This window comes from Mesoplodon mirus, assembly GCF_964341445.2.
Source record: "Mesoplodon mirus genome assembly, chromosome: 6".
In the NCBI taxonomy this organism is placed as follows: Eukaryota; Metazoa; Chordata; class Mammalia; order Artiodactyla; family Ziphiidae; genus Mesoplodon; species Mesoplodon mirus.
Window position 1 is genome coordinate 15,949,528 of NC_138982.1, and position 72,089 is coordinate 16,021,616.

Below are 72,089 nucleotides of genomic sequence, written 5' to 3' on the forward strand. Positions count from 1 at the left end.
TAGTAATAAGTCCAGTACTACTTGTTCAGACAACTGATATTTATTTCCAGCAAACGCTTTTTGGAACCTGAAAACTAGTCCTCCACTTTGTATTTTTCTAACAATTTAGTGATAAAAATATAGAAAATAAACATGTTATTTCTAAATCCCAGAAAAATTTGTTGGCTGGGATACAAGCTGTCCAATTCCTAATGCACACAAGGGAACGCTCAATAAATGTCACCGTCTGACGGACAGTACTAATTCTAAAGGTTACTTCTCTTAACCTAGACAGTTGCTTCATTTCTACTGAAAATATGATTTTCTTTACTCTATCCCAGAGTGTTTGGATTAATGTACCATTACTAATTTAAATATGATACGCATTCATTGAAAAAAAAAAGTCAGGTTTTCTTGAGTATTTCTGTAGTTTACATTCCAGGATCTTGTGACTATGAAACAGTTTTCCATCTGGTAACTGATATGGTTAGATGATAACCTAGCAGAATTTGGGGATAGGATGCTCTCAAAATGATGAAAAGATCTTGCTGCCATAGTTGTTTCTTGCTTTGTTTTGTTTTGTCTTTTTCCAATCAGTGGAAATAGTCCTTAGTTTCTAAGTCATTTTTCCCCCTGCATTGTTCTTCCTAAATATGCTTCCCATACATTACTAAATTAAATCTTTTTTTGGTACGCGGGCCTTTCACTGTTGTGGCCTCTCCCGTTGCGGAGCACCGGACGCGCAGGCTCAGCGGCCATGGCCCACGGGCCCAGCCGCTGCGCGGCATGTGGGATCTTCCCGGACCGGGGCATGAACTCGTGTCCCCTGCATCGGCAGGTGGACTCTCAACCACTGCGCCACCAGGGAAGCCCCAAATTAAATCTTTGAGGGAAGAACAAAGTGTAAAACAGTCAAGGTGGAGGTCCTTGAGCAGTAACCAAGGATTCCCACATTTTCCACCTAAAGTTTCTGGGTGCAGGCAGGAAGCCAAGATAGTTGCAGTAAGACCCCTAGTCTTGAGGTATGGAACTCCAGGTATTTCCCCAGTTCCAGTGTGTTAGACTACCGAGTTACTTATTATGAACTCTCCACACACACACATACTTGCATGTACATCCTGCTTTCTATCATTTTAATTAGTTACGTGACAGCTTTTAATTTTTTGTGGACCATCCAGAAATTACATAGCTTTTTGTAGTTATATGATTTTTTGCTCTCTATAAAATGATTTCAAACTTATTTGCAACAACCAGAATTCTTATCATTTCTTAATAGAAGTTTTATGCAATAAGTTCCTTACGTTTTTAAAGAGCAAATGTATAAAAGAAGCTAGGACCTTTAAAGCTTTTGGAAAACTTACTTTCAAGAGAACTATTTTATTAGTTTAAACACACACAAATCCTTAAACAGATAAATAAAACATTTTAACTTTATAAATCTTACCTTTTTTGCTAGATGTCTTTTAACATCTTTAACCCCATCCTTACCAGAAATATAGCCCATTACTGATGTCTTCTAAATTATCTTTGTCATCATTTTCATTTTATAATAAATTCTTTACATGTTCTTTAAGGAGAAACGGTCTTACAGATTACTTTAAGATGATTCCTTTAAATGTGTGATTTAAGAGTATCATAACAAGTAATCAAGAAGTTGATGTTATAAAATAATGTAATGGGACAAGCAGGCATGTAATACTTATTTTTCCAAAAGCCGCACAGTCAACATCACCCAATGGTCACCACTTTTAACAATCTGGGAAATTAATCCAAAATGAAATTAAGTTTTTATAAATTCATATTGGATGTAACCAGTTGATCTAACTTACTGATGGAATACTGTTTCTAACAATTACTGAAATTACAGATTTAGAACTGAAACATTCCATTAGCTATCTCTGCCACAATAGCAGCATAATGTTACACTTTATTACTTTACTCTCTCCCACTCCCTTAAGAAACAGGGATGTTATTATGTGGTCTTATTTCACATCCTGACCTCAGTCACTTGGGTATGGAGGACATGGGTTCTACTAAAGTTAAACGACAAATCTCTGTATATTATTTACAACTAAGGACCTAAAAAATTCTCTGTAAATTTTAATTACCAAAACATCCTTTGGGATAAAAAGTATTTCTATTCTTCAAAGATTAGAGAACTGAGTACAGTGATTAACTGATTTATGTCACTCATCACGGTATGACTGCTAAAGCTGTAATAGATATGAAATTTTGAATTCCATCAAGACATTTTAGATTTTACCTAAATGATGTATTAGTATGTCAAAGTTCAAGAGCCGCCTTCCTCTTTTTTTTTAAACTGTTTAAAAGAATGGCCTTACCATTTTCTTTCACCAGAAGGCAACTAAATGATAAACTCTCCAGTACTTTCATAGCTGCTTTCTGGACAGGAAAGGGTGCTTTCTAACTTGTTCTTATTGTTCATGGCCCAATCCAAAACATCTAACACTCTGGCTCCAACTAGGAGTTTTAGAATAAACAAAAGAAAGAGCTACAACTATTTAACGCAGTAGGTTCTACATTTACGGAGCCCATAAGCTGATTTCATGCTGAAAGTAAAAACAATCTCAAGATGTTTAAATGAACTCTTCGATGCTGGAATCACAACAAACTCAGGAAAATTAGGAATATGTTGGTAACCTCCAATCTTTTTTTAAACTGACCTCACCCTGGGCAAGAAACCATCTCCTGATGCCATTGTTGGAGACAGAATTTCTGGCTATAAAATCCTTTTCCTGACTCAATCTGGCTTGCTATTCTTGGTTAATCATCCCCATTTCTCTCAACGTTTCACTCCTCTGACTATAGTGGATAACATTTATTATCAGGAAAGACTTTTTTAAGTGATTCGGTTCCTCCAGCCGTCTCCCTCCTTATCCTAGCTAACCCCCCCCAACCCCCATTCCTATCGCCTTGTTTCACTAAGATTTTGCTAAACATTAGACACAGCAAGCACATGACCTCCAGTCTTCCAGTGTCTCGGAATAAACCGATATAAAAACATTCGATTGGCGCGGCTGTAAGTTTTTCTAGGCTTGGAATTTAAGAGTCTTTCGTTCTTCAACTCTTAAAGACCTAGAGCGCAAATTTTAAATTTAAAAAAATTTTAAATTAAAAAAAAACCGCTCCCCTTTTTTAACCTTTAGTCCCGCCCATCGCCCCCCCAGCCTCCACGCGAAACTCTGCAGGAAACCGGAGGGGGCGGGGCGGTGACGTCACGACGCCCGTGCGTCACGGAACGGCGGCGGCTGCGGCGCTGGCGACGGCTGCGGCAGCGGCGGCATTTTAGTCGGCAGCGGCGGCGGTAGCCGGGCTGCTGCTCCTCCCAGCATCCCTGGCGCGGCCATTTCAGCCCCATCTTGGCTGAGGGGAGGGAGCTGCAGCCGTCGCTTCAGCAGTTTGAATTTCAGTTTCTCCAGAGCCTGCGAACCGGTCGCACCGAGGAGGAGCCGAAGAAGCTACCGCTGCTCCCTCACACAGCCAGAGCGCCGCCGCTTGCCGGCCCGCCGGCCGCCGCCCCTTATTCTCTCAAGAGCCGCGAGGGGAGGCCGAGACCGCCGCCGCCGCCCGCCCGCGGGGGTGGCTCCCCCTGTAAGGGGAGGACCGAACCGGCTTTCCCCTCCCCCGGAGCGGGTTTCCGCCAGAGACAGCCGACATGTCCCTTGGGCTGAGCTCCGGCTAGAGCCGGGGAGGGAGGGCCGCTCGGCCGCACCGAAGCTCCGCCGCCCGCCCGCGGCTCCTGGCTGAATCAGGAATCCCCGGCTCCGGACTCGCCACTCCTCCTCCTTCCCTCTCGGCGTCCGAGAGCCCGGAGCTGACGCCGGCACTGGCTCGAGGAGCGGGACAGCACCGCCCCTCACGCCGCCGCCGCCTCCTCCCCTTCGCCCTCCCACTCCCACCCCCAGCCTAGGCCTGCTGACCGCGCGGAGCGCCGAGCTGGACTGACCACGGCGGCCCGGAGACGCGAGGAGGAAACAGCCGGCCCGCCCCTGGGGTCGCGCTTTCGCCGCCACTGGGGGTATTGAATTGAGGCGCCGCGACTGCGGGTGGCGAGAAGGAAGGAGGAGCCGCCGCGCGAGTGAGACGGGGGCAGAGCTGAAGAGACCGACACGGAGAAGGAAGCGGGAGGAGGATGTCTCGCGGAGCGGCCGACGCACGGATCAACCCGTGACTCTTACAGCGGCGGGCCTCAGACCCCAGCGCGGACGCGGACTTTGTCTTTGGGGGCCCTGCTCTGCCCTTCCTGGTTTCCGGCAAGATCGCAGAGGAGCCGGCGTGCCTCTCTGCCCTCCAGCCTTCCTCACCATGTCCAAGATGCCGGCCAAGAAGAAGAGCTGCTTCCAGATCACCAGTGTCACCACGGCCCAGGTGGCCACTAGCATCACCGAGGACACCGAGAGCCTGGACGATCCGGACGAGTCACGCACAGAGGACGTCTCCTCCGAGATATTCGACGTTTCTCGGGCCACGGATTACGGCCCCGAGGAGGTCTGCGAGCGCAGCTCCTCCGAAGAGACGCTCAACAATGTTGGGGATGCGGAGACTCCCGGTACCGTCTCCCCCAACCTCGTCCTGGACGGGCAGCTGGCGGCCGCGGCGGCCACTCCCGCCAACGGAGGAGGAGCCGCTTCGGCCCGCAGCGTGGCTGGGGCGCTGGCCAGTACCCTAGCGGCGGCCGCCACCTCGGCCCCCTCCTCGGGGGCCCCCGGGGCCCCCCCGGTCGCGGGCCCCTCCGCCGGGCCAGGGACTGCCACCCCCTCGCAGCCCCCCACCACTTGTAGTTCCCGTTTCCGCGTGATCAAGCTGGACCACGGCAGCGGGGAGCCGTATCGACGCGGCCGATGGACGTGCATGGAATACTATGAGCGGGATTCCGACAGCAGCGTGCTGACCCGGTCCGGGGATTGCATTAGGCACAGCAATACTTTTGATCAGACTGCGGATCGGGACAGCGGCCTGGGCGCCACCGGAGGGTCCGTGGTGGTGGTGGTGGCCTCCATGCCGGGGGCGCACGGGCCCGACTCGGGAACTGACAGTTCCTTGACTGCTGTGTCACAGCTACCCCCGTCGGAGAAAATGAGCCAGCCCGCCCCGGCCCCGCCGCAGAGTTTTGGCGTTGGGCAGCCGCAGCCGCAGCCTCCGCCCGTAGGTGGGGCTGTGGCTCCGAGCTCGGCTCCGCTGCCGCCGTTCCCGGGAGCCGCGGCCGGGCCGCCGCAGATGATGGCAGCCCCGCCGCCCAGCCAGCCCCCGGGCCCCAACGGACAGGGGCTGCCGCTGACGAATGTAACCCTGGCGCAGCCCGGCCTGGCCCTGCCTCCGCAGCCCGGCCCGGCCGTGGGCGCTTCTGCCGCGCCGCCGCCCCAGCAGTTCGCGTATCCCCAGGCTCAGATTCCGCCGGGCCATCTGCTGCCCGTCCAGCCCGCCGGCCAGAGTGAGTACCTGCAGCCGCCCAGCCCGGCGCAGCCCTCGTCCGCGGGCGCCGGAGCGGGCCCCGCCGCGGCGGCCGGCCTCCCCGGGGGCCCCGGCCAGAACGCCGCCTCCACGGGCGCGCAGATGATGGGCGCGGCCCCCCTGCCTGGCGAAGCCGGGGCCCCGGGGCCGGGCCCCGCGCAGGGCGGACCGGCCGCGCCCGGTCAGCCGGCCGGAGTGCCCCCGGCTGCCGTGGGAGGCGCGGCGCCGTCGGGCCTGGTTCCCGCCGGGGCCGGGCAGCCGCAGATGGGTGGCAGCGGCGCGCCATCGGCAGTGCCCGGCGGCCCTCACGCCGTGGCGCCCGGAGTTCCGAACGTGCCTGCAGCCGCGCCCGCTCCCAGCGTGCCTACCACTTCTGTTACTATGCCAAATGTACCCGCGCCCTTGGCCCAGGCGCAGCAGCTGAGCAGCCATCCTCCGGTCAGTAGGAGCGGCAGCAGCATCCAGCACGCGGGGCTGCCCTTAGCGCCGGGCACGGCCGGTGCACCGACGAGGCTACCGCAGTCTGACCTAAGCCAGTTTCAGACTCAGACCCAGCCTTTAGTCGGGCAAGTTGACGATACTAGAAGAAAATCCGAACCCCTACCTCAACCACCACTTTCTCTCATTGCTGAAACGAAGCCTGTTGTGAAGCCGCCTGTTGCAGATGCGCTGGCAAACCCCCTTCAGTTAACACCTATGAACAGTCTCTCCACCTCTGTATTCAGCATAGCTATTCCTGTTGATGGTGATGAAGACAGGTATGGAAATCTTATTTGAAATATTTGATGGGAATGCTTGACCGGACATTGTAGCTTAGGGTGCAACTGTGGGAGGTTCTTTTCTCAATCTGAGGCCCTTAATATTTCTAAATACAAAAGTTAGTTTGTGTTTAGTAAAATTGATTCATCGGTTCTTGCAAAGACATTAATTTTAGATTACTGATGTTAAAAAAGACGTGTAGAGAGAGAATTGGTGTCACAGTTGTTTAGAAGCACTAAATTGGATAGGAATGCAAAATTGTTGACTCAGAAGGGCGGATTTTAGTTTAATCCTCTCAATTTAGAAGTGGTGGCTAGTAGGTTATGCCGTGTAGGATTGTCCCTTTATTAGATATCAATCACACTTGAACACTTAATGGCAGAGTGTCTTGTCAGTGTGAGTTTTGAGACTGAGAGATAAAATTAGTTAAACATTTCCCATTCTGGAAAACCAGAAAGCCCTCTAGTAGAGAAAGAACCACGTTAGGTATCTCCTCCAGTGTATCTGGAAAGGCTGGAGAGAGAATGGTGAAATGTCAAATCCGGCTTTGAAGATCCTATCTTCTTCAGCCCTTTAATAAAAGAGTATAGAAGGTCAGGAGGCTTCCCAGTGACTTCTTTAAGATGCTTTTTTTTTTTTTTTAAAGCAAAAAGTGTATTGGAAAGATGTTGTTATCTTCCATCAATCTTTTTACTACAAGCAAGGGAGGTAGGAGACTTGACAGTAGTGAAAGCTGTAGTTCTTTAAATTAGAGTAATTTTATAGTAAAATTATAAACGTTAACAATTGGCTCCCTGTATTTAGGGGGGATGCTTTTAAATAGTTTAAGGGAAAATTGGTGTATTACTATACCAATTCTACTACAATTGATGTTCGGTTATGGTTTAGTGAGGATTTTAAGTGGTTTTGAGGAAATGTCACATGAAAATTTGATGTAGTGTGTATAATGCAAATGTTTAAAAACTGACTTATTACCAGATATTACATTTTAAAATTACAGAGAAAGTTTCAGGTACTTTACAGTTGGAAATTTATTTTCTGAGGTTTTTGTTTTGAGAGAGGTTAATTTTAGATGTGTTGAAAGAGCAGAACTGTTTTTACAGATTCCTTGAATAATTGGTATGTAGATTACAATGAGAGCTGTTAAAGCTTTTTCTTCCTATTCTGAGTTCCTTCACATTCCTTTCTTTTTCATTTCGAATTAGCTTTGTATTTTTGTTATACACTTCTTTTGGTTTGAAAAATGCTCACTGAAATTCATCTTCTTTGCCTTTTGTAATTAAAAGTTCATCTTTTTTTTGTAGGTGACTTGCTTGTGGGGAGTCTTTCTTCCATTTGAGAACTCTTAGAGAGTACCACGTGTCAGCTCAGCTAGCTAGTCATGGAGAAATTTTATATGGATGGGACTACCAAGTAAAGACACTGATTCCACAAGCCACTCAAAAATCCCTCTTTACATTTTCTGCCATATTTCACTTTTCACATGTAGGGGCACACCTGAAATGCCACTTGAGTTTATTTGTTCACTTTTGGTAATAGTCAACAGGCATCTTCCCTTTTCTAGCTGCCAGAAGCCAGTTTTTTTGTGATGGGTTGATAAATAACCATTTGCTTACTACCTCTCTGTTCCTGTTGTACACTGTATCTCTTCAAGAAATGATGACTGGTTTTCTCAACCCCTCGCTACCCTAAAAACACATGCACACCTATGAATGAAGAATGTGTTTTCTCTCCTCTTCACACCTCTCAGTTTACAGCATTTGTAATTACTTTCCCCAGAACTTTTTGGTGACGATATGGTATGAAGCAGAGAGATCTGTTGATAAATGGAAACTCTGGGATGTATTCTTTAGGGTATGACCTCAAAGATACATTCATTTCTTCTCTTACTTTATTAAAAGAGTTGAATTTCAAGAATCTCATTTCCAAACTTGTGACTATTTGAACTACAGATACGACTGTATCAATGTTCTTATCAATTGTAGCAGTTAATCCAGTGCAGGGGTTTTCATTTGTGTATAGTCCTATTTTAAATGTGGCGCTTCCCTCCCCCACCCAGTCTTTTAAAATCTTCATTACTTATCAAATGTGCATTTCTAATTTTTGTTATAGCCTCTTCATGGGTTTCTAACTTAACATGCCAGTTTCCAAGATGTAATCTTACACATTTGACTGTTTTTGTCACTGGACCAACACACCTGGTGAAGGAATAAATCCATTAAGTAGAAATAGTTTGGGGGTCTTTTTAAATTTGTTTTTTAATGGAAAGCCTTTGTAAAAGAGAGGGCATTTTTAAAGTTGTATTCTTGAAATTAAGTAACAGTTTTTCCAGGCGTATGTTTAAATTACTGAGATGACTACTTTTGAGGAGATAGTACTAACAAAATCGTGATTTTAATGTGATTTTAGGTTACCTTCTTAAATTAAAATCTTCGTACAACTTTATTTGCAGTCATTCAGATGTAAAGTAAAACATATTGGAGTGAGAGGTCTTGAGTAATTATTAATAGGTTGACAAATTTCAGATCCTTAGAAAATATTTGTAAAAAAAGATGTTTGCCTTTTAAAAAACCATTAAGACATTAGTAAACACAGTCTGTTTTGTTGAGAAAAGGAAGGAAAATGGAAGATTAACAAAAAGATCAGGTGGTTTAAGTTGATATATTAAGCACTCTGTCTTGTGATTTTGTTTGCATTACTTAATACAAGGATCTGTATTGGCTCATTCTGAGACCATTTATTTTAAAGAATCAGAACTTATATACTATCATACCTTTAAATGGGCTGATAGTTGTATATACAAAATAAGAAAAGTGTTAAATTTGTGAGTTAACATTGCCGATTGACCATATGGTATTAATTAGCGTGAAGTTTATATATCATTCTAGTTTATGGTCAGTTGTTGAGATTCTTCAAATTGATTTTGTGTAAACTGGAGGATATAATAATGGTTGAAAATATAGTTCATAAAAAAATGCATAGACACTTTTACAGTGAACATTACAAAATTTGTTTAAACTACCTACACGCTTAACAGACTCCTATTTGGTAAATAGGAGGAGGTGCAAAATATTACTGGCCCTTTTGGAAAAGGAACACGGTACAGATCATTTTCCATAGATAGCTGACCAATGTGAACCCTGTAGGCCACATGCCAGGAGCTCTTATGAATGGCTGCAATTGTGAACTGTCAACTGCAACCAAAAGACTGTTGAAAACCTGATTGTAAGGATCCTCTAGTGGCAAATATCTTTATATCTTGTTAATAGTTTTATTTGTGTAGTTTGCTAATGACTGCTGATAAAATATTATAAATTGTGAGTGTTAAATGGTGTGTCCTGGTATGTGCTATAAATATAGATTTTGTTTGTATACTTCATATATATCTATATAGATGTATGTATGAAATATACATATATACACACTTCTTTTAATGGAGTTTTTTTTTAACGTGACGTTTAAGAGAGGATTATGTAAATGTATATCAGGAGGCAGAACTGTCACTCTTACTTTGTTTCAAAAATCTATAGGGAACTTCTTAGAACTCTGAAAAAGTCTTACTGCATTTAGTCTTTAAAAATGAAAGCTCCTTAACTTGAATCTGTATTTCTTTGTGAGCTTATGGTTCTTTATCAGTACTGAAGTGTGGAGGTAATTTTGTCTTGCAGCTTTACAGTTGATGTTTAAATCACACGCCAGGTACCATCTTAGGCCTATCTAAGTAAGTAAGGATTTTGTAATCAAAGTGTAGTATCTCCTGTGTATGAGTGACATCATTATTTAGTATAAAAATGATACTGATGCATTCATCTGAGTGTCATGTTGATATGCTTTAGTCATAAACGTGGCTCTAAGTTAAGGAAATTATCATAGGTTTCCAGAAAGGCCGATGATCCAAAAGTGCCTGAAATTCCTAAAACCAAGAGTCGTATAAGTGGCAGCATGGCCTTTTTTATTCACAGTGATAACACCATTGTTTAAAATTTTGTGTGAACTAAATTGTATAGGCTGAACATTGGTTAACTTTTTAGAAAATATAAGGGTTTTTATGTGTGTGGATGAGACACAGTCCAAGTAACTAATTTATTAACACTGTCTTTTTCTTGTAAGGGATGGAGGGTATCTTGAACTAAATTGCCTTTATGAGAAGTCATTTTTGTTTTTTCACAGTACTGGTAGTGGGATATATGCTTTCTCCTTTATGAGAATAAATGTAATACCAATCTATTTGTTCTTTGAGAATTCTGATAGCACTGATTTGGAAATGATAAAACATGATACTGGATTTATGGATCTGGTACTTGGTAATTTAGAATAGAGTTTAGTCTTTCTCAGCACCAAAAGAGGTTGGAAGCAGTCATGCTCTATAGAGTCCTCTAGTAACAAAGAGCAGCCCCACCAATCAGATGGTAAGGAAACCAGTGAATCTCTTCCCTGAGGAATGGTTGATAGGGGAGTATAAAAGGATCTTGACTTTTCTCTCCCGAAATGGTAGAAGCTGGGGCGTTGTGGGAGTAGGAAGTAATGGCAGGTAACCAACACAGAAGTAAAGGTAGTGAAATGACATGAAATATGGTCTCAGAAGGAATAGGAACACGTGTTAATAGTGAGGAATAGTGGTCTAATTCCTCCTTTTAATAATTGTTTTAGACCAATATGTATTTCCTCTTCCAGATACCGTTTATTTCTTAATTGCATTACTCTCGAAATACGAGAGGCTTTACAAAAACAGGTGTGTCTGGTTAAATGTAGCCTGAACCATGATGTTTCTAAGTAATTTTTTATTAATGGGAAGAGCAGATTTTTAATAAGAAATCTTAATTGAAGACAGTATTTAAGGGGTCTGTGTAGCGAATTTCCTGAATTGGAATAAATCCTTTAAGTTTGTTTTTTCTTTACACTAAAGCAGTAGACTTGTGATTTGAAGCTGTTCTTTTAAATGGTGTAATACGAATTACCACATCGCAAAGAATACGCATGCCTGAATCATTGGTATAACTTAGGCCTTTCCCACAGCAATTCTGTTGTTGTTGTTGCTTTTTTTTTTTTTGGCTGCATTGGGTCTTCGTTGCTGCGCTGGGGCCCTCTCCAGCTGCTTCGAGCAGAGGCCACTCCTTACCACGGTGCGCCGCTGCGGCCTCTCCTGTCACGGAGCACGAGCTCCAGGTGCGCGGGCCTCAGCACTTGCGACACACCGACTCAGTAGCTGTGGCCTGAGGGCTTCATAGTGCAGGCTCAGCAGCTGTGGCGCACGGGCCCAGCTGCTCCGCGGCATGTGCAATCCTCCCAGACCAGGGCTCGAACCCGCGTCCCCTGCATTGGCAGGCGGACTCCCAACCACTGCACCACCAGGGAAGCCCTCCCACAGCAATTCTTGAACATACCAGATTGAGATTACTCTATTTGTTATATTCTTAATCTGGCATTGCTTAGGGTAAATTTAATTAGGTAGGGTAAGTTTAATTATGTACTATAGCATATCATATGAGTAACCATTATAGACAGTGGAGTCACGCATGCCTGGGCTGAAATTCAACTGTACCGCATACTTGAGACATTTGACCTTGAGCTAGTTATTTAGCCCTCTAAGTCTTGTTTTCCCATATGAAAAATGGGGATAATACCTACCTTGGAGAGTTTGAGAGGATTAAATGAGGTATGCAAGTGATTTGTGAACAATCATGCATAACCTAAAACAGTATGTATGGCAAACATACATCACAGAAACATCAGTGTTTCAGTGTCTACACTGTTTTTCCAGGTCAACTCTTGATATGCTACAAACCATACCAAGAATGTTTAGTTTTGATCCAAAAACGTAATTGGATGGCATGGATATAATCAGAGAAAAGGAGACATTGTTTCAGGCCAGAAAACTCATGATGTAGTGAAGTGGTACAGCAAATTGTGTTCTAATCTGGCTCTTCCACCATTTAGCTGATTTCTTTGGTCAAGTCATTTAACTTTCTTGGTTTTCCTCATTGGTAAAATTAGAATTTGAGCCTTTGGTCAGATTTTAAGATTCCCTGAGTATGAGTCCATACATAGACATGTTTCATGAGAGAGCTGCCAACTTAAACCTTCCTCTTGGTCAAACCCTTTTCCTGCCCCCAGACTATTAGGTGACAAAAAATGAAGTTTGCAAATACTCCTTAAGTAGGTTGAATGCCCAGGAAAACATTTAAAGTGGCAATATGTGAATCAGTCAACTTGCTTTGTGGTTTCTGAGTAGTAAGTACTGGGATACAGAAATAAAACTATCCTGCCTTCCAAGATCTCAGGCTATATGAAAATAATTACGATTTGAAGTTGCATACTTTGATATACGTTATAGGCTGTGATGGAGTAAATTGAAGTTGTTAATGGGAAAATTTAGGACATCGAGTCAGATTTGTGTGGGGAGGAAGTAGTTAGACTGATTTCTGTTTAAAATTAACCACTTCTCTGCATAGGCAATACATTTATAAAGTTCAAAATTCAAAATATATGAATATAAATTGAAAGCCATTCTGCTAACTCTGTCCTCCAGCCACCCAATTTCTGTCCTCAGAAGCAACCCATTATTACTTTTGCTTTCTTCTGAAGCTAACTCTAGAGTTGAATCTTAAGAGTCATTCAGATGAGGTCACTGATGAGAGAAGCAGATGATTTTCCAAGTGGAAGGAGAAGGCAGTTTTGTGTAACAATATGGAAGAGTGAGAATATGTCAGATTTGGAACATGATGTGATTAATTTGACAGTAATCAGAGTGAAGGGTTTAAATGTCACGGAGAGAAATGGAAATTTTTATCACTTAAGTCTATGGTTGCTGTTAAGGTGTTTCTTGAAGCTTTTATTGTTAAAGTAGTATCTTGGAACCATTTCAATACGCTTTTTAGTGGTTATTGTATTTTTAATTAATATCTTGTGGTAAAGTTGTGTGTAAGGAAATCCTGGGGGGAGCTCTGAATCCCAGAGGTGGAATTCCTCCAATGGAATGTACTAAATAGCTTGGTATACCTGGCTCTAAGTTTATGAATTCTGTTTACCTTAAGTATTCTGTTTGCCTCAGTAGTACCTTAATAATGATGAAATATTTGGTATATGTTAAGATACTGTACCAAAAGTTGATCTTTATACAGCATATTTGGAAATCATAACCCTATGTTAAACATAGACCAGGCTTAATTGTTTCAGACCGTATGTATACATAATCTCATTTTATCTTTTCAGTAACTGTAATGAGTGTTTTTCTCCCCTTTTTTATGGATTAAGCAAAATGAGGCGCTGAGGATTTGAGTCACACAGCTATTAAGTCACACAAGGCATAGGTCAGATTCAGGCCTTCTGACTCCAAAGCCAGTGCTCTTGGATATTCCCGGAGTTAGTTTTGTTTACTACTTTCCTGACTGTAAGATAGGATGAAGGAAAAGCTTCTGTTGCCCTGATCAGTTGTGTTGTAACCCTTTACCTAAAGGATATTTTTTAAATCATTTAAAATCCCTAGATGATAACGTTGGAGATGGCCCTTGTTCCTCGGCTTACTGTATTTCCCCGGTTTCTATTTAGAGATTTCTGAAGTTGAGTTTTGACATAAGAGAAGGAGAAGGTATTTGCTGAGGAGAGGGCTCATGTACCTCATTCCTTAAGCTTCAAGTGTTTTTTAGCTTAGTTTTGAGGTAGAATATATACGGATGTTTCTCCTCGCGATTATAGTTAGTTACCCTACAAAGATAGTATCTTAGTTTAGCAGGTAGACATATGTCACATTTAAGATACTTTCTCATGTACTACTACTTTACGTACTTGGTGATTATCATGACAGACTGTTCAGTATATAAAGTCAGAGATATGGGCTTCCCTGGTGGCCCAGTGGTTGAGAGTCCGCCTGCCGATGCAGGGGACACGAGTTCGTGCCCCGTTCTGGGAAGATCCCACATGCCACGGAGCGGCTGGGCCCGTGAGCCATGGCCGCTGAGCCTGCGCGTCCGGAGCCTGTGCTCCGCAACGGGAGAGGCCACAACAGTGAGAGGCCCGCGTACCGCAAAAAAAAAAAAAAAAAAAAAAAGTCAGAGAGAAAAGAAGTATTTTGTTCATTGGTTTGGAAAATTTTCTACAAATAGGAAAACAGTGTTTTAGGTGAGTCTTCCTAAGAAGTGCTTGATTGGCTTTATACTGAGTTTAGTAGCTTACATTGACATCAGATATGTTGTTAGAGAACTGTTTTCAAATTTTATTTCTTGAGCAGAAGAGAATTTGTGACCAAAGCTGCATAAAATTCAATATTTCTAACACATTTTTAATACCATTTGCCTCTTGGTGCCTTCAGATTTCATAGACTGTAAACTTGAAATGATCCCCATTAACAGTGTTTTCCATGAACTCTTAAGTTCCTCAATTTTATGCCATTCCAAAACAGAAGTCTTTGATGATCAGGCCCTTCAGTACTTATAGATGGCTCCTCTGAAGTTCTTGATCAGCTAGGTTTCACAGACATGACTCCTTTAATCTGTGCTGCTAATCAATGTTTTGAGACTAATTGTTGCTGTTTGCGAAAAATCAGTTTATGGATAACATCCCAGCTTAAGTATTCCAGAAACCAGAAATTTCATATTTTATAATAAGACTAAATGTTTGTCCTTGGAATCTCAAGTATTTAAAATTTTTTACACTACATAGATTGTATAACTCCATATGGCTTATTCATTTTGAATATATGTAAAAAGGGATTGTTAACTGCCAGCTTTTGCAACCTAAGTGTATTTGTTGACACGTTCTAAAGACTTTAAGTCCATTTATAGTACTGTATTTTATTTCACAGTTATTTTTCTCGCCCCCAAGATGCACGACTAACTGCAGATATGTTCTCTTTTCACTTCTACATTTGACCTATGAGAAACATTTCGTTATTAGTATCAATGCTGTAAAAATGCTGGAATTTCATAACTAAAGTCGTGACTTTATTTAAAACCAATTTATGTGGCATTTGAATTTGATTCAAATTAAATATATATGTATATATTTTTCCAAAATCAGGGGATCTGAAGTTCTTCTAAAGAATATCTCCCTTAAAAATATATTGTAAATGTTCTTTAATGAATTTTGAATTCCAGACTTGCAGAATAACTTCCAAGTTTACTCTTTGTTATTTTTTTTGTATTTACTACCTTCCTCTTTGTGTCACTCTGTTTATTTTAAACCCAAAGTCTCCAAACAGACCTGTGTGAATAGCAGACTTATTCCCATATGGTCTTGGTTGAGCCTGGTAAAAAAGCCAAATTGAGTTTTCAGTTGGTTTAGTTGGCTTTCATTTAATTTGGCAGACTGATTTTTTAAGTACAGTGAAAAAAAGGGGCCTGGCAAATGTATCTTGAGAGGATACAAGCTGTTAAATAAACAGTAGTTAACAACCTCTTAATTCTTTCTTGATATTAGTAGGTCCAATCAGTGCCTTTAATTGCCTTAGACCTAGTCAGGAGAAAGGTAGAGAAACAGTTAAAAGAACAGAAAGGAGTTGAAGTAGGGGAAGCAAAAAGAAGTACACACACTGAAGACTCCTAGTTAATCAAATAGTTGCTTTGGTGACATACTGGCATCTAGTGTCTATCTTCCTTTCCCAGATTTGGATCATCTAAAAGATACCCTACTGGTTAAAATTTAAAATGCCTTCTAGAAAATATTTTTTTTTTACAATTCAGTAGATTAATATATGTCGTCTTTTAATAAATTTATTTATTTATTTATTTATTTTTGGCTGCGTTGGGTCTTCGTTGCTCCATGCAGGCTTGCTCTAGTTGTGGCGAGCGGGGGCAACTCTTTGTTGCAGAGCATGGGCTCTAGGTACGCAGGCTTCAGTAGTTGTGGTGCACGGGCTTAGTTGCTCCATGGCATGTGGGATCTTCCCAGACCAGGGCTCGAACCCGTGTCCCCTGCATTGGCAGGCGGATTCTTAACCACTGTGCCACCAGGGAAGTCCCCAGTATGTGTCTTTTAAGTTTTGTTTTGTTTGTTCATGTATTTATTTATTTTTGGCTGTGTTGTGTCTTCATTCCTGTGGACGGGCTTTGTCTAGTTGCGGCGAGCCAGGGCTGCTGTTCTTTGCAGTGCATGGCCTTCTCATTGCAGTGTCTTCTCTTGTTGCTGAGCATGGTCTCTAGGCGCATGGGCTTCAGTAGTTGAACTCAGGCTCAGTAGTTGTGGCTCGTGGGCTCTAGAGCACAGGCTCAGTAGTTGTGGTGCACGGGCTTAGTTTCTCCGCAGCATGTGGGATCTTCCAGGACCAGGGCTTGAACCCGTGTCCCCTGCATTGGCAGGCGGATTCTTAAGCACTGTGCCACCGGGGAAGTCCTGATAATATATGTCTTGATGTCCTATGAGTTTTGAAATCATGGAATTCTATTGAGTGAGTATTTTATTTGATGATCATTGATACTTGATTGCTATTCCAGTAGAAGTTGGAAATAGTTTTCTTATTATACTGATAATACTGCAGACTCACCTAAGGCACTAGTTAGGGTCTCAGAATTGCCATGTTGTATCTGAACCTCATTTTGATGATAAAGATAATAGCTGTCATTTATTGAGCATTGACTAAATGCCAGGAGCACTAGTTACCTATTACCCTGCAAGGCTAGATAGTAATATCACCATTTAACTGATGGAGACAGACCTAGAGAGGTTAAAATTTAACTCTGTTATATGCTTAGCATAGTGGTTTAAGAGCATAAACCCTGGGACCAGATTGCCACTTAACTAGCTCTGTGACATTGGGCAAGTTACTTCTGTCTGACCCAGTTTCCTTATCTGTGAGATGGGAATAATAATAACACCTAGCTCTTAGGGCTGTTGTAGTATTGAGTTAATAAATGTAAAGCACTTAGAATAGTGTCTGGTATACAATAAGCACTTATATTCTTAGCTTGCTACTGTTATTCTGCTACAGCACCAGTCAGGAATTTTAGAAGTGATGTGGCAAGTTTTTGTTGGCTCCCTATTGTATGGGTTGGGAGTGGCGGAGACCATGGAAATATGCTGAGGTGGAGACAGAGCTGTTACAGAGCAGGTTTGTCAAAAGGTTAGTCTCTTGAGAACTTCTGAGATGTGAGGTGAAACCAGTATGCTGAGAGCTTGCCCCATTAAGATTCTATAGTTATAGCCCTAGGGAATGTGTCTCCAGGGAATAGTGGAAATGGGTGGTGATAATGGTGTATAAGCTCTTACCCCTTAAAGGGGCACTGTACAAATGCAGGAAGTTAGAAGGCTGCCCTCCAATTGCAGCACCATTTTTTGCCTTAACCCAGAGAAACCACCCATAAATAAATGAATTCTGAAGGTGGAAATTGTGTCAAGTCCAACCCAGAAAAGGACTCATTGGTCACCATCAAATCCTGTCAAATAGGTCCTATGAAGAATTATCATATCATGAAGCTATTGTTTAACTAATTTTACATGAATACTGTACCTATGAACTGGTCACATTCATATGTATGTAAATGTATATACACACACAACTGGGTGCTAGTTAGTATTTCATTTTATCTGTATTATGCCTTTTTTTTAGAACTGTGATCCTGAATTGTTAGGGTCTGCTGGATTTGGTCCAGTTTTTTAATTTCTTTCAAAATGTTTTTAATCAAGCTTATGTGGGTTTTTTTTCTTTTTATTAAAACAGTTGCATTGTATTAGAAATCTAAAATCTTTTTTAAATTTTTTGGGAAATGAGTTTATTTTTTTAATTTTTATTGGAGTACATTTGCTTTACAATGTTGTGTTAGTTTCTACTGTACAGCAAAGTGAATCAGCTATACGTATACATATATCCCCTCTTTTGGATTTCCTTCCCGTTTAGGTCACCACAGAGCATTGAGTAGAGTTCCCTGTGCTATACAGTAGGTTCTTATTAGTTTACCATCTTTTTTTGAAAAGTAAGTGATTTTACTGTACTTTCTCAACTTCATTTCCATTTGATTCTTGGATCTCACAGGAATCCTTCAACTGCTTTCTTCCAAGCGTTCCATTTGAACACGATTCAGGAATCAAAGAACCTCTGGCATAGGTATGAATACTTTCATATGGAATGCATACATGCAAAAGTGTATGCATGAACTGCTTTGCACTGTAACGGTTTCTCATCTTTAAAACTGATCTTTATTATTTTAGGAGGGGGGAAAATCACATGGTATCTAGCATGGGACAAAGCAGCAAAATAAACCAAAAGGACAAACTATATTTTAAATAGAATATAGACATACTTTCCTTTTTACTGCACTTAAAAGTGTATTTTTTGAAGGACTTTTTCTATTGGATTTTATTACATGAAATATCCCCTTACCCATGTGTACTTAATGTAAAAACATATTTTATAAAATAAACTACCTACAGTTATTTTAATTTTGTGCCATTTTATATGATTTCTCTGTAAAAGCCATAGTGACTCAAAGCAAAATGTTATTTCATATTAAGAAATTGGAGGAGGGAAACGACTAAGGTATCAAAGTAGTAGTCATTGTTTAATTCTTGGCCAGAAAATTTAACCTTAAGCTTGTTTGCTAGAATTCACCAGATCTGCATTACTGTTTTATAAACCCCTAAAACAGTTTGTTTTCTCACAGAAATGTTGTATAAATTTTATTTTTAACTTTTTAAAATATAGACTGAAGTCTTGGAGTTCATGTATGGCAGCAGATACTTTGGTTTATCTTTCTGCTTAATACACATTTTAAGTAGTATATTATATCTGTTATATCTGTTCACTTATTTTGCTGAATATTTATTAGCACTCAATCATTCTGTGTCTAATTAATAGAAGTTGAGTGCAAACAATGTTTTTAAGACTCACACAAAGCTTTGTTAGATTCTTTTAACTCTGCCTGGCAGCGCATTTGTGTCTTTTGGCATATTTTGGATAACACTCCTAGACTCAACTGCATCTCTTTCATTAGAATAGAGTATTGCTATGTGCATGTACATGTCATGTGAAGACATGGTCTACATTGCTCAGAAATAATAACAGTGTTTTAATTCTTAGGCTTGATTTACTGTATCACTCAAGAAATTTTCTAACAAACTGTCTTTTTGGTGATGTGTTCCTTACTTAACTTAAAAATGTTTTTAAATGGTTACTTGTAGAACAAGAAGTTTTAAAATGTATAGTGCTATGTTTATAAATTCAATTTTTAAATTGTATAGCTGTAGCAATATAAATTGAGACATAAATGTAAATTGTGGCATGAAACAAGCATGAAGTTTTAATCATTCAAATGGCTTACCAGATGTAGCCAGGGTGAGTACTTTGGGGTGTACTTTATACTTTTCCCTTAGAAAAAGGAAAAATAGTACTCTTTAGAAATGTTATAAAATAGTTTTTAGATATATGGTAATTTATTTCAAATAGCTAACTTTCATGAGCTACCATGACATCAGTATGAATAATACCTATTATTTTCATCAAAACAATGTAGAAAGTTTTGAACTTTATTTTTTATAATTTGGATCTAATTAAAAGATGTCTTTTCATTATAAAGCAGCTGTAGAAGTTGCCTGCTCATCATTTGTTACAGCTAAATACTCCTTATCTGTTTTCTTTTTTAGATACCAGAAACGTTTAAGGTATCAGAAATCAGGCAAGCTGCTTTATCTATAGTTTCTCATGGGTTGAAAATATTTTCTCTTCTCCTTGGAGCCTCTTGTCCAGAACCAAAGAATTTTAACAGATACTTGGATACTTGTCTATAGTGTGTTAGTGCCAAAATATAATCAAAACTTATATTCTATATCAGCCATTCTTCACTGTAAGTTGGCATGTTGGTACCAAGGTGACAAGCCCAACGCAGTAGAAACTGACTAGTGGCTTCCTTTTAGCTTTTCAACTAGCTTAATTAATTTTCAGTTGAGAAGAGCAGTAGTGGCTGGCCTTATTAGTTCTAACCATCTACAACTTCAGGTGGCAGGTATCTGCAAACTTCTTAATAAGTTATGAGCTAATAAAGTATTGTGGGACTGTTTATTCATTTTCTTCGCAGACGGGTTGAAGATTAATGTGTGTTAAGCTTTGAAAACTATCTCACCAAGCTGCCTTGTTCATTTTTGACTTATAAATTTAAGATTTTTAAAATATTATTAATAATTTGGCAATTATCAGTATTTTTCAAGGATGATTCTATTAAATAGAACCATTCAGAGATTTAAGGGACTATAAATTCCTTACATCATCTACTTAAGAGGTATAAATTTGCCTATCAATGTGGTATATACCATATTTCAGGCTCCTGTTTATGAAATCTTAGAAATCATTTTCAGTAGGGGCAGCTTTTAAGCCCTGTGCCAGTTTTTATTAAACCTGCCCTAGATAGCTGAAGATTCTTGGTTTTTGCCTTACTTGAAAGACTGGTGTCTTTTTTTCCCCAGAATTCTTTCAGCAGACTATCTTTTAATCAAAATATAAGTAACTAGTATACCTTCCTCACATTGACTTAGAGCTCTCTAAAGGCCCCTTTGTTTTCTCCACTATTTAAATTAGAGTTAGCAAGTTGAGAAGCTTTCCCTCAGTCTGCTTCTGCCTATATTTAGATATTCTCTCTTTCCATTGATACCCAATGTTTTATTCAGTTATTATACTAAAGTCGAAGCTCCTGTCAAGCCTTCCTTTCCCTTTTCCTGTAAGAGCCATCATTTTCTGTCTTCTGCATTTGTCATTTGCAGAGTCATCAGGGAATCAGTCAGCTGAAATCATCATCAAATATAAGAATAATAGATACTGATAGCTAAAATAATACAGGGAGCCCAGATTATTTGCATTGACTGTTTATTAAAATGAATAATGTAGCTTTCTGGAGATTATCTTACTCTCCAGAAAGCTTTTAAGCCCTGTGCCAATTTTTAGTGATAGCCTAGCCTATTGGCATTTCAGAATAGTAACTTGAAAATCTGACTTCTTGTTTTTTCTTCTTTAAAACACAGCTTCCCAAACTTAATCATTATTGGCATTACTTTGTTATATCGACAGAATTAGTTTAGAAACCTATCCTGATGATCACTGGGGAGCAGGTTCTCATTGGGAGTCCTTTGTCTGTAAAAGCTAAGGGTAAGAATTTATAGCAAACAACTTTACCTTCTTGTAAATATCAGTTCAGTAAGGTAAAGGAGTACTAGAGGGAAGAAACTTTACCTCAGGTAGACTAAAGGAAGAAATCAGGTAGCTTGTAAGGATTTATCCTTATTGATAAACACTTAAAAGAGTTTCTGCCCCAATGAAGAAAATACTTAAATGTAGTTAACAAATGAGAGTAACAGTTGCTAGGTGCACCATCCCTTTGAGTCAGCTTGTCCTTCCTCATGATAGCACCAATATTTAAAGAGAAATGAATAAGGAAAGTAGTATACCTGAATTATTAATTTAAAATGAATGTCTGAGTAAGTTTATGTCTTCTTCTAGATACTTGATGATTTCAGTTAAATTAAGTCTTTATAGTGATTACTTACATCTATTTACATCTAGTTTCACAATTGTTGCATTAAAACGTTCTTGTTAAATAACCTCCAGTATTTTGTGTTAGAAAAGGCATCCAGTATTTCCTGTCATTGTGAGATTTCATTTTTGAAGTAAGAGGTAAATCAGAACTAAACTACTCCTAAGACACAATTTGTTCGCTCATACTCCAGGAAGCTTGGATACATCATTAACACCCACTTGTTAACCCAGATGGTAAAAACTCAGGTTTCAGAATTTGGATAATCTAGTTTTTGAATGCTCGGTGCTAATGACTTTTGAAAAATCTTTTTATTGAAGTATATTTTGTATCAGAAAAGGCCACTGTTCATAAATGTACAGCTCAAACTGAACACATCTGTGTGACTAGCACCCAGATCAAGATACAGTAGTATAAGCTCTTCATGACCCCTTCGTGCCCCCTTCCTATTATTTCCCTCCTCTATCTTAACTTGCAGTAAGTGGAATCATACACTATGTATTTTGTGTCCTCTTTTATCCAGTATTATGTTTGAGGTTCATCTATATGTTTCTGCGTAGTGGATCTGAACTACATAATTTTAAAGAATCACCATGGTGGGTTACTTGTTAGAGATTGTTACTGGTTAAATGTTCTCTCCTAATAATTATACTCTAAGTACCTTGAGGATATAGGCCCAAACTGTTATGTAACCACACCAAATATACTTCCTAAGAATTTGTACCTAGTAATTACATAATTTATTATCTGATTATATTTTGACCAATTTCAGTTAAGGGTATCTAGTAGAGGATAATCAGAGATGCTAAAAATTAGAGGAAAAGTTTTTAATGGCCTGTCATCTTTTTAGGACTGGATCTCAGATTTAGGTGAAAACCTAAGAACATGCTTATAAAATGTTCAGATGACGTTAAAGCAGGAAGTCATAGCTATTACTGGATGATAGCATTTGTGAATTTAACAGTCTAAAGTATGTGCAGCAATTAAGAAAGTGAAAGAACGTGTATGTAAATTCAGGGAGGTTGAAACCTAAGTTGAATAGGTAGAGTAAACAGTACCTAGATACTAGTTGGCTGCATTTCACAGTAATTAGTGAGCAAGTGACAAGCCTGCGACAAAAGCTAATGTAATTTGAGGCAATATTTATCTGACTAGAATGAATAGGAAAAGATGGTGACAGACCTATTGTACTCCATTTCTATAGGATAGTTACTCTAAATACAAAGCTAACTAGAAAATCTACTTTCTTTATATTCCACCTGGACAGCCAGGTGGGTGTTTCAAGAGACAGGCTTGAGCTTACTTTCTGAAAGGAGATGGGCCCCCAGGGAAATAGTCTTGCCAATCACTAGAAATAATAAAGCTGTCATCCTATTAATCAGGAATGTTTGACTTTGAGGTTTAGAGCCAGTTACTTTCAAAATCCCTACCGTGTGGAGTTTTATTGCCCCACCACTTAATTCTAAAGGAAAAAAGAAAAGAGGTAAAAGTTTTGAAATTGATCTGCTTTACTTCTGTTTTGTCTTTGTTGCCCATGATTTTAAGAAAACCTCAAAGAGCTGCGAATTTGCTTAAGGAATGGAAGGCTAACAAACTATTCTCTATTAGGAAAGAATTCCCATGTCAGAGACAATTAAGTGGTGACCACAAATTGGGAAACCAATGATTGGGTAGAATTTGGTCATGCAGAGTGAAAGGACACCTTCCAGTTAGAGGAAATACTGTGAACCACTGTGGAAGTACAGGGCATATGTGATAAGGATGGTTAAATTTGATTGGTGCATAAAACATTTGAAGACAACAGAGAAGAAATGGTGGATTGGATAGAGATCAGAGATACTAGAAAGGTAATGAAGGCCTGAATTAGGCAATGGAGCTGAGGAAAGAATGGTTATCAGAAGGTTAGAATTAAAGAATTTTGCTACTGATTGGATATGATAGGGAAGCAGTCAGATTTGACTCCAACGTGTCAGACCTAATTGAGGGAATGGTGGTACCATTAGGAAGTATTAGCGAAATCGTTGGTTTGGGAAGGAGAAAATAGTGATGAGATTTTGTTTTGAGTCGGAAGAGCCAGTGGAAAGTCAAGGTGGAAGTAAATACTCAGGGTACAGCTTTAGCTGCAGACTTGCAGCTTGGTAGAGAGGTTAAGCCTAGAAGAGATTGAAGAATCTTTTATTTGTTTCTTTGTTTATATTATTATTTTATTTTAGAGTTCAAGCTTTAGGAAGGGCTAACATTTCCTAGGAACAGAGTAGGGAAAAAGGGTCAAGCCAGGACCTTGGGCAGCACTACCTACATTTAGAGAACAACAGAAACTTTGAAGAAGATAAGTGGTCTTAGAGACTAGAAGATTCTAAGAATATTATTTCCTAACCAAAAAGAAGGGAAAATATTTGAGTCTCTGTTTTGAAAAAATTTTTAATTTTCAATAATCTTACCAAGTTCAACATTTGTTAACATTTAGGCATATTTGCTTTATCATCCTAACATATTATTTAGGAACCATTTAAGAGTAATTTGCAGATAGCATGTCTATTAACCCCAAAATACTTTAGCATATGTTTCCTATTATGTAAAAAATAGTATAATTACCAAATTCAGACTTGTTAGACTATTATCTAATATGTAACATACAGTTCATGTTCACACTTTTGCCAGTTTTCCCAATAATCTCATTCGTGACCATTTTTTACCTGATCCAAGAGCCTAAACAAGATCACAGATTACATTTAATTATGAAACACCTGTCTTCTTTCCTCCTGTCTTATATAAATAAGTAAGTACTTCACTTCTATTAGCCTCCTTTAAGATTGTTTAAATATTCACCAAAAAAGGAAGTGCTAATGTTCTGGATGAAATACTGGGAAAAAATGCATCTGCTTAACTAGTCTGTCTTATAGGGGCTGGGGAGAAGAGAGAGGAAAGGGAGTACTGCCTAAAATCCAGCTAAAACAACTACTGGGATTAGAGAAATTTTTAAGAGGAGTCTTTTATTTCTCAAAGTTTAGTAGGGGGTGGCAAGAGAAGAAGAACATGTGGATATTAATGTGGGTATATCCCTTAGAACAGAAATTGAGGTATATTCTTGTACTAGTTTTTTCTGTACTGTGATTTTTTTTTTTTTGCGGTACGCGGGCCTCTCACTGTTGTGGCCTCTCCCGTTGCGGAGCACAGGCTCTGGACGTGCAGGCTCAGCGGCCATGGCTCACGGGCCCAGCTGCTCCACGGCATGTGGGATCTTCCCGGACCGGGACATGAACCCGTGTCCCCTGCGCCACCAGGGAAGCCCCTGTACTGTGATTTTTGTACGTATGTATTAAATAGGGATTTTAATTATCTTGAGTTGAGAAAAAGTAGTATGATTTGAAGACATTTTTTACTCACCACTTGGGTTCACAAAGTATGTGACTGCTATCCTTTATGGTCTGTTGTATCCTCCTAGTTTTATTGTGATAGTTGCCTAAGGTGGATTGTCTGCTGCCAGATTTTTAACCATAGATCTGTATCTCATTGTTTGAAGTGGTGTTTCAGTGGATCCTAAGCATTTCTTCTCCTCTCACCTGACATGCTGATATTATTTTCAGCACATGACTGGGCTTCAGAATTGGTGATGAGAAATTATTAACTGCTCATCCACTGTTACATGCTTCTGTTCATGTGCTTACCACCTTCTTCTTTAGTTAGTAAATTTTCTCTACATAAGTCACCACAGCCTACCTACTCTGAGAGGTCTTGTTAATTATTTTCAGGATGAAATTTGAGAAACAATTAAAAAACTCAGAAATAGTTGGTAAGGTCTCTTTGTTATTGTTGTATTTTAACTTTTCACCAGATGGGTTTTAAGTAAACCAACCCTTTGAACAGAACAGAAACGTGTGTGTATAATTTGCTAGACCCATCTTATTTTTTTCCTGAAGAATCTAGAACTCTGTAGCAAAGCTTTTTAAGAAAAGACTCTTACTGAACTTGTTCAGATGAGAAGGAAATTTAAATATAGCCTGAAATTATTGAACCAGAACAACCATATAACATCTGTTTGGGGTTTTTTTCCATTCTAGTTCTTCAACAATTTAAAAGTATGAACTCATACCTCTTCTATGTATTTAAACCTGCAGATAGTTTTGGCAGCCTATTGAGAAGAAAGAAATATCAAGTGGAATTATTTTAATATTTTGTTTTCATTAAGATTTGGGTTGGTAGGTAGTTAGACGAGAGAAATGACTGACTCTATTCTAGCCGACATTCTTTGTGTGTGTGTGTGCACTTGTACTAATATTCTAAATCACGCAAATCAGGAAATGTATTAGATTTTTGTGATGGATATAGAGCATTTAAATGCATTTGCTTACCAGAAATTAGCTTCTGTGTTTAGGCTTCACTTGACAACTTCTAAAATATTTTCCACATTTGACAAGTAAATTTAAATAGGGGGTAATAATTTAGAACGTGTATTCATTGATAAATATCCTCAAGAAATAGCATTTTTATGCTGTTTTGTTTTCTGGTTATTGTCAAAGTTTGAAGATCCTCGGTGATAAATACTAAAAAATTTGGAAGGTGCTCATTGTATTTTTTTCAGTTTTTAATTGTGATATTTGGCCCAGAAATAGTGGTGCTGTAACCTGTGTCCTGGAAGCCAAAAACATCTTTCTATTAATACATGTCTGCTAGTGGTAATATCAAGATAAAGAAGGTATTCTCTTTCTATACCTACACACTATTAGAAGGAGAACAGGAAGGGAAAAAGAGTTGTTGTGTCTGACTAATCCCACTCGTGTTCACAGTTACTACTAACCATTAATCTTCAGAAAATTTCTGTATTTACAGCAGCTGTTTCTTAGATATTGCTAACTTAGTCCAGAAAATGTTGCTAAATGTATGTCTGGGATGGTCATAACATAGTTTGTTTCAAGAAGTTAGACGTTAACTCTTAGGCGTAACACGTGTTGATATTTTAAATTTTGAGAACAGTTATATTTCTTTTATGTTAACTGTTATTAACAAGAGCTCGAAGTCAAATATATAGCTCTGTCTTAACAAAGCCTGTAGGACCTTATTGCATATATTTGAGTAACACACAACTTGCTTCTGCTTACTTTGTTTTTCCATTTTTATCTTCTCCCACCCCCAATTTCAATTTCCTTTTTTTTTTCTTTTTTTGGTATCATCTCTATAAGCTGTTTCTACTCCTTTTGAAAGAAAGAAGAGTATGAATCATTTGTGAATAAACATGATCTGTTAAAAATATCTATCACTATCTTGTTAGAGCTCTTTTTCAAAGCTGCATTAATGAAATTCTTGCCTATCTTCCACCAGTAGGTGCATTTCATACAATACATAAAATGCTAAACATCTTTTTTTTAAGTTTTTAACATAACTGATCATTGTCTTAAATTATATCTTATCTTGGCTCAACCACAGGTACAAGTTTCCTATAATTGTGTATGTCTTTTTATATGTGAGTTTCTTGGAACACTGTGTGTCAGTGTCCTTATTCTGTTAGGTACGTTTGAGCTAATTTTTTTCCATAAGTTTATCTTTGATATTTCTAGCCTCATTTCTCCAATACATATGGAAAGACTATATGTAATTATCAGGGGCATGCAGGGTTGCCCCATTTTCCCCTTTTCACCATTAAAAAATAAGCATTTCTGACCTTTACAGAAGCAAGCATTCGTCTATATAATGTCTAAGAATTCTCAAAACAGTGTAGTAAACTTTTTAAAGAAATGCGTTTTACACTTTGAAAGTGAAATTTTGTACCAAAAGAAGGTAAGCACATTCATTCAAATAAATAGCAAGTTCCTTTAGGAACTCTTAGGTATAGGTTTGTCTGATTTCACATATCAGTTTTCAAATAATGACTTGGAAATTGCAAGTCATCTACCTCTTTGCCCCTGTGCTCACTCTTTGGTTCTATTAATATAAGTTTGCCATAAAATAAGCTAAATAATGGTAAACTTAAGCTTAGTTCTTGCTGGACTATACTATAAGAACTTTCAATAGCACATTCTCAGTTAAATGGGATTTTTTTCCTCAGCAATTAAAAGAATGAAATGATATCTATAGGAAATGTTGAAGATTTGTTTTTGATAGCAATCTTGCCAGAGATTCAAGATTATGATTGATATATTAAAACAGCTTTCTAAATAAATATTCATTTTTAGGAGAATTCTAATTTTAAGTTAAATTTTAAAGGATATCTAATTTATCTTAACTCTGTTACTCATCCACAAGCACTTCAGTTACTCAGTTTTATTTCAGATTTTTAATAAGGATTTCTTACATGTTGGAATTTAGTGATTGAAACTCTTCACTTGTGAGCCTTTTACTCGGTAACAGCTAATTTTGAAAATGCATGCTCGGGAAAAATTTGATACAGAAGTTTTACATACTTTCAGTGTATACAGCTCTTATGTCCTAAATTTCCTGTACATTTGTATGGTGCACACACCCTTAAAATTATCTTTTTTATAAGCTTCACAGTAAAATAACTAAGTCTGCTTTATATGGCTGGTTTAATTCTGTCTTCCAAAGATTTTTTTTCCCAGGCATTTATCATAACAGTGCTTGTTGTTGGCAGGTCCTTTAATAAAGGACCGAGTAGTCTGCCCTTTAAATGACCAGTTCATCAAAGCCTTACAGACAAGCAAATTACCAGCATTACTGATAGATATATCTCAGGAAGCATTTACTTTGCTAAATAAGTATTGTATCTTCTCATGAGACTTGTCCCTCAAAAGAGTAAATCATTAAAGTATCTTCTTTTGTTTTTTAAATTATGGTAGTATTTTGGTTAATAGGAGACAAGAGTTGCATAAAAACTTTCTAAAAACATTTTGGTAATAATGTTGATGAAATGACCACAACCTTACACTATTATTTATCCAAATAAATATGGATTTTTGCCTTCACCAGGTGATTATTGTCTTTTCAAAGCACAGCCTTAGAATGTAGTTGTGTGGTTTTATTGAAGTCAAATGTGTCATGAGATTACATTTGGAAAGATTATATTTGTACATTGGAAAAATTCTAATAGATCTTCAGATTGTATAGAAGACTTTTAAATGACCATGTGTGTTTAATAGAAAATTTCCATTAAAAGTTAAAATCTATAACAGCGTAACTCCATCCCCCTGTATTTGGGTCAGATATCTCTGGAGAGATGGCTGCAGAGTTTCCTTTACGATGCTGTCTTTGAGTTTTCTATCGGTTTGCACATACTAATCTTCTTGAATAAGGGCCGCCTCCTTTCCCCCCCCCATTATGCCATTTTATTTAGGGGGTTAATGTAGGTTAAAATATGCCCATAAATATGTGGGTTGCCTTTTCTGTGGATTACTGGCAATTAAAAATATAAATCAGCATTCTTATCAAACAGAAAATGTTACCAGTATTACCTTCCAGCGATTAAAATAAGTGCCCAATTGAAAGCTTTTTAAAAAAATTTAATAAATGTAAGATTATATTCTTAAGGAAGTAAGTTTTACCATTATTAAATCCTCCTACCCCCAATTTTCTTCCATGCCCATACACAGATGAGCAGTAGGATTACTCCTGAATAGGATACATTGTTATATCTATTATATAAAACACATAATAAAATTTCATTCTTTCCATCATGTTCTCTAATTTTAAAATTGGGGGTGATAGAGATAGACTAGGATTTAGGTGTAAAATTGAATGCTCTCTTGAGCATTTAAATGAATGATATAGATTATTACTGATCCAGCCACCTGTGCTGTATAAGTCTAGAAATTCATATGTGGATGTGGACCAAACAGTAGAACTCAAGTGCCATTCTGCAGGACTACAAAGCTGTCTATACCAAGTTATGGTGTTAAATCATAATTTCTGGATCATGATCTTAAACCTTTGATTGGTTCCATTTCTACTTGACTCTTTACTAACAAGTATTCTGATGGCCTGAAAGTCCATGTTATTTAAAGTTTGAAGTATCCATATCAAATATGAAATTATTTTACATAAAAAAAATACTTAAGTACAAAATATCAGTTGTGTAATCATGGTAAAACATACAACTTTGCTATAAAAGATTTCTAAAGGCTATTTGATTAAAACACTTATTTACTTAAACTCTTTGCTAGAATTTTTTTTAGAATTCAGCATCGGAGGAGGAATGTGACATAATAATGATCGAAAGCCGAAAGTTTAAAAGTTGTGATGCCCTCACATGGTTGGAGGGTTATTCTAGCTTCTAAGGACTGAATGTTGTCCACAAGAGTGTCTCATCAGGTCATAAATTGGTAAGACTTAATGGATTAGATTTTATGTATTATACCTGATGTTATTGTATTGAGATGAATATTTATGAACAAACTGAGCACATTGTATAATTTAAGAGTATAGTATTAAATATATAAGTTAAAACTTGGAATTTTAAATACTTGGAGTATGTAGTTCTTTCAGAGTCTCATGAGGCTCAAGACCCTGTCTTTGCAGTGGTGTTTAATAATCAGTTTAAAAAATAAAGTGACATCCTATATTATAGTAAGATTATTTAAATATTGCTATTGCATCTGCTGTAGATGCTTACAATATAGTTAGGGGCCCCATATACCTTCTAGTTAATATCCCAAGAGATATTTGAGAAATAATATATTAATCTTCTATTTTTATAAAAAAATTTTCATCCATTTTCTCCATGAAATATAATTTAAATAGTTATATTGTTTGTGGGATTTTATTTTTCTCAATAAAAGGCATTTTTCCTGCTGTCTCTAAAAATAAAAGCCAAAGAAATTTTCTCAATTCCTAGTTGTGAACACCTAAGATGACAATATCAAATGAAAATGATATATTTGAAGTCAATATACATTTTTTTTGTGCCCTGAAAAAACATTTCCTTTCAGAACTGTATTTTGCTTTGTTTTACACAGCTGTATTTTGTAGGGGGACTCTCAAAATAATACAGTTTAGATTAGGATAATACTGTTTAGATTAGGATATCATAATCTTCAACCTGATGATCATCATATTTTGTGTATGAAGAAAAAGAATCTGGGTTAAGTTATACTTCCAAGGTTATACAGAAAATATTAGAATTAATATTTTCATTAAAATATGGTGCACATATCCTACAAGTCTATCAGAGTTATTTGAAAGTATCATCTAAATAGGCTACAATGTCTATTTCTGACCTTATTCTTAACCAGAGAGATGTTATTCTCTTATACACATACATACCCGTTCTATCTTTTGAATAATATTCTAAGTTGTTTCAGACAATAGTATTCCATGACTTCGTGTTGATCATATTCTGTATATAAACTTAAGGTTCTTAAACCAGTAATAACTATCAATGGTAGTCTGGAAGGAAATACAACAAAACTGTTGTCCCTTATTCTATTTTTTTTTTTCATTTTTATTTTGTACAATATATCTGTATAACTTTGGTAGTTAGGAAAATACGTTCTAATTTCTTTAGTAGGATATCCATATTTAGTAGTCAGTGGGTGGCCTTCAGGGGATCCTGAAGCCTGTGGAATTTTGGATAGAATTTTATGTATGTTTTCAGTGAAAAGTTCAGAGCATTTGCCAGGTTTTCAAAAACAGTTGAGTAACATTGCTAGTGAATGTTTGTGTCTAAGGGACAAGCCTTGTTAGACACCCAAGTATGTGACTTATGAAGAAAGTTTTTAATGAATACACTGATCTGTTAACTCCTGCTGATATTTTTCCAAGGCTAGTTTATTATAAGTGACCATTAGACTGATAGAATAAATCAGAGCCTAATTTCTTTTAGTTTAGAAATTGCATTCTGTCCGTCTCTGTGCTCAAGTGTTGATTGGATTTCTCCACAGAGTAGTTGCTTTTTTTGCTACTTAGTGGTTACTGTGTGTCAGGGACTGCTAAGTAAAAATACTTAGCATGATACCATAGTAAGTATTTTTCACATGTTATCTCATTTAATGTTCACAGCAGTTGTATAGATACTATCAATAGCCTCAGTTTATAGAGAAGAAAATTGAAAGCCTAGAGAGATTAAGTAACTTTTTCAGGTCACATAGCCATTAAGTGGTAGAACTAGGATTGAAATCTAGCTTTCTAAGTGGAGCCTGGGCTCTCAATTGGTATTCAGGTATAGGGAGTAACCCTGGAAAACTTGAAGGATAAGATAAGGGAAAATTTCAGGTTGTATGAAGATGTGAATACATAAATTTGATTTCCTTTGAACTTAAGTATTAATAGCAATGGGTCATCCTCATTATAAAACCATCTTTTAAAGCACTTGCCAAAAAATTTGGTAAGTTGCTTACTATCTAAAATCATTTATTGTATTGTAAAATAACCTCCATTCAAATGTAATGCTTATAATTAGAAAAGTTTTAGTACTTACTAGAATAGTATTGTACTAACTGTAACCATTAAGGAATTCACCCTTTAATATTTAGGATTTATAAATAGCAAACACTGGAAACAGTTTAAAAAGCTACTTCAAGCCGCGAATGTTTCTTGGGATAGGGACATGAATCACATGTAAACCCCCCTACTAAGCCACATCACATTTGCCCTTAGTTGTGAATAATTCTATAAAGAAGCCTCTTTTATGTCTACTTTTAAAACATTTTTGCAGCAAAATTTATTTGTGGGGGGGGAAAAATGGATTTTTTTATTGAGCACCTACTTTGTGCAAATCCTTTTCATTGGTTTAATTTTATCCTCAGATGAGCTCCAAACCTTGTAACCTTTTCCCTATTTTTAAGTGTTTTTAGTAAAGTTCCTGAGTCTAAATATGGCTTAAAGGTAAATCTACAATAATAGTACTGCTTAAAACAAAAACAAGTAAAACTATAAGAATTTTTTTTCTTCAGTTAAATTGAAGTAGACTCTGCAGGTTAAGTATAAACTTGATTGAAAATATACAAACAACATAATAGGTCATCAGAATATGAGAATCCTATATTAAAAGTCCCCTTTCAGATAATATATTTGTACCCCAGCTTTTTTAGTAGTAATATATGTCCCCTTTCAAAATTAAGCTATGGAAGTTTGGGAAATAGAATAAGAACAGTTACACCTAATCCATGTTTTAACACAATTGCTGTCTCAGTGTTTACATATTCCCTTCCAGACTTTGAGCACATATGCATGGATATTAATAGTTGCAATCATGGTTAAGTAGCTTTTAAACAGTTTTTAGTGTTCCAAATATTTGTCCATTTGTACAAAGCTTATACCTGATATATATAAGTTTTGAATTTTGGACTGATATTTCGACAACTGTGAAACCGTCCTTTCCAGTTTTTCTTCCTACCTCTCTGGTGGTTTCTTCTCAGTCCCCTTGGCAGACTTTTCCTTTCTTTTTGTCCTTTTAAGTGTTATTGGTTTACTCAGGATGGTGTCCAGACCCACTCTTCACGTTCTTCATCATGCTAAGAGCATATAGGTGGCTTTGGATGTCCTCTATATGCTGTAGGAAGCCATGTATATGCAACTGGCACTCAAACTCATTACCTGTGCATCTGTCCTTACGTTCAAATTTCCCTGATTTTTCACAGCCAACTTTCATAGCTATCTGATCTTTCATAACCAGTTAATGACAAAGTGCTGCCATGTCTACCTCCTGAGTATTTCTTCAGCATATTCATATCTCTCATCAGCTATTCAGGGCACAGTCCTTTCTTAATTGGAATTGCAACAAACTTCTAACTGGCGTTCATTATTTGAGTTTTCTGAGGTGACTAACTGTACCTGCTGTTCTTTTTACTTGGAACATTTATGTGTGTGTATCCTTTTCTTCTCCACCCAACTGTGGCACTTCCTCTACTAAACATTTTTCCTTGACCCTAGATCTTGATTATATGCTCCCAAAACACCCTCTATAATCTTGCCCTGTCTGAGCATTTATCACACCTCTAACTTGTCTGTCTCTTTCATTAAATTGTAAATTCTGGGATTAATGTTTATTTGATAGTGTATTTCCTTAAAAAGCAAGAGTCAGCTGTAAAAAGTAAATCACCTAACTCCTAAGTCAATATTCTTTGAGTATTTTATGACATTTAGATTTAGGCCGCTATACCTTACTAATACAGATTACATAGTTAACGTATTAAGTGCTTACCATGTGCCAGACATTCATGGGTTATCTCACTGAATCCTAGCATCTGGTCCTATTATTAGCCTTTGAAGAGACTAAATAACTTGTGTGAGGTCATCTCGTAAAAATGATGGAGTTGGGATTCAAACCTTGGTATGACTCCAGAGCCAAAGCCCTTTTATTTGATACCACCTCCGAGTTTATCTTCTGAGTCTAGAATTATAAATCTGAGTTGGAGGGGAATTTAATGGTCATTTATTCCAACCACTTGTCTCATACTTGAATCATGTCTGCAACACACCTTCCAGGTTGTCATCTAGCCTGAACACCTCCAGTGATGTTTATCTTAGCATCCTGGTCTTCTTTCTTTTTCCATTTCATATTTAAACCTTTTATAAACCTTTCCTGTACAGCAGAGAATCTAAAATGTGAAGCAGAAAAATACCTTGCCATCACTTAAAGATTTAGGAAAGAGATTAGGTTCATGTAAAAATGTAAGCTGCAGTACAGTCTATGGAAACATTGAACCGAGCATATTCTCTAGTTAGTTCTGTTAGTTTTCCTATCTGCTATAATCAAGAATATGGGTTCTAGTTCATGGCCTTAAGTCATCGGTTTTAGTTCTAAAGCTCTTTTTCAAAATGGATAAGGAGACATTGCTTAACATCTTAGAGATCTCAAGGATGTTTCCCCTCTTCGAAATTACTGATTCTAGTGATGATGTAAGAGTTTCATGGGACTCCTTTATATGTGCTTTGATCCACCAGTGTAAAAAGAGTGAAGTACATCTGAATTTCTTCAGAATCCTGTATCTAGTTCACTTAGAACCTTTACTTGTTCATGGCACATGCTTAAAGGCATGACAGTTTGAGTTGTCTTCTTTCTCTGACTTGACCAAACCAGCAAGTCTTTGGCCTCCTCTTTCCACTTTCAGGATAGCTGTTGGTTTCTTTTACTTTTTCCCTTTAGATTCAGTTCTGTCTGTCTATAGAGAATGATATTGGGGAATACCCCATAGATGGATATTTATGAAGTGTGATTATACAATTAAGCCTTCACTAGATTTACAAAAAGATTTTCCCCTGAATCCATGATTCTAATGTAAAAAGACGTTTGTCAAGATTTTTATCCAAAAGATCATTGAGTTTTTAAAGTCCGCTTTATTTTCCACAAAGTCTACTATGACTTTGTCATCACCATGTTCCATACATGGAACTGCTAAGTTTCAGTGGCATAATTTTGTCAGAAGTAACCTGAAAATCCATAGAGCTCTGACTTTTCTTTTCCTCAAACTTAGACGGTTTCTCTACTTACTTCAGTTGCCTATATTATATTTAAAAAAATGTTATACTTTCTTCCTTCTCAGTGAGAAACAATCAAATGCTTTCATCACAAAAAGGTTTATTGGCTTTTTATTTAAGCTGAGTTTGTCAGGGAGAGGAAAAAAACAAATTCTCAGGAGGTCTTCCCATTTTCACTGTGTTCCAGTGATACCCTTAATTAGTTTCTAATAGTTTAAGTAGCCGGTTAATTTCTGAACTCTTTTTCCTGGCACAGTAAGCTCAACTTGACATAAGTTCATGTTGAATTTACAAAATATAATTAGATAATATATTAAATACTGTATGTTTTATTCCATCTTTTTCTTCAATTAAATGTTCAGTATCAATTATATGCAGAGTGTTGCAATAAGTAGACCCTTGAGATGGACACAATTCCTGCCTTTAAGGTTTAATTCAAGGGAGAAGAAAGTTCAGTGAAAACAACAAAAACAATTATTTATGGAAGAGTCAGAGGGATGGGGCCTATCGGCAAGAAAGGAAGAGAGCAAAGATTATGTTGGTAAAGCATCCCATTTCATTTCATTCTTATCTCTAGAATCTAAATTGACTTAACAAATTTCAAGTTATGATGTAAGTCTAGAAATCATCATAAAATTTTTACATAAATTGATGCCTACAAACTGTTGTAAAGTTCTGCCATTACCCATGTCTGTCTTACAGAATTGTTATTGCCTGGAATAGTTCCAGGATGTGGATCTAGACTGAGATGAGAAGAAGTAGGGCATTCCTTGGTGGTCCAGTAGTTAGGACTTGGTGCATTCACTGCCGGGGGCCCGGGTTCAATCCCTGGTTAGGGAACTAAGATCCCTCAAGCTGAGCGGCGGAAAAAAAAAAAAAAAAAGAAGTGAGAAAAAGTAGTTAGCTGTTAAAGACTTTTGGCCACTGAAAGTGTACATATCCGAGTACAGTTCTCCTTGAGTAAAAAAACCTTATAACCCTTTAGATTTTATAATACTGCTCCTTTATACTTTTCTTTATTGTCCTATACCAGAATTCCTTTTTGAGTTAGGTAATTCTAAAGCAGTGATTCTCAACTAGAGTAAATGTGGTTTAGAAGCAAAACAACACTTTATCCCACTCCTTTGAGTTGTTTTTAGTAATATTTATTGTTGTAATGTTATGTAACACTAAAGAAAGGCATGAGATAGTTTTAGCTAAACAGTTTTTTGGAAGTTTTTATGTTGAATTAAGCCAATTCAGTTATATCTCAGTGGCCTTTGGAAAAATTTCCCCCAGTAAGTTAAGATTATTTATATTCTGAACAATGAAATTTTGAGATTCTATCAAGGATCAATAAGAATTTTACTAATGTTCAATCCACAGAATGCTGTGCTTAATAAATATTGATGTAAGTTTAAATCTCAAGTCAAACAATTTTTATTAGCATATATTTTGTGACTGCATTGAATCTTTAACATTAGATTGAGTACAAAGAAATCAAGTAAATTTAAAGCATAACTAGGATTATTTCTTTATTTGGGTGAGACATAAATACAAAGGTTGTTTCCTAATACTAATCATAATTTTTATTTGTATGTCACTGCTTCATTTGTAATCCAAGATACACTGGGATAGTAGACCTTATATAGTGTCAAAATCCAAATTGATCCAAACAATTGAAGGAACAAAAATTTTTTAGGGGTCTGCTATTGTAAAAAGTCTCATATAATCCTCACAGTAATCCTTTAAGGTAGTACAACCATGACCCCATTTTACAGATGAGGAAACTGGTTTCAGTATGTTAACTTGGTAGGCTCACCTCATTAGTAAGTAGTGGAGTTGGGATTTTAAAACCAGCTTGTCTAATTCTAAAGCCTGTATTCTTAAACCACTTTATTACTCTTTGAGAATTCAGCGTTTTGTTTTGGCAGCTGCTGAGAGGTAAGCTGTCTCACCCCCACAGTGAAATAGAAAGCAAAAGAGAGTTAGGCCAAGTGGTAGTAAAGTGATAACCTAGACAGTTTTAACTCTTTAGGGCATTTCTTCACAGTATTTTTCTTGTATTTGTTGAAGGTCAACAATTTAATTCTTTGCTCAAACCCAAACCAACCTAAATTTTTAAAACATCGCAAATGCAAAACATTCATTGGTTTATTAAAAGTAAAATAGACCAGATTTTTTCCCTGATAGAATATTCTCTTCATTTTATTGAAGGATAATGACCGTGCTTTGGTGCTGTCCCTTAATGAAGCAACTATCTCTTTAAAAAACCTCATGATACTTTTATTCTTCTGGGTTTATCCCTATTTTGAAACAGTTCCTTGATAACCTCCATTTTCATTTATTACTATCCTTGGACTTTGGGGACAGATTAGGAAGGGACATAAGGTGGCAAAGAAAGATTAATTATTAACCTAGGAACAAAAGCTGGGTTTTAGATAACTCTAGTGGCTAATTTTGCTTTGTCAAATATATTGTCCATAGAATTATGTTTTTTCTGTAAAGCTATTTTAAATAGTATCTCTGCATCTTCAAGAAATGTACATAAATGAAGAGATTAGCTATAACCTGAGCAAAAATTATCTATGTGCTCTTTACTGGTATTTGGCATTTAATATTCAAGGGGATAGTCTCATTTTGACTCATTTGGTTAGGCCTCATCGTGGAAATGGGATTGAGAGGATTTATTCAAGAATAGCTGCTGAGGGCTTCCCTGGTGGCGCAATGGTTGAGAATCTGCCTGCTAATGCAGGGGACACGGGTTCGAGCCCTGGTCTGGGAAGATCCCACATGCCACAGAGCAACTAGGCCCGTGAGCCACAACTATTGAGCCTGTGCGTCTGGTGCTTGTGCTCCGCAACAAGAGGCCGTGACAGTGAGAGGCCCGTGCACCACGACGAAGAGCGGCCCCCGCTCACCACAACTAGAGAAAGCCCACGCACAGAAACGAAGACCCAACACAGCTATAAATAAATAAATAAATAAATAAATAAATAAATAAATAAATAAATAAATAAATAAAATTTTAAGAAAAAAAAAAAGAATAGCTGCTGAGTTGAAAAAAAAATAGTACGTGGAATGCTTGAGAAAGAAGAGGCAAATGTGAGGCCATTCAGCAAAAGAAATAATTAGCTTTCCCAAGAAAGGGTAGTTTCTTCCCATCCCATCTTCTACAACTCTTCACCTGCTAGTCTCCTCCAGTGTTTTGGCCCTTATTTGTCTTCACTCTTTAACCAAACTCATCTCTCACAATTTGAGCTACCTACCACATTCTGATAACTCTCAAATCCAGACTCGTCACCAGAGATTACTCTAGAGTTCTAGATGCCTATTTCTAGCAACGTTTCCGTATTTCTCAACCTTCTTTCTTTATTTCTCCACCATGATCTATATCCCAGATGTTTCAAAATTCAAAAGTCCCAAATGTAACTTCAAATTTCTCATTTTCATCTCAGGTTTCTCTGCCACTCACTCCCCATCCCTCAAAAAATCTAACCATCTTCCTGTGACACATTAACTATTTCCCTACTCCTTAGTTGCTCCATACTAAAAACTGCAGTCATCCTTGGCATTTTCTTTGTTATAGATGAGTCTCTTTCATTTATCATCCCTCTGATTTCTCACAGACTCTCTGTGCTTCAGTTATAAAAACTTTCACTTTCCCTTGCTTAATCCCTGTGACCAAGCATTTGGCAGTGTCCTACTATCCCTTATTCCCCTTTGCTTGCTTAGGTAACTTTTTTAAGACCTGTCTTGAGTGTTACTATCCTTCCTTCTCACTAACCCTGCCCCCCCACACACACACATACACAAAACACCACATTTGAGTGGTTACAGTAAGTTTCATAAAAAGTCTCTAAAACTAATGATGAAAGAAAAAAAGCCCAATGAGAATAACTTACCTCCGGACACAGCAAATATGAGGCGAGGCCAAGTTGCCATGTGTATTTGCTAATTCCACATCTAGTGATCTTCCCACTGGTGGACACTATCTAAGTTCGTGTTCTTCCACCCAGTATTTGTTGAGTACTGGGCATGTGCAAAGGCGACAGATTGGAACTTTTTTTTTAACAAAAGTGTCACCTAGAAAGGTAAATGTTACTGAGATTTGGCTATTAGGAAATAAGAGGCAAAAGTTTGTTCAGGATTTATGACCTGTTACCTCCAAAGGAATTTGCATTACCTACGTATATGGATTGGATGTTACTATAGGCAGCAAGGACATAGGGCAAGTGTAGCTTCAGACTGAAAATGAAGAATGAGATTAAGGGATGTTTCCCCAATTATTTATTGAGTTTAGTTAAAATAATAGCATTACCCATGTTTATTAAATACCAAGGAGTGCTTGGAAAAGGTCAGTTTTGCCGTTAAGTGTGGGAAGTGGCTTTGATCCAATACAGCTACCTCATGTCATAGCTAAAAAAAAAGGGAGGGGGCCCAGAGTAGCGAGTGATATATTTAGGACTCAAATTCCAAGTATACAGTTTTTGAGTCCAAGTATCCGTGGCATTCTTTATTAAATGGCTGCCAGCCTCATGGTAGATTTTTGTACAGCCAGTAGAGCTTCGTCTGGTAGGAGATAGAAGCAACTGTGAAAACATAGCCTGTGTGGTCGGTGCCATAAGTGTAGCGTGGAACATGACTTACTGTGCTACTTCTGGAAGGGTTAGAGAAGCCTTTACAGAAGAGAAAATAGTTGAGCTGGAATCTATAAAGGAACGGTAGAGTTTCCACAGAAGTACTTAGAGAGTGAGAAACAGTATGAACAAAGAGAGTAAAAGTAAACCATGGAGGGTCTTAAAGGAGTTTAGGCTATCCAGTTCAAAAGTTGAGCAGGCATTTGGAACTGGGAGGGAGCGGGGTGGGATAATGTACAGGTTAGCAATAGAAATTTATACTAGACTAGTTCCTGATTTTCCCCCCTTTGCCCCATTTGTATGTCATTGCTGAAGAATTCTGAGTTACTTTAGAAATGTTAGATGAATTTAGCTACGTAGGTTGTTTTTATAATAGGCCCACTGCCAAGTGAAAATTTATTCAATGCTTGTTGGTCTCTGAAATGAAATGCAAATCTTAAGAGCTTTACGTTTTTGTTTTTATTTCCCTTGACATTCTTCTTTTTTTCTTTTTGAATTTTATTTTACTTATTTTTTTATACAGCAGGTTCTTATTAGTCATCCATTTTATACACATCAGTGTATACATGTCAGTCACAATCACCCAATTCATCACACCACAACCCCCACCCCCAGCTGCTTTCCCCGCTTGGTGTCCTTTGACATTCTTTTTTATTATGTTCTTTCTCCAGTTTTGTTCATTTTCATATACTTACACCATGAACATTTCCTTAGGTGGTGAAAGTGCTGTGATTTCCTCATAGTCAAAGGGAAGGAATACTATATTGTTAACCTTTTAAAGGACAACTGATCTTAACTACAAAATGGCTGTTAAACATAGTCCTTTCCCTGGAAGGCTTTTTCTTAATCTTTATCCTTTTCCTAACACAGCTGGAGAAATTTGAACTCAAGTGTTTTTAATGTCTTCATGCATATTAAGGATTTTCATTGAATTTTTCACTTCTATTAAACTTTTGTACTTTGTAGGACAGATAGTCCTTAAAATCAGTATTGAAAACCATAGATCTTTTACTAAAGTATACAGTACTTTAATCACTAAATTCTGATGTTTTTATTTATTTATTTTTAATTTTATTTTATGGCTGTGCCACGTGGCATGTGAGTTCTTAATTCCCTGACCAGGAATCGAACCCTCGCCCCCTGCATTGGAAGGGTGGAGTCTTAACCACTGTACCATCAGGGAGGTCCCATAAATTCTGATGTTTTTAGAAGTTGGTTAACCATCAGCTTCTATCCCAGCAGACTAAAGGAGTGGTTTTAGAATATCTGGAATGAATATATGAAACTATCAATACATCCACTATATTACTTTTCAGTATAACTATGTTATTTAGGTTTTTGTCAGTTATTCTGAACTAGACATCAGTTGGCAAAATTCCTTTCTAATCCCTCTCCTTTTTTTTACTCTCAGGTACCAGTGTACATCTCAGTCTAGATAATTGTCAATCATAATACTGTTTTCCCAGTCTCCAGGAAGTAAATTAAAGTAGCCAAGACTATAGTGTCAGGTTTTTAATTTGGACTTAAGCCCCTTGGTTATGTATCCTTCACTCCCCCATAATTATGCTATCATCAAATTACCTGTTGCTGCTATGTAAACAGTAAAATGAAATCTCTTTCAAGAGAGTCTGCTCTAAATGTAAGCACTCCAACATTGGGGAAAATGCCACCCTCCTCCTACCCCTTTCTCACACTGTTTTGATTTTCAGTCTGACTCAGAGGAAGGAAATAACTTTTTCGTTGTGTCAAACCTTGTCTAATGTTAGTCTAATAAGAAATAACTAACTAGTGTATAAGCTCATTTATCTTAAGTAGATATGATTCCATGTTCTTATTACATTTAAGTATTTAACTTGAGATAATAGAATATTAAACAAACTTCCTTAGTTTATTGGACTGTTTGGCCTGTAGTGGTAAAATTGCTGCTATTTTACTTTTGTAAAAGTCTCCAGTTTTTCCAGACTAAATTTTTACATCTTCCATCTTGACTGTTTTAAAAGAAAAAAAATGTTTAGTTTGGTTAGTTTTTAAGTTGTTTCCTTGGAGTAGCTCTTCAAGAAAAAGAAAAAAACATAATTATATCAGAATTTTACTACCAAATACTAAAATAATTCTGCCAAAATATCATAACTTTGAAGTGTAAAGAGATCTGGAAGAAGAAGGTAAAGTTAGTATTAATCTTATCTGTACCTTCTTTGGAATGCATTTTTAATGCAACATTGTGTAAGGTTATGTAGCCTATTGTATCTTAGATATTTATTAGAGAGACTTTTACTATTTACTTACTAGCATCATTTTGAACAGAAATAACTATACTGGGAGTTATAAACATTATTTACACTATATTTTTAAGTGATTTTAATTCACCCTAAGCCAAGGAAGTAAATTTTACAAATCAGAAATGTTATTTATATTGATTGTTATTTTGTATGTTAAACATAGTACCTAATCTTTCAGAAGGAAATAGTTCCAAATACAAGTGGAGTTGTTGATCCTCTTCCCTTTCTTCCTTTCTTGTTTCCTGTCTGCCATTTGTTCATGTCTTGAGTTCACACTGTACAGGGAAATAACTCCTTCATGAGTCATTTTCATTTTGGAATGTGTTTTTCAGTATTCTTCAAAGTGTAGAGAAAGTAGTCTTCTATCCCTGTTCCCCTTCAGCCTGCCTTCCAGATAAGCACTTACCTAAACAGATAAGCACTTTTCTTAGTGTGTGTGTGTCCTATCTTTATTGTATATACAAGCAAATACAATGTATATTATCTTCCTCTTCACACAAATGATAATATACACACATCTGTACCTTTACCTTTAAGGATCTTCAAGATACATTGCTTCCATCTCAGTACACAGAAAAGCATCCTTACGGGTTTTTTTAATAAATGGCTAGTATTAAATTGAATGGATGACTATACTGTGATTTATTTAACCCCTTCCCTATTGCTAATCAAAAGCCTGCTGTTATAAAGTGTTGTAATGAGTAGTTTTGTAAATACATTATTTCCTATGTATGCAAAAATATCTATAGGATAAATTCCCACTTGTAGGATTATTGGCTCAAAGAGTGAATGGTGTGTTGTGTATAAAATTTATTAGATATAACCAAATTGCTCTCTATAAGAGTTATACCATTATACCACTTTGCACCAGCACTGTAAGAGAACGCCCATTTTCCCACAGCCTCACTAACTGTCTATTAAATTTTAGTATGTTTGCCAGTCTGTTTAGGGAAATAATATCACATTCTAGTTTTCATCTCTATTTTTATTATGAATGAGATGTTCAGTATTTTTTCATGTCTTGTGAATGTTCGTGTGAATTCTACCCATGTTTCTATTTGGGCTTCTTGTCTTACAGATTCCTAGAAGTACTTTATATTTTAGGGAAATTATTAAAGAAGCTTTTTAAATACATATATTTTTTGAGGCATATAGTTAGAAAGTCCTCTCCTACTCCTTTCCAAAATAGTAAAGAAATTCTTCCTAAATAGGCTTTTTTAAGGTCATTAATACAGATGATATGGTTGACTCTGGACAAAGGGGGTCTGAGGTAGGAGAGGGACTTTGTATTGATGGTATACTTTTTTGTGTATACTCTCTGACTTTATTCTTTACCATGTATATGTATATTTTTTAAAACTTTTATTTTGAGTAATTATAGATTAATAAGTTGCAAAAAAAAGTGCAGGGAGGTCTCATGTACCCCTTTGCCCAGTTCTCCCCCAGTGATAACATCTTGCATGGCTATAGTATAATACCCGAAGCCAGGAAATTGATGTTGGTATAATCCACAGCATGTGTCCTTTTTTCCTCTTTTTAAATATTCTTTTCTGGTCAGGATTTTGACCTGAAATTAATTAGATGAATGTGAAATATGCTGAGGGCATTGGTGAGCAAAGTTTTTATAGATGATAAAAACAAATATCAATCTTCATATAAGTATTTAGCTCAGTTTTTAGTAGTTCCTTGGTAAAAAGCTTTTTTCACAGTAAGATTGGTTACTTGAGAAAATAATAACATTTAGTTTTGTGAGTAGCCATTTTCCCTGCTTGTTTAGCATGAATAATAGCTTTTATCATCCACAAAAATCACTTATTTTATGTTACTGATAATAAAAATCTCCATGGGGCCTTTTTGTGAGTTTTTTAAATCATGAAATTAAACAGGTTGTTTTTACATTGGTAGAACTTATGGTTAATAATTAGAATATGTACAATTTTGAGTTCTTAGCTTAATTTACTGTTAACTTTGTCTAATAGTTTTATTCTTAACCACAGAGGTTTGCATTTGGCCAGAGATTGTCTACATGAATTTTATCTATTTAGGCTCTTTTTTGGAAGGAGGATTGTTATTTGCTCTTAAATTGTGTTAAAGTGTAAATGTTTTTTTAAATTTGTCTTACAGAAGGGTGATGGATTTTTTTTTCTTTTTAACCTTGATAGGCTTGCTGAGCTGTAGATTCATTAGATTTATTTTTTTGCAATCAGTGACTTAACAGTTTCTTTCTAAAAAGCAAAACATACATTTCTTAGAGAAGAGGCAAAATGTTGCCCAGATTAGAATTAAAGCATTTTTAGCACTAATGATGTTACAGAGTTTATTGCAATGGGGCAAGGGGATTAAGGTTGTAGATGATTTACTGGAAACAGTACCTGATTCCTGAGGACTGGCCTCCAAGAAAGATTGTAGCTTCAACTTGTAAGTTTAAGAAGAATTGATTTTACCTGGTTTGGGTAAGGGGGCTTTAACATAAGTATTGATATACGAGATTTGCCAACTCAAATAAGTTCTCATCACAAAACATTTTATTTTGTAATTTGGGGAATTCCTGTAGTGGATTTTTAATTGTGTTGTGATTCAACAGAAAGTTAGGAGGGTCTTGGAGTAAAGCAAGGTAAATTTTTTTTATAATATTCTGCATATAGATCCATATAATCTTAAGATATCTTCATCTTTCTAACAAACCAAAAGAATGTTTTAGTCCTTAGCAAATAGGTGAACTATGCTGGCTGTCTAAAGATCACTGAGCAAGTCCCTTTTCTAAGAAGTGACCTCCCTTGTTTTCAGAGCTGAACCTCTTCTAGGAATATGCTAGATAAGATACATGGCATATTATGAACATAGTTTAATCTTTGGATCCACGGTTATGGTTTGACAACTAACATTTGGTGCTTGGTTAAAGCACTTTTCACAATGTACACAACGCTGGATTTCTTCTAGGTCATTATAGATAGTTGGCTTTCTTCCTTTCACAATCTGACTGTTATGATAGGAAAAGCATATGTTTTGACATTAATTAGGTTAGGTTTTAATCCTCTCCCTAGGGTTGTGTCTGAATAAGTTACTTGGCTTCAGTTACCTCAACTGTAAAGTGAGAGTGTTGCTCAGGCTTGTAGTAAGGACTCACTTAAGCAGTGTGTGCTGCCATGAAGTGGGCAGTCATTTGTGTTCTTTTCCTCTACCCTGTTGCTTTGTTAATAAGCATTTGTGAGATTTCCCTGGCGGTCCAGTGGTTAAGACTCAGCACTTCCACTGCAGGGGGCACAGATTGGATCCCTGGTCAGGGAACTAAGATCCCACATGCTGTGCGGTTGTGGCCAATAAATAAATAAATTTTTTTTAATAAGCATTTGTATTGAGGAGAAAGGAGAAGAAAGACAACGTAGCCAAAATGTAATAGAGAAGAAGTTTGCACTATTTTTATCTTAAACAGTAGCCATGATGTCTCTGTCCACATTAATAAAGAAAAAAGTTGATTTCTCATAAAAAAATTTTCTTAAATGTGAGATCAAGTTAGCCTAACTGTGCCCTCACTGGTTTTAATTTTTAGAGAGGCAAGACAGGATGATTTGCAGAGTCACTGAGCTAAGAGCAAAGATGAAACAGTTAGCCTATTAAGAAGGATGTGGGCTTCCCTGGTGGCACAGTGGTTGAGAGTCCGCCTGCCAATGCAGGGTACACGGGTTCGTGCCCCAGTCCGGGAAGATCCCACATGCTGCAGAGTGGCTGGGCCCGTGAGCCATGGCCGCTGAGCCTGCGCGTCCGGAGCCTGTGCTCCGCAGCGGGAGAGGCCACAACAGTGAGAGGCCCGCGTAACGCAAAAAAAAAAAAAAAAAAAGTCATTTAGTCATTCTTTTTTTCCCATAGTTCTGTATTTCTGTCCGTTCCCTCCATACCCACAGTTTTTTATTCATCTAGTGAATGCTAATCCAGTTACGATTTTATTCTAAAAGAGAGACCCATAGTAACAGAAAGTTTCTTTCTTTTTAAAAATTATCCCTTTTTATATAGCACTCTGTAGTTTAACAGAATAGTTACAAAGTCTTAGGAAGCCTTCCCTTCAGGAACTTAAGTTCGGAAACTGGTTAATCATCTAGTTATAGTGTGGTGAATACAATAATAAGAAAGAAAACAAGGCCTAATACTATAACATTAGGTCAGGGGAAAAAATGAAAGGAAATTATTCATTCTGCTTCAGCTGATCATTCTCATTTTAAAAGAGCATAAAGCCCAAACCACTATGTTGACTTTGAACACAATGGAAAACTTGTTTCCCTCATTGAAACAATATTCTTAAACCATGTTCTGGGATCTTGAAATAGAATACGCTCTTATTTGTTTATATTTAAAACTACCACATTGGTATCTTTATAAAAAATCAGGCTATTTAAGGCAGTGGTTCTCAAACTTTAGTTTCTTTCAAATCACCTGGAGGAGTTATTAAAATAGATTTCTTGGGTCCCACCTCAAAAGTATCTAATTCAGTAGGTCTGAGTGGACCCGAATATTTACATTTCTAACAGGTACCCAGATGATGCTGCTGGCTCCTGGTCCAGGGACCACACGTGGAGAGCTACTGATTTATTCAAACTCAAAAAAATGTAATGGCTTCCTAACATGAACCAGTAATCGTTTCTAATCCAATTACTATCATATTGACTCTTTCAGTATACATTTGAGCTCCTATGTGCCAAGCACTGTTCACTTCTTCACAGAGGTGAAGAAGATAATCCACCTCCCTCAAGGAGCTCAGTCTAATAGAGTTAACAGTGGTAGTATTATTTAAACTCACTTAATCCTCACAGGAGTTTTGTGGATTGGGGTATATAATCCTTATTTTAGGTTAAAAAAAAAAAAAAAAAACAAGGTCTAGAAAGGTAAAATAATTTCCTAGAATTCACAGTGAGTACATGGAGGAGCCAGAATTTCCCGGTTATGCACTATAAAAAGTTTGTGATGATTTTAGTGGGCCACAAACGGGATGGAATATTTGGTTCTACCTTAGGAAGTCAGAAGGTGTTGCAGAAGAGGTGGCACTGAGCATCTTAAGGAACAAGTTAAAGATAGCCAGATGAATTGGAACTGTGAGCATTTCCAGCTGAGGGAGCAGTTTCTGCAAAGCCATGGAAACCTGAGAGAACATATGTTCCACAGACTGCAAATAGCTATGTAAGACCATAACACAATATACCAGATGGGGTATGAGAGTAAAGGAGAGCATAGAAGGCTGAGGTCAAGGTCGTAAAGGGTTTTGTATACAAGGCTAAGAAATTTTTTAAGTAGAGTTAGGTTTTTTTATTATTATTACTCTTCTAATTTCCATTTCTAAGCCAGTGGTTCTCAAAGTATGATTTGTCTGGCAGCAGAATTGGCATCACCTGGAAACTTGTTAGAAATGCAAGTTCCTGGGCCCGACCCCAGACCTACTGAATCTGAAAGGTGGAGCCCAGCAATCTGTGTTTTAATAAAACATCTAGATGACTCTGGTACATGCTAAAGTTTGAGAACCTCTGCAGTAGGTTGTAGGATTCTTGATAACAGCCTTCAGAGTGGCCAAAGGTGACTATAGTGATAGTAATTGTATCTGTGACTGATTTGATTCTGTTGAAGTACAGTGTTTAACAAAATTGGAATAGTAATACCTTTTAAGGGACACATACCTTCAACATGACCCATTTATACTTTGCAAACCTGTTCCTCCGTAGCAGTAAAAGACATCTGAGCCAGGACTAGAGGTTATTATATCAGCAAAGAATAGGATGCTAATTATTGTTCCTTAGCTGAGGGAATGGTTTGGAAACTGACTAGGTTTTGTTTTAATTATCAAAAAAGAAGAAGAAATAAACCTTTTTTAAAGGTTTTTGAGGTTTATTTGGGTTTTTTGTTTTGTTTGCTCATTAATATGAAAAACTGATGTTAAAGTTAGCATTTAAGATATTCTATTTAAAACTGATGTGTTAAAAGAATTGAATGGGGCTTCCCTGGTGGCGCAGTGGTTGAGAGTCTGCCTGCCCATGCAGGGGACATGGGTTCGTGCCCCGGTCCGGGAGGATCCCACATGCCGCGGAGCGGCTGGGCCCGTGAGCCATGGCCGTTGAGCCTGCGCTTCCAGAGGCTGTGCTCCGCCACAGGAGAGGCCCCAACAGTGAGAGGCCCACTTACCGCAAAAAAAAAAAAAAAAAAAAAAGAATTGAATGTATTTAAGTCATGAAATGACTAAAACTATTTCATTTTTTCCTTGACATAGAAGTAAAAAGTAAAGTATAATCTAGGATTCTCAGGCAAATTCTAATCTAAATGCTTATCACTATCTTTTTTGCCAAATTATGACCAGTGTTTGGTGAATTCATCTATGTGGTGTCTGAATTGAACTTTACATTAAAGTTTATATAGTTCTGTAGTTTATAGTTACATGAAGCCATACTTTGCTCTCTACAAGCATTTACAGCCTAACATATATAAGTATTTATTAATGATCTATATATCCTTTCCAGTTATTAGGTATACAGAAGCCCCTTTTCGTCTTAGCAACAGCAGCAAGAAGTGAAGTAGTATGCTGTAATTAATGTGGCTAATGCTCAGATAAACAAGCTTTGTGTTTTCCACGCACTGACTCGGGATTTAAAAGTTCAAAGTCCACTGAGGCATTGACAGCAGCCCCTTCATTTTACAGATGAGGAAACTGAGGTCCAGGGAAGTTAAATAGTTGATTACTGATGGTCATATAGGTAGTGAGTAGCAGAACCAGGATTATAACCAGATCTACTTAGATTATAATAAAAAAGGCACCACTACATCAGACAGGATATTTCTGAGGCTCAGTCTGATAGAACATTGAGGGTCCACATCATCTAAAGCAAAATAGTCTTCAGATATATTAGCACCTAAATTTAGCACTACACACTAAATGAAGAGTATGTAGTAAAAGTTTTGTATAAAAATGGTTTAAAGACAGTAGATTAACATACCCGATTTATATTTACAAGAAGATCTAATAACTATTCTTTAAAGTTTACAAAAACACCAAGAAAAGGATATAGATCCTCGCTACATACATGGGAAAATATAAACTGCCAAAGAGAACAATTATTCAACTTCCTGTGTCATTATCACAGAAATGCTAAGGTGATATTTAAACTTGGGATGTACTTACCAGCTAGACTATTTCCAAATATTTCTAGGAAAAATTGGTCTAAACCACATACCTTAGTAGGTGATTTTTGCCAGCTGATAAACTAGTCAAAGCATACAGGTCTGCCAGAATGTTGAGTTCCTTGTTAACCAACCCTGCAAGTACTGCTTGCCCAAAAGCCCTCTGAATCATTTTTACAAGCCATTTTTTAAAATTTAAAAACCAGACATTAAAATATAAAATCTATAGTAGAAAAGTCATCATCTGAATTTAATGCAATAAGTAACCACTGGAATTTCTACATGAAAGGCAATTAGAATATATAGTTGGTAAATGAAGAGATGTGGAGAGGGTACTGTTCATTCAAAATGTATCTTAAGTTCACTGAGAACTTCTGGATAGAATTGGGAGTTACTTTTTAAAGTAGCATATATATATCATTGGCAAATTAGAAATATTGAAACTACAAAGATTTTTACAAGCCATCTGTTTATTGAGATCATTTTCAAAACGAGAGCTCTGAGTATGAAATTGTGAGAATAGACTAATAATCTATTTTAAATTACTATTTTTGGTTTTAAGTAAAACACAATTGTTTTTAATTATTTTAAGAGTTGGAAGGAAGCTTACATTTTTTAGAATAATTTAATGAAATATTCTAATTTTTTCCAGTGCATCTGGGGGAGGTGGTGTAGCCATTGACAACAAAATAGAACAAGCAATGGTAAGTAAAAATTTATAGTCCTCTCATTTCAGAGATTGTTGGGTTTCATCAATTCTAAAAAACAAATACCTAATTTCTTTAAACCAAAATGACCAAAGTGTATTTTTTGATAATGAGATTTGGTTGAAAATGCTAGAATGTTGAGAATTTTTAGTCTAGAAATACCAGTGGAATAGATATTTCCCCTACTTGAACATGTTACATTTCATGCCATTTTTGGGAATATACATAATCAACATTCATTTGATCCCCTAAGTATCTCAGCATCAAAAATAATTTAGAGACAAAAGACTATTAAAATGAAAACTTCAGCTGGAAATCTTTTCCATCCTTTGGTTATTTACAATGACTGTTTTACTCAGCTTTAATAAATAGACTTGTTTCTGTTGATTCTGATTCTGATTTCTGCTATTACTATCAATTTTTTGATTTTCTTAAAGATATTCTACTCATATTACTTAAAATATTTTGATTCAAGTTATTAAAACCATAGATACATTATAAATAAAGGCCATTGATCTCAAACTATTTTTTTTTTTAATCCTGAGGTTTTAAAGTTGGAAATTGCAGGTCACTTTGTCTCTTAAAGCAGTACTATAACTGGTTTATTATCAGATGGTTTAATATCCTTTGTTCTCTTCATCTGACATCTAAATATATGATTTTAAACTTTTTTTTTAATTCTAAGCTTATATTAATTGACAGTTTAAGGAGCTGGTATTTTTTGAAATCACTCCAAACTTTGAAAATAGAATCCTGGGCTTGCTGCCCTCGTTGGGAACTAGAGTTTTTCTACCCCATCTTCCTTAGTGTCAGTCAAGAAACAGTAGAAACATTAAAAGCAAGAGCAGGAAAACTATATAAATGTAGTTTAAATAAACTATATTTATATTTATAGTATAAATATAAACTACATAAAACTGCCTAATGTTTATAAGGCACCAGGTAGGCTAGAACCAAATAGCAACTCCTTTCCCTTTCACTCTTTTTGACATTCCTAATTTTGTTCTTCACAGGATCTGGTGAAAAGCCATTTGATGTATGCAGTAAGAGAAGAAGTGGAAGTTCTAAAGGAACAAATAAAAGAATTAGTTGAAAGAAACTCTTTACTTGAACGAGAAAATGCACTGTTAAAATCTCTTTCAAACAATGATCAGTTATCCCAACTCCCAGCCCAACAGGCCAATGCTGGTAGCACTTCTCAACAGCAAGCAGTGATAGCACAGCCTCCGCAGCCAACGCAGCCTCCGCAGCAGCCGAATGTGTCCTCAGCATAAAGCTTTCTTGCCTCATTAAGAAAAAAACCGAAAGCAGTCTATCCTTGTGTGCCACTGGTGTTCTTTCCGCTTTATACGAAAGCAAGTAGCCATGCTTCAGTTGTGTGTTTGGCCTTTTCAGTATTAGACAATCATTCTACAAGAGCTTCTCCTCTCTTTGAGATGTCATGCAGTGCTGTTGATGTCCAGTTTATGTCATCAGTACACAAGGAGAATAATAGACGGGGTGTATTAAAGAGAGCAGAGTTAGCATTTTACCTGGTGCGCACGAGTGGGGTCTTCTAAGAGCTTTGGTGGCTCTCCCATGTTTCCTATTATCCATGGATTTACCCTGAGCCTTCCTATCGCATTATAAATAACAGTTCATCTAAAGAGCCACTTTTCTTTCAATATCAGTAACATTTGCCTACATAAGTTTTCATTTATTTGTGTTTTATTTATTACAGGGCTGCTATTTTCATAATGTACATGAACAATGTCACAGAACTTCTTTAATTTTTTTGAATAATTATAAGTATCAGTAAAGGAATTGAAAGACAGGATTGCATTTAATAGATGAAATGTTTAGGCAATAATTGAACAAAAGAATCCTGGCATATTTCTAACACTAATGGCAATTTACCTTCGGTATTTATTTTCAGTAGTAAAGACCCAGCTTGAATGTAAATTTTGTATAGTGTAAGTATGAAGAACATAGTGCAACTGTACAGGTAGTCACCAGTTATTGTGATATAATAAATAATTGGGCTATTTTGATGAAGAAAACTTTGTTCATTTGTTTCTACTTTCTAATAGAGAAATTGCCACGATTCCTCTGCTTTTTGACATTTCGTATGACTTTTTTTTTCGGGTGGGAATAAAAAGCTGTGAAATTGTTCAACCTACTTTGTAACCAAAGAAGCAAAGCTGTGTAATGGAGTTTTTTTGTTTTTTGTTTTTTTTTTTTATAATGCACATTCTTTATGTATTTTTATTTAGTGTTCTCTCGGTCACAATTTTCTTTGCTGTCTAGCATGATCTGCATGACCTATAATCTTTGAACCACTTTCGTACCTCATGTTTTTATCCAGCACTCTTATTGTAATATGTACTAGTCTGTGAACAATGTCAAATAAAAAAGAACGAACAGGTAGTATGGTGGAGCTGAGCTAGTGTACTATACACTAGTTGTAAAAAAAAAAAAAATAATGAAGTGAGCCATCTTTTTGTTCATTTAAAATGGTGTTTTGAATTTCGTATGCAGAAAACGTTTTGTTACATTGCAGATTTTAATGTATTTAATAAATGCAACATGCAGATTAAGTGCAGTGTATACTGAGTATTTAAATTAAAATGTACATTTCATAAATACAGTTTCAAGAGAAAGCATCATTTTGTGTATACTAACACATTAAGTATATGTCAGAAATTGATGTATAAATATATATTTTAACACATTTTCTGAAATTAAACTGCAGTTTTGTTGAAATATTTGGCTCTATATGTGTTCAAAATTTAATTTGATTAGATTTGTATTTTCAGAGTTCCAAATATTCCTTCAATGAAAACCTATGTTATTAATGACTTAATGATGGTTCTTAAATTTTCAAAGTAAAATAATTTAAAGAATGCAAGAATGGTGAGCAATATTTGTACTCAATATTCATATTATGTCAATGACATTTAAGTAGGAAATCCTTGTCTACCAGAACTTTTACTTGAATTCAGAAAGGTGCCTGTAGAAATTAACATGCTCTGTATCTATAGCCAACTAGCTAATCAGGAGTTAATAAGAAACAATAGTTAGGTCTTTGCATTAAAAGAAGATAAATAAGTGTTCTTTATCTATCTAAAATTAAAACTTAAATAAGTCACAAACTAAATGCATAAAATCAGAGTGTACATGGGATTTCCAATTATTTTATATTCTAGTTATGCTGCAGGATATATTCACAAAAAACACAATTTTAATGTTAATAGAAATAACTAAAGGAACTAAGTACTTAGGCTTGAAGAAGCAACCTAAAGATATGAAGTAAGATTTTTTAATAGAGCCATCCCAGGTGAACTAGAAAGTGAAACTTTTACGTTGGAATGTTAACCAAAAGGCTCACTGTCAAGTGCAAACAGTGTGATATTTAATACAGATGGAAAAAAACGTATTAGAAAAGGTTGGGGTTTATGTGAAAATATAAATTTTGGTGTTGGGGTAGAAAAACACATTATAAATGCTAAAGTAATAGTCACAAAGGAAATGATTAATATGCTTTAAATGGTAATTAAAAGCAATTATCACTACTACATTAAAAAATCACGATAGAAGAGAGAACATGAATAGTTCACAGAAGAAATAAATGGCAGTTTCTAAAGGTTCACCCTCTAGTAACTTAAGAAATACAAGTTAACATTTAACGAATTATTTGTCCTTCAAATAGCAGGACCTAATGTAGAAAGGCAAGCTTTCCTGTGAACTTCTAGAAAGTAAGATGGCAAAATGTATCGAGCCTTAAATAATACACTTTTCAACTTAATGAAATGAGAAGATACTCAACCACTGGTGCCATGTTCAAAAAATGCAAAACTATAGTAGTGCCTGTCCTCTGCTTTCCCAGCTCCCCCCGCTTCTCTTGTATGACCCCCCATACAACCCCAAAAATAGTTGTGAAAGGATGTACATCCAAACCTACTCTCATGAGGTATACCCCCAATCCAAAGTCAGGGACAAACGTAAGGGTGGGAAAGCTATGTGCTTTTCAGCATCAGATATACTGTATATTTGAAAACAACATCAAGCATTCCTCCAAATGATTAGTTTAGGATCTTAAGTAAATTTCAGTTTTTCCTCAATATTTAGGGTCTCTAGTTAGCTGGAATATTAATTTATTGAGATGCCAATTTGGGAGCACAGTCTTGTATGAATGCCATCTGTAATTTTCTTGGTGAAATGCTCATAGACCAAGGTGCCACATAAGTGTTCTGTTGGTTTACTTCAACCAACCACAAAATCATAGGTAGAAAATGTTTCTGATATGGCAATGTGTCTTCAGTACAAACCTAATTTTCCCCAAAGAAAAATCATTTCAAGTAGCTACAATGTGATTTTATAGCTTGATCTACACCTCCCTCCAAGAAATAGAGGGATTGTGAGATATTAAATATATGGTTACTCTAACTCATAATTTTTCATTCAAAAATAGCTGGATATTTCCAATGTTCTGAGCTAAGCATAAATAAGTATAAAAACAGGAATGCTTTACCATCAAGCCCTCAGCGATGGGTAATTAAAACTTCCATTATTCACAAAGAATTGTCACAGGTCAGAGATTAGGGTATTTCTCCAAGTTCCAAACCATAGTCACTTCTGGATGTTTAAAACAATGGGAAGTGGGGAGGGTGGGCGCAGTATCCTTCCGATTAGAGTAACCAAAATGCCTATTCATGAGAATTCATCCTTGTAGAGCCAGAAATAAAATACCTAATTTTCTGGAAACAAATTTTTAAGATGGTCTGAAGTCACATATTTTAAAGGAAGCTTTATAGCTCAGTGGCAGGCACTTAGTGACATGACTCAATTCTCTTCAATAATCCTTTAAAAGGACAAAGCCCAGCCCTCAAGTTTCAGGGTTTAATTAAGGATATAGACAAACTAATAGATACGATGCAATAATAAAGACTTGTTATACACAGTCAAGGATGGCTTTGTTAGGGAAGATTTCTTCAAGGAGGTGACACCTGAGTCTTGAAGGTCACAAAAGTAAAACAGTGCTCAAAGGCTTAAAGGAGAGCATAAGCAAAGCTCCTTGAGAAGCCACAGAACTTCCACAGGAGGCACGCAGGCAATGACTGTCTCACTCACCTGAGTAGTTTGGCATCAATTCGGAAAACAGGAATGATTTATTGAATGATTTTAAGCAATGGGATTGTAATCAGAATTGCATTTCAGAAAAATTAATCATTCCAGTGGCACATGAAAGGTAGTTGGAGAGCTAAAACTAGAAACTGAGAAATAATTTAGGAGACAATAATAATCCAGAACAGAAATGATGGATAGGCAAAATTATATAGGCAATCTTGGTTCATGAAGGAAGTTTGTCTTGAGTTCTTCTGTACCATTTTTCTCTCCACAGTGAACATTCCATTCCCAGCATCAGGTGCCTGTTATTTCTTGCTCCAAGGAAAGATCAGAGAGCTCCAAGTCTTAGAAAGTTTAAGACTTTTCTTTCCAACAGCCATATATCTCTATGAAACGAAAGCCTTTGTTTCCTGTTAAAGGAATTTCAAGAATTTAGCAAAGGGGTAGGGGGGACTAGAGGAGCCTTAGCTGTCCCTTTATGCCTCTGTGTAAATCCAGCCCTAAAGGTAAACCAAATTTAGTCCTTTTATAGTGGACTAGGATTAGAATGGCCCAGAAGCATGAATTCAAAGTCTGCCCCTCAGAGCTAGCCCTTCCTCCCGAGAAAGGATAATACGGGTTCTAACCCCATTGCAGATATTGACAGCCTGTCAGAACAGGTTTTGCTAGGCTTTAACCTTTCATTCTTTGACACGATTCAGGTTTCTTTCTGTCCTATAAGCGCCCTGCGTAAACAAAACTGGACCTTTTCTCCCACCTCCTCCTGCCTAGTAATCCATGTTTTTATTTTCTAACAATAGTAATAGTGTATTATTTAGTGATGTGTATTTGCATCCTATTTTTCCCTTTTTGACATTCCGGTATGCATTCCTGTTTCATATATTTCTCTACCAGTTCACAGAATTTTTAATGGTAAAATCTGTTCTTTAAATGCAGGTATTCCTTTCATCAGTAGAGAGATTACTGTAAAGTGTAGTTTAATGATTTCCTTAGTGGTCTACAATTAGGTTGACATGCTGTGTTCACAAATAAAAATGCTAAGTGAGGCACTATACAAAGTAAGTTAAAGGTCAGAGACATCCTTTTTTTTTTTAAGAGAATCATCAAAAATAAAAGTAAGAGTCTTTCAGGATTGGTAATGGTAAGGTAAGGAGCTGGTATTTTGCACTGGCACGATTTACTTGGTCATAGAATTTGTTCAACATACTTGGGTGGTGAGTTAGCTTTATTTTTCCTTCTCCTCACCAGGGGAACTGATAGTTTAAGTAGTTTGGGGACTTTTCCCATAGTCTAATGTCTTGTGTTGAGCTGTAAAACAGAGCAGGAAGTTTATGGGCTAAGGCATTATCCATGAAAGCCAAAGCTACCCCTTTGAAAGAAGGAAGGAAAAGGTGTGCTAACTCAGATCATAAAAATAACTGAATTTTAAAATATGGCAAATGTCACACTTCTACTTTCCTATAAAAAAAGTTGAATTTACCTTCTTTATTTCCTTCTTTTGCATGCCTGAGATATTTCTGTATAACAACTGTAAAGTATGCTTGCCCACTGCAATCCAAAATGTTTTCCAGATCACAGTTCTTACTGTCATTTAACAGGCAAGCAACATATCTATACATAGATTATACCTGAGGAAGTCCACGAACAGCAAGGGAACATTTTTCTCACACTTGGGCATGAATTATCAGGTCAGTGTCTAAATCTAGCGTTCCTACTTTTAAAAAAGAAAACAATATATATATATAATTTAATCAGATGGACAGAAAAAAATAAATATGTATAATTTCATGATGCCCCTGAAGTAAAGGTTTTGTTTTTGAGAAGCTTGAGTTTTATTTTTTATTTTATAGAAACATTGTTGAAATGCAATTCAATTCTATTTCAGTTCAGGTGCTGCATCCTGTACTGGATGTTGGGGATAGAAAGATGAATGAGACATGATTTGTGCACTCCAGGAGCTCATGGTCCAATGTAAAAGTAAAAGCTAGAGTGTCACATTGTTTTTTTCAAAGTATATGTCACAGTTTGTGGACCTCAGGTCATTTGTTGAATGAAAGGTTCTTATAAATGAACAGTAATATTGCCATGCCACATGATACCATTTGACGTTGCCAGGAAAAAAACTTTAAATCACCAAAAAGCTTTAACATCAAATGCTTCTAGAAAGAGGGAAGCTGGTAAAAAGGATTCCATCTCTATATTTAGCCTGTGAGGTGTCCCCTAAAAAAAAAGAACTAATCTGAAAGAGAAGTTTACACATTTCTTAATACTCTGTAGATAACAGAACTGATTTAATTGAATAGAATTTGTGTGTTATGAATTACATCATCGACTGTCTCATAAGGAATACATTCATTATCTTGGCTGATAAAATCAGCTACCGTTCAATGAACCAAGTTAAGAATAACTCAGGTACCTGATGCCAAAATTAAATCTGATAAAGCTGAGAATCCAGAAACAAACACAAATATATATTGAGTAAATGATGAAAGTGACAGTCCAAATCAATAAGGGAAGCATGGATTATTCAACAAATAGTATTAAGACCACATAACCATTTGGGAAAAACAATTTTAGATCTCTAACTCACAAAAATTAAATTCCAGCCAGACTAGCAGTGAGCCTTATGCTTTTTGGTCACATACTCCTTTTAGAAATATCCTTGTGAAAACGCACGTGAGCAAAAAGTTTTACAAATAGGTTATGAAGAGATGCCCAACTTTAGCAAAATAAGGGAAATGCGCATTAAAACCCAAGAGACTATCTCAGATCCAATTGGCAAGTATTTAAAATAAATATGAATCAAGAGTGTGGGGAAACAGGAATCCTACATTGCTGGTGAGCATATAAATTAGCATGGCCACTTTTAAAGGCAGCTGAGTGGTATCCATTACAATTTTAAATTCACATGCCCTGTGACCCAATAATTCCAATATTTAATGAAACACACTTTACATATTTTTGTTCACAAGGTGGCTTGTATAATGATGACTGTTGTACCTTTGGTTGTAATAATATAAAATTGGAAAAACCAAAATATGCATCAAGGGGACGGAGCATGGTACATGTTATAAAATACTAGGCATCAATGAAAAAGGAGAGTCCTACATGCACTGACATGAGATGATCTCTAAGATACAACGTTAAATTTCTTTAAAGTTTAGGGGAAAATGGAAGGACAATACATGAAATCCACAAGATACCATTGATGTTAAAAAACATACCACATCCATTCACATACACAAATACTGTATAGTGTACATCTTAAGTACCTAATTGTGTATTATAAAAATGTACAGAGAAGCTCTGGAAGGGTACTAACCAAACTGTTCACAGTAGTTTGGTGGAGTGCATTAGCTTTACCTGTAATGTCTGATGTTTTTGAGTATGCATTCATGTATTGTTTGTGTAATGACAAATTAATAAATTAGAAATAAAATCAAATAGAAGGTGTTCTCTTCTTGTCACTGCTAAAGTCTCCCGTGGTACTCTGGATCTTATCATCTTCAGCCTTCTCTCCTCCCCACGATTGTTTTTCCCCCTCTCTCCCATTCCTTCTACTTGGCTCTCTCTTCTGGCTTCATCACATCAGTACACACACAGGCTGGGAATGTGCCCCCTCCACTTGCTTTTTCTGTTCCTTCTGCCTTTCTACTTCTTTCGCTTCTGCTCACCACATGTCACATGCAATCTGGTTGGGGTCCCCATTGTGACCCCAACCATTCTTGTCATGGTCACCAATGGTCACTTTTCTACTACAGTCATTCCATTCAATATGTTTCATTCTTATATTATTGAACTGTTTGACCTAATTTCAGTTTCTTATCACTTGTTTAGTCTAGTTGATAGTTTTCTACCTCTTCGTTTTCCTCATTTGCATTTTTTTTTTTTTTTTTGCGGTACGCGGGCCTCTCACTGTTGTGGCCTCTCCCGTTGTGGACGGAGCACAGGCTCCGGACGTGCAGGCTCAGCGGCCATGGCTCACGGGCCCAGCTGCTCCATGGCATGTGGGATCTTCCCGGACTGGGGCACGAACCCGTGTCCCCTGCATCGGCAGGCGGACTCTCAACCACTGCTCCACCAGGGAAGCCCCTCCTTTGCATTTTTTTAGGGGCTTCTCGTATATATATATGGCTGAATTTTTTTAACCCAATCTATCTTTGTTTTTTTTTTGGTGAGGGAAGCGGGTCCCGCTCTGCACAGCTTGCAGGATCTTAGTTCCCCGACCAGGGATCAAACCGGGGCCCCCTGCAGTGGACGTGTGGAGTCCTAACCACTGGACAACCAGGGAAGTCCCCAATCCATCTTTTAATAGATGAATTATCTGATCCGATCTATTATCATTACTGGCACATTTGGATATATTTCTGCCATCTTGTTTTGTGTTTTCTCCTTGAAATGCTTTTTACATTCCCCCCCCCCTCCTTTTTTCCCTTTTCCTGTCATTTAATTGATTGTTTTCTTATTCATTTTTTATCCCCTCTAATGGTTGGGAGTTATACATTCTATGTCCATTCTTCCAGTGGTTTATCTTACATTTTTTTTATCATTTTGTTGTGGAAATTTTCAATTATGTACAAAAGTAAAGAGTATAATGAATTCCTACATACCTGTCACCCAGCTTAAACAGTTATCTAATCTTGTATTATTTACAGTTGCACCCGTTTCCCCCATGATCCTCTGGATTTTATTGAAAGAAATTCAAGATATCATAACACTTAACATATTTCTAAAATATAAGGTTTCTTTTTAAAAAGAAATAACCATAATACTATTATCCCACTACAAAATTAACAATAATTCATTAATATCATTAAAAAGAGTTAATGTCTATGTTTTCCCCACTTGTCTTAAATTCTTTCATAGTGCATTTGTTTGAATTCTAATCAAAATAATGCCCATACATTGCAATTGGTTGGCATGCCTTTGAAGTCTCTTTTAACCTACAGACTCCTCACTTCCCTCTTTTTCTCTTGGAATTCTTTAAAAATCAGAGTTTTTTGTCCAGTAGCTTTCCCCAAGTCCGAGTTTTCCTGACTGCATTCTTGTAGAGACATCTACCCCCATATTTCCGGTAAATTAGTAAGATCTAGGAGCTTAATCAGATTTGGGTTCATATTTTGTCAAGGTTAATTCATCAGTGGTGGTGTATACTTCCATCACATAATGTCTGGCTGTCTCTATTTTGTGATTTTGGAGGCCTTGATAAGCATTACCTAGACCCATTAGCCTATTAGTTCTCTCATTCCTTCTCACTCATTAGCAAAACACTTCTCTAAAGAGAAAATTGCCCTTTTCAGTTATTCAGTGACCCTGAGGTACAGTTCATATAAGGAATGCAGGGACTTAATTCTCTCCTTTTATTTCTCAGTTTTCAAAATAATAAGCTGAGTGTCTAGAAAGGAATAAAAATAAATAAGGAGTGATTGAGGAAGACTTCCTCAGATATTTTATGCTGAGAAGAAGGAAGAGAAAATAAAGTGAGTTGATTTGGGATGGTATATTTCAGGTGTTGGTAGGGAGAAACCAGGAAATAATAACCCCAAAAAGTTGAGGATGGGAAATGGCAACCTGAAGACGTCTGTTTACAGCTGAGTCTGGAAGTAACTTCTGAGTCAAGAGTACCTTGAGGGAATGCGGGAAGGAAGCCTATATCTGGGCAGAGTCGGGGCTGGTTCAGAAGCAGCAACAGCGACCAGAAAAAGCAGGTCAGGGTGCCCTGAGGATCCAGGGAGTAAAGAGTTACACAAACGAGCAGTGGATTATTGTGTGCTTAGTCTCTGCCAAATGGAGACTGGAAATACTCCTCTTACAAGCTGACAACAAGCCAGGAAGTTTCCTAAGAAACACAGCATGGGATGGTAACACTTAGTTTATGCAGCACTACTTCTAAGCAAGGCAGTGAAGATCCGCAACACTGGTACCCAAGTGTTCTATTTATCGCCTTTGTTAACCGTGTCTTGACTCTTCTCGAAGATCAGCTTCTTTATCATTTTTATGGTCTTGGCCGACACAAGAAAAGGCTTCAGTGTTGAGACATGAGCTTAAGAACCTCCTAATAACCACCCCTACCACCCCTCCCATCTACCTTTCTTCAGCCCACCTTCCTCTCCCCTCTCCCCACCCCACCCCACCCCACCCCACCCCACCCCACCTTACCCCACCTTACCCCACCTTACCCCACCTTACCCCACCTTGCCCCCTGTTGACTGCCCTTGGTAAACACTCATTGGGAAAGATTGAGAAGGAACCTCTTCCCAGGAATATCAGCCTTTTAAAATTTTATTTATTTATTTATTTATTTATTTATTGCGGTACGCGGGCCTCTCACTGCTGTGGCCTCTCCCGTTGCGGAGCACAGGCTCCGGACGCGCAGGCGCAGCGGCCATGGCTCACGGGCCCAGCCACTCCGCGGCCCGTGGGGTCTTTCCGGACCGGGGCACGACCCCGTGTCCTGCATCGGCAGGCGGACTCTCAACCACTGCGCCACCAGGTACGCGGGCCTCTCACTGCTGTGGCCTCTCCCATTGCGGAGCACAAGCTCCGGACGCGCAGGCGCAGCGGCCATGGTTCACGGGCCCAGCCGCTCCGTGGCATGTGGGATCTTCCCGGGCCGGGGCACGAACCCTCATCCCCTGCATGGGCAGGCGGACTCTCAACCACTGCGCCACCAGGGAAGCCCCCAGCCTTTTTTTAAGATTAGACTCTTGAAGTCTACCCTGTCCTGCTCTCCAGAGAGAATTAACAAGTGAAAACAGCACCAGCTACAGAAACACGACCAGTCCCTGGCTTCCAGCGGCCTTGAGTTCCAAACCTGTGAGTCTTGGCTTTTTCCCTGCCTTCAGCTTCCTGAACCCATCCAGTTCAGCATCAGGTAACGGCTGTGATGACAGCTGACTCATCTGGGAATGCAGTTTTCCTGGAGGTTTGCTCTGCTCAGATAATCACACCTTGGGAGAAGAAAACTGGTTAATAGAGGCTTCTACCGCTGGATATTCAGGAATGTTGGCACAGGGTGAGGAGTCTCAGGGGGAGGAGGAGAAAGGACATCAGGGTTCTGGGACCAACATATGGGACATAAAGTAAATAGTCCAAAAAATGTGGGGCAGGAGGGTGCCATTGCTTAGAGCCAGAAGCTGACTGGTATATAACTGAATGAGAAGCCCTCCTTTGCCTTTGATAGCTGGGGACCTTCAAACCCGGTTGCCCTCAAAGGTAAGATCTGTGAGAGCCGGGACTTCTGCTTTTTTATTCACAGTTGTACTCCTGGTATCTATTACTATTACTAAATGGATGAATGAATGAGGGTTCGCACTTAGGTTACACATTCTTTCTTCTCGAGTTTTCTGATCTGTAAATGTAGCCTGAGATACCAAGTCATAGGTGTGTTGTGAGGATAAAACAAGATGAAATATGTACATTGCTTAACTGGGACCTGGCCCATAGTGAGCACGCAGTAAAGGCTTACTCTCGTTTTCCTTTTTTCCTCTTTCTAGGCCATGCTGTCTTTCCTCATCACTTCTTGACCAAAAGCTCTAGGAAAAGATTGGGTGATTTTTAGGACCTGGGAATAGCACCTATGATAATAGAGGTCACCTAGATAAGTTAAACCACCTCCTCCAAAATCTTTTTCCCCCTTTATCTCGTTAGATCCTCACAACTATCCTTGTAAGTTTTGGGAAAGCAAATATTTTTCTCATTTGACAGATAGGGAAACAGGTTTAGAGAATCCAGAGAGCTTGCAATCTGCCCAAGATCTCAGATCTGGTTAGCGGTAGAACTAGATTCCAGGCTCTGGAACAAAACCATATCCCATGTTTTTCTCCCCATTGTACTCAAGTGAGTTAGAGGTCACAGGAAGAAAAAACTTTTCTAGAACGCATTATGTTGAAGATTTACACAAATTATTCCTATTCATTGATTCATCTATTTGATTTCATTGCTGCAGCTCTGTGATCACAACATCTGTGATTCAAAAGATGGCCATGTGGGATGGGTAAAATGAACAATATATGACGATATATCCTCCATGGATGAAGAAAGGTAAGTCACCATCCATAGAATACGAACCACTCTGCAGTCGGCTTACTGATAGCTGATTTCTTCAGCCTCAGTGCAGCAGAGGGGTGCTGACTATTGTTTATCTGTTTGAAGTGTGAATTTTCTTAAGTAGCACATACTCATTAAAAAAATTCCAATGAAGAAGCTTACCTTTAAAAAAAAAAAAGCCAAAATATCCTCAACCTACTCATCCTCAACCCCACTCTGCAGAGTTAATCTTTGCTAACAGTTTTCTCTGCATATAATTAAGATACATATGCGTACACACATTTTGTGGGGTTTTTTAATGTAAGTGGGATCATACTAAATATACTCTTCTTCAACTTGCTTTCTACAAATCTACAGTAATCACGGACATCCTTCCATAACAGCACAGAGATCATCTTTAATCTTTTAAGTGATTGCATAGTATTGTATAATAAGCCATACCATGGCATTCCCCTATTAATGGACAATTAGGTGGCACTCAATTTTTTCCTATAATCAAAATTGTTTCCCCGTATATCTTTGTCCAGTTGCATGAAAATTTCTTCAGAATAAGAATGGTATTGGCAGCCTGCTGTATAAAAAATATATATATATAAATATATAAATAAAATAAAATTCAAAAAAAAAAAAAGAATGGTATTGGCCGACATTTCTTGAGTCCTTTGCCTTCACATCATGTGGATAAGAGGACATCTGAGCTGTGGGTATAAAGTCATTTCACTGTAAAAAAAAAGTAGGAAACTAAGGTTCAAAAAGGGTAAAAAGTAGAGTTTTGTTTCTGTTTTTGTTTTACAACTAAGTAAGTATACACTTGTGCTACCCCACATTTCTTGACTTCTGAGGAAGTTTCCCCTAGGTGACCGTCTAAAAAGTCTGTTGAAATACTTGCCTGGGACTTACTAGAGACTGATAATGGGAGAAGACTGCCTTTTGCTCTGGTTTCTTCTTGTTTGGTTTGTACGTATTCATGCTACACATAATCAAGCAGAATTAAACAATAAGATAAATTTTAACCTATGAAACTGCTAACAGTTTTCTCTGCATATAATTAAGATACATATGCATACACACATTTTGTGGGGTTTTTTAAACATAAATGGGATCATACTAAATATAATCTTCAACAAAGAAGCATTTTATAAGTAGTAACTATCAAACCTAGCACAGATATGGTAAATAATCACCTTTATTTATTTATGGTGGGAGTCAAACATCATAAAATACCTTTTTATGTGATTCTTTTTATTTATTTTTAATTGAGCTATAATTGATATATAACATTATATTTCACTGATTCGGTATTTGTATATATTGCAAAATTACCACCATAATAAGTCTAGTTAACACCCATCACCATACATAGTTACAAAATTTTTATTCTTGTGATGATGACTTTTAAGATCTACTACTCTCTTAGTAACTTGCAAATATGCAGTACAGTATTATTAACTATAGCTATTTGATGTGTTATTAGAACAGAAACTCAGTTCCCTAACACCAAAGCCCAGATTTCCTTTATGCTCCAAATATATTGATATTCTAATGATAAGATATCAAAAGGCTATATTTCTTTTATTTGAACTCCTTCCCCTCTATTCCACTTAGCTCCACAACCACCTGCCTCCAGGTGAAAAACTGAGTGGATAAAAAAGCAAAAATAGCGAGAATCTCGGTGCTCCTGGGAGACTACTCAAAGCGTTTAAAATAGTTCTAACTTTAACACCTTTTAACCAACTATACTGAAGCGTAACCTGTACAATAAAATACACCCTTTTAAATAAAGAGTTTGATGAGTTTTGACAAGTATACCTCGTCATGTAACCACAACCACAGTCAGGATGAAGAGTGGTTCTCTCACCATAAAAATTCCTTCCTGTCCCTTCGCAGTTGAGTCCTACCCACCCCTGCCCCTGGGCTGTTTCTTGGTGTTTGGGTTTTAGGAAGGTTGTTTTTGTTGTTGTTTTGTTTTGGTTTGGTTTTGGTTTTTTGAAATTTTAGATTTCCCTTATGTTAAACTTCATATAAATGGAATTATGCAGAATTAATCTTTTGAACCTGACTTCTTTTGCTCATTGCAATATTTTTGGAAATTCATAGGTGTTGCTCTATCAGTAATTCATTCCTTCGCATCACTGAGTGCATACACCACAGTGCATCCATTCAGTGATAATGAGTAATTGGGCTGCTTCCTATTTGGAGCTGTTATGAATAAAGCTGCATGAACATTTGTGTCCAAGTCTTCGTATGGATATATTGTTTCCACTTCTCTTGGGTAAATACCCAGGAATGATTCATATGGTGAATATATAGTTCTCTTGATTTTTAAAATGGCAAAATGTTTTCCAAAGTGTTTACATGTTTTACTTTCTCACTGAGCGTTCCAGTTCTCCACATCCTTGCGAGGACTTAGTACTGTCACTCTTTAATTTTAGACTTCAGAGAAGTATGTAGTATTTCATTGTGATTTTAATTTGCATTTCCCTTATAACTAATGACGCTCAGCATCTTTTCTTGTGTTTATTGGCCATGAATATATCTTTTGTGAAGTATCTCTGCAAATCTTTTGCCCATTTTTACTAGCTTGTTTGATTTCTTATCATTTGAGTTGTAAGATATCTTTGTATATTCTGTATACAATCTTTTGTTAGATATAGGTATTGCAGATATTTTCTCCCAGCCTGTGACTTGTCTTTTCATTTTGAGCAGGACATTTTAATTTGATGAAGTACAGTTTATCAAAATTTTCTTTTATGGTTCATGTTCTTTCAGTCTAAGATAAGAAATCTTTGCCTACCCCATAGTCATGAAGATTTCCTCCTTTGTTCTCTTCTAGAATTTTTATATATTTAGGTTTTATATTTAGGTCAGTGATCCATTTTGATTTAATTTTTGTATATAGTAAGAGGTAAGAGCTTGAATTTACCCTTTTGCATATGGATTCCAATTGAAAACATTATGCTTTCCCTATAGAATCTCAGCATCTTAGTCAAAAATTGGTTGACTATAGATGTAAAACCCTTACAATGTAAATATAACCCTTAATTCTGTTCCATCGATCTATATGTCTATCTTTGTTTATAGTAAGTTTTTTGTTTCCAAAGGCCATCCTTGTATTGTTGATTTATAATGTGTTAATTGCTCTGTACAGCAAAACGATTCAATTATGCATATGTATACATTCTTTTTACATATATATTCTTTTCCATTATGGTTTATCATAGGATATTAAATATAGTTCTCTGTGCTATACAATAGGACCTCGTTGTTTGCAAGTTTTAAAATAGGATAATTTAAGTTCTCAAATTTCTTCTTTTTTTAAAAAAAATCATTTTGGCTATTCTGAGTTCTTCACATTTCCATTTAAAATTCAGAATCAGTTTGTCAATTTCTACCCAAAAAACAAGTCTGATGAGATTTTGATGAGCTTTATTAAACATGTAGATCAAGTTAGGGAGAAATACCATCTATGAACATGGAATTCCTCTCCATTTATTTAATTCTTCATCTTACCAATATTTTGTACTTCTCAGTGTACAGTTCTTATGCTTCTCTTGAAAAATTTATTCCTAATTACTCTTTCTGAGGCTTTTGTGAATGGAATTTTTTTCAAGATCAATTTCAGATTTCTCTCTACTATATAGAAATATAATTAATTTTTGTTTATTGATCTTATACCTTGTAACCTTGTTGAACTCATTTATTAGTTTTAGCAGTGTGTGTGTATGTGTTTGGGAGGTGGGTGGGTTTCTTAGGATTTTCTACATACAGGCCTATGTCATCTGCAAATACAGGCAGTTTTACTTCTTCTTTTGCAGTCTGAATGCCATTAATTAATTAATTAATTAATATTATTTCATTTATTGCACTGACCAGAACATCTAGTAAAATGTTGAAGAGAAGAGGATATCTTTGTCTTATTTCTGATCATAGGGGAGAAACTTTCAGTCTTTCATGATTAAGTATATTGTTAGCTGTGACTTTTTTTGTAGACGTCCTTTTTTTAAAAAAAAAAAAAAGCCCTTTATATTTTCTATTTCCCTCTTCATTATATTAACATTCTCGCCAATCCTTGTGCATATTTGTAATAGCTAAAGTGCTTGCCTGCTATTTCCATTATTCATCCTTTCTGGGTTTGATTCTCTTTTTTTTAATTCACATTTTTTAAAATTAATTAATTAATTTAGTTTTGGCTGTGTTGGGTCTTTGTTGCTGCACGTGGGCTTTCTCTAGTTGTGCAAGCGAGGCTACTCTTCGTTGTGGTGCGCGGGCTTCTCATTGCAGTGGCTTCTCTTGTTGCAGAGCACAGGCTCTAGGTGCACAGGCTTCCGTAGTTGTGGCACACGGGCTCAGTAGTTGTGGCTCGTGGGCTCTAGAGCGCAGGCTCAGTAGTTGTGGCGCTCGGGCTTAGTTGCTCCGCAGCATGTGGGATCTTCCCGGACCAGGGCTCGAACTCATGTCCCCGGCATTGGCAGGCGGATTCTTAACCAGTGTGCCACCAGAGAAACCCTGTGTTTGTTTCTATTTACTTATTTTTCTCCTAATTAAGGGTCACATTTTCCTCCTTTTTCACATCTAGTAATATTTGACTAGATGCCAGACATTGTAAATTTTACATTCTTGATGACTGAATTTTGTCGACTTCCTTAAAAGAGTGCCAGACTTTGTTCTGACTGTTAGTTAAGCAAGCTGAGGATAAGCTTAATCTTTCTGAGGCTGATTTTTAACCTTTTGAAAGGACAGCCCAAGAGTAGCTTTTCCTCTGGAGCTAGTTTAGCTCCCGCTTTTAAGGTGTGACTCCTGTGTGGACTCTACAGAAGGCCTGGGTGTTCACTGAGGATTTCACACTCCGGCTGTTTGGAATTCAAATCAGCTCTGAGACGTCCATCTTTCAGCCCTCTGGCGGTTCTTTGCCTAGTCCCATATAGTTTTGCCCTACACATACATGTACAATTGGGTCTTGAGCAGTATACTCACTGGGAACCCTATGCAATTTTCTGGAGCTCTGTCTCCACTCAGCTCCTTCCTCTGCAGCACTCTGCCCTGTAAATTCCAACCTCCTCGGCTTTCCCAAACTCCCATCTCAGTCTTCTGAATTCAGTGACACTGCTGTGCCCTATTTGAGTTTTCCCTCCCTGTGCAGTGAACTAGAAATTACCTCTATGCAGAAATCTAGGGTGACTGTAGGGCTCATCTCATTTGTTTTCCTCCTGTCAGGGATCACAGTTTTGCATTGTTTTTTGTCCAGTGTTTGGAAACAGTTGTTTCATAATCCGGTCTCAGTTACTCCATCATTGCCATTGGTAGGAATCCAATTTTTTTTAATTTTGAAAATTTACAAGTTTATCCAAAACTAAAAGTTCTGAGAATCTAATGTACAGCATGGTGACTATAGTTAACAATATAGTATTATATACCTTAAAACTGAAAATTGATGAGTGTAGATCTTTAGCATTCTCTCCACACAAAAAAAGAAAAAAGAGTTAACTATGTGAAGCAATGGATGTGTTCATTTTCTTGATCTTGTAATCATTCCACAATGTACAGGTATATCAAATCATCATGTTCTACACTTTAAATATGTATAATTATATTTGCTAATTTTTCCTCAATAACATTGGATAAATAAATAAATAAAATTTAGTGATTATCAAGATTTTGTGGGCTGAATGGTGGCCCTGCAAAAGATATGCCCGCATTCTAATATCCTTAACTTAATCACATCTTTTTTTGTTTGTTTTTAATTAATTCTAAAGTCCTCTGATTCTACTTTCAGAGAACTACTTTGTGTTTGGTCTGTTGAGCTAGAGAAGAAAAGGCATGCATCTTAAATTTATTTATTTAATTCATTTATTTTTGGCTGCATTGGGTCTTTGTTGCTGCACGCAGACTTTCTCTAGTTGTGGCAAGCGGGGACTACTCTTCGTCATGTTGCGCGGGCTTCTCATTGCAGTGGCTTCTCTTGTTGTGGAGCACAGGCTCTAGGCACACGGGCTTCAGTAGTTGTGGCACGTGGGTTCAGTAGTTGTGGCACACAGGCTCAGTAGTTGTGGCACACAGGCTTAGTTGCTCCGCGGCATGTGGGATCTTCCCGGACCAGGGCTAGAACCCATGTCCCCTGCATTGGCAGGCAGATTCTTAACCACTGCGCCACCAGGGAAGCCCTAATCACATCTTTTGCTGTAAAAGATAATATTGCCTTACATGGCAAAGGAGTGGATATTATCTTATACGGCAAAAGATGTAATTAAGTTAAAGATATTGAGAGGAGGTACTTAGCCTGAATTATCCAGGGGGCTCTAAATGCAACTGCGTGTATCCTTATAAAAAAGAGATGTAGGGGGTTTTGACATAGAAGAAGGGGAGGCAGTATGACCATGGAGGCCGAGATTGGAGTGATGCAGCCACAAGCCAAGGAAAAGCTGGAGTCAGTGGAAGCTGGAAGGGGCAGGGAATGACTCCTCCCTGGGAGCCTTTGGGGGGAGTGCAGCTTTCCCAACACCTTGATTTTGGACTTTTGGCCTCCAAACTTACAGAGAAAGCATCTCTGTTATTTAAAGCCACCAGGTTTGTGGTAATTTGTTATGGCAGCCACAGGAAACGAATGCACATTTCTTTCACTTTTTTTTCCTTAATGAACTATTTTACAGCAAATCTCAGCTCAAATGTTATCATTTAACCTTTTCTTTTCTCCCCCCTCCCCCATTTCCTGTAAATAGGAGTGCACCTCCAGAGGCCTCCTTAGACTCAAGTCCTCATTACTGGCTAGAAGCTTCCTACGAGGTGCTCTGTGCCTCAGACTGCATCACATTGGCAGACACACAGTATCTGATTGTTCCTTAATGCATTTTTAATGAGGCCCAGCTTTTAAAATAACTTATGCAATCCCTGCTTAAAGACAATTTCCAAACTAATTTTAAACCCACATTTAAAATGTCTTCCAATCCACCCATAAAAACAGTGTTTCAAATAATATTTGGTCTGAAAATATTCCACTATTCCCATTCACACTTAACAAAATTGTTCTCACCTTTCTTGCTTCTAACTCTGGATTAAACGCCTCTAAGCTTCTGTCTCCAGTTATCACTGAATCACCCATGCTGCAGTTCCCCAGAATGATCAAACAAAACAGGAATAAAATAGACAACTATCAAATAACTGCAGTTTTCCAAGAGGCCTACATTATGCAATTTTCCAGCATGGATCTTCACTTTTCCCCCTCAGTTGCACTGTAATGAGACTGTATTTATTTCTTCTGGTCACTGTCTCTCTCTCCTCAGCTCTTTACTTTTGCTTCAAAGCTCCCTGACCTCCCCCTGGAAACTCAACCATCCAAGAGTTTCTTCTTTCTCTCTCCTTCACCTCAGAATGTTTCCCTGCCAACCACCAACCTAACAGAGGGCACCAGGCTCACAGTTTATCCCCTGGTCCAACACCTAAGGACCAGGTGTTATTATTTCAAAATAAACATCCTTTGTGTTACAAGGAAAGTGTGCTGGACTGAGTCAAAGGGCTGAGTTCAAGCCCTGGATCCAGCTCTGGCTCTGTATGTCTTAAATCTTTTTAGGGAAGTTAACATGTTGTAGGATAGAGTTTCCCACCCTGTGAGATGACCTTGTGCAGACATTTATCCAGCAAAAAAATTATATTGACTCACATAGAAAGTTATTCAGATTTCAGTTAATGTCCAATATGTGTGATTAGGTCACCTCGACTTTGTGTTATTGTGCCTTTCCGACCTCTTTTAACGTTAGCTATTCTTTTTTTCTTTTTAATTGTGGTAAAATACACATTATAAAATTGGCCATTTTAACTGTTTTTTAAGTGTACGGTTCAGTTGCATTAAATACATTCACATTGTTGTGCCACCATCACCACCATCCATCCACAGAATTCTTTTTTTTTTTTTTTTTGCGGTACGCAGGCCTCTCACTGTTGTGGCCTCTCCCGTTGCGGAGCACAGGCTCCGGACGCGCAGGCTCAGCGGCCATGGCTCACGGGCCCAGCCGCTCCGCGGCATGTGGGATCTTCCCGGACTGGGGCACGAACCCGTGTCCCCTGCATGGGCAGGCGGACTCTCAACCACTGCGCCACCAGAGAAGCTCCGCGGTAAGTTTTTTGAAGAGAGAATTTTTTTTTTTTTTTTTTTTCTTTTGCGGTACGCGGGCTTCTCACTGCCGTGGCCCCTCCCGTTGCGGAGCACAGGCTCCGGACGCGCAGGCTCAGCGGCCATGGATCACGGGACCAGCCGCTCCGCAGCATGTGGAATCTTCCCGAACCGGGGCACGAACCCTCGTCCCCCGCTTTGGCGGGCAGACCCCCCCAACCACTGCGCCACCAGGGAAGCCCCCACAGAATTCTTTTCATATTGAAAGACTAAACCTCCATACCCACGAAACGGTAACTCCACATTCTGCCTTACCCCCAGCCCCTGGCAACCACCATTCTACTGTCTATCTCTGTGAATCTGACTGCTCTAAGTACATAATGTAATTGAAATCATTTACGGTATTTGTCTCTTTGTGACCGGCTTGTTTCACTTAGCATAATGCCCTCAAGGTTCATCACTGTTGTAGCATGTGTCAGAATTTCCTTCCTTTTAAAGTATGAATAATATTCTGTTGTGTGTATGCACCATATTTCGTTTGTTCATTCATTTACCGATGGACACTCAGGTTGCTTCCACCTTTTGTTTATTGCCAAAAATGCTGCTGTGAACATGGGTGTAACATTGACTATTCTTCCTTTTAATAAAAAGATGGTAAGGCTCAAGTCTGTCTTTAGTAGCTTCCTAAGCATTTAGCTGGAATTTAATAACATTTAAGAGCATCATCTTGTTTTTACTGTATTTGTTTTTATGGTTTTATATTTATGGCAAGTATACTAGTTTACGAGGGTGCCATAACAAGCTGGATGACTTAAAAAAAATATTACCTTATAGTTTTGGAGGCTAAAAGTCCAAAATCAAGGTGTTGGCAGGGCTGTATCCCTCTGGGACTCTGGATAGAATCCTTCCTTGCCTCTTCCTAGCTTCCTGTGTTGACCAGCAATCCTTGACATTCCCTGATTTGCAGGAGCATCAGTGCAATCTCTGCCTTCATCAACACGTGGCCATGTCCACACTGTCTTCCTTTTGTGCGTGTCTGTGTCTGTGTCCAA

The 72,089-nt window shown here is 37.5% G+C and overlaps 1 protein-coding gene across 4 annotated transcripts; it reads left to right on the top strand.

Annotated features, from left to right (window-relative positions):
* Positions 1-4,158: 4,158 nt before the first annotated feature.
* TSC22D2 (TSC22 domain family member 2) lies at positions 4,159-58,340 on the top strand. Of its 4 annotated transcripts, XM_082625545.1 has the most exons (4): positions 4,159-6,209; positions 18,173-18,244; positions 49,724-49,775; positions 50,792-58,340. In XM_082625545.1, the coding sequence occupies exons 1-4, from the start codon at positions 4,306-4,308 to the stop codon at positions 51,050-51,052; spliced, it is 2,289 nt and encodes a 762-aa protein (XP_082481671.1). In that variant the 5' UTR covers positions 4,159-4,305; the 3' UTR covers positions 51,053-58,340. The 4 variants fall into 4 exon arrangements, with proteins under 4 accessions (XP_082481671.1, XP_082481672.1, XP_082481673.1 ...); XM_082625546.1 differs by lacking the exon at positions 18,173-18,244; XM_082625547.1 differs by lacking the exons at positions 49,724-49,775; positions 50,792-58,340 and adding an exon at positions 19,780-21,590.
* The last annotated feature ends 13,749 nt before the right edge of the window (positions 58,341-72,089 follow it).

Excerpts from the sequence above, each read along its gene's own strand:
- TSC22D2 (XM_082625545.1), top strand. The coding sequence starts at position 4,306 with ATGTCCAAGATGCCGGCCAAGAAGAAGAGCTGCTTCCAGATCACCAGT. Across the intron at positions 18,245-49,723 it reads TCAAAGAACCTCTGGCATAG|TGCATCTGGGGGAGGTGGTG; the intron begins GTATGAATACTT and ends AATTTTTTCCAG. Across the intron at positions 49,776-50,791 it reads ACAAAATAGAACAAGCAATG|GATCTGGTGAAAAGCCATTT; the intron begins GTAAGTAAAAAT and ends TGTTCTTCACAG.